The sequence below is a fragment of the Pseudophryne corroboree genome, chromosome 2, assembly GCF_028390025.1.
Source record: "Pseudophryne corroboree isolate aPseCor3 chromosome 2, aPseCor3.hap2, whole genome shotgun sequence".
NCBI lineage: Eukaryota > Metazoa > Chordata > Amphibia > Anura > Myobatrachidae > Pseudophryne > Pseudophryne corroboree.
The window spans coordinates 329,021,209-329,093,297 of NC_086445.1; the positions used below are offsets into that span (position 1 = coordinate 329,021,209).

The 72,089-nt window shown below is 43.3% G+C and overlaps 1 long non-coding RNA gene and 3 pseudogenes across 1 annotated transcript; 3 read left to right on the top strand and 1 right to left on the bottom strand.

Annotated features, from left to right (window-relative positions):
- The first annotated feature begins 815 nt into the window (after positions 1-815).
- Positions 816-1,603, top strand: LOC135050776 (spindlin-Z-like; annotated as a pseudogene).
- A 35,580-nt stretch (positions 1,604-37,183) lies between these two features.
- Positions 37,184-38,424, top strand: LOC135050777 (uncharacterized). The gene is made up of 3 exons (XR_010241809.1): positions 37,184-37,268; positions 37,881-38,030; positions 38,140-38,424. It is a non-coding gene; the product is annotated as an uncharacterized LOC135050777 (long non-coding RNA).
- Positions 38,425-46,677: 8,253 nt separating this feature from the next.
- Positions 46,678-46,796, bottom strand: LOC135051631 (5S ribosomal RNA; annotated as a pseudogene).
- Positions 46,797-48,333: 1,537 nt separating this feature from the next.
- LOC135054394 (5S ribosomal RNA) lies at positions 48,334-48,452 on the top strand (annotated as a pseudogene).
- Positions 48,453-72,089: the final 23,637 nt, after the last annotated feature.

Consider the following 72,089-nt stretch of genomic DNA (forward strand, 5'->3'; position numbering starts at 1 on the left):
ATCACACTGAGCACAGATATTCCCAGGTGTATCTCACACATCGCTCAGTACAGATTACAGGATGTATAATCACCAGGTGTACAGATGTATCCACATTTATCTTGATGGTTAATAGGATTAACTGTGACTGGCCTGTCAGACTTAATCCCCTGCTGTAATGACTTAATCCCCTGCTGTATTGTTCTCTGTATTGTATTGCAGTTGAGAACAATAGCTGAAGGGTTTATGCTAATAAGTCATGTTGTGACTAGGCACAGAAAACTACTCAAGATAACGGTGGCTACATCTGTATAACACACGTCGCACAGTACAGTATACAGTATGCAGCTCTGGAGGTATCAGTATTTGGCAGGAAGGCGAGGCCTGGTCCTGGCAGCAGAGTGACAGGCGGCCGTATAGTAGCAGCCAGCTCCAAATCTGGCAGTGTGTGGAGAGGGAGGGGGTGATTGAAGGGAACGAGCGCTGGAGTGTCTGAGCGGAGGGCTTGGAAGTTCAGGGGGAGTGAGCCGGGAGCTGCTCTTCCATAGCAGCACACAGTGGTGGTGACAGAGTCTTAAAAAGGAGGGAGGAGGAGGATTGGGGCAACTGGCAACAGGGGAGCACTATGCCGCAGCCATCACCTGCAGGGGGAGTGGAGGGAAACACATCCTATCTGCCCCAGATAAATGACTTCTGATCAGAGCAATTGAGGGTCGGAGTTTTTCTGAAAGGAAGGGGTTCTTTTTCATGTAGACTGGAAGGACTACAACAAACTTGGAGTGACTACACTTTTCACCCTAGTTCGGCAGCCCTGCTGCCCTTTGATACACAGATGAATGAAGACTCCATTTGGAAAGGTGGCCACTCAGCGATCAAGAGCTGATGCAGCACATGCAGGTGTTACTGCAAATATGATGAAGAAAAGAACATCTCATAAGAAACATCGAAACAATATGGGACCAAGTAAACCAATCTCCCATCCAAGGCGAAATATTGTAGGCTGTAGAATACATCATGGGCGGAAAGAGGGAAGTGGGCCAATAACCCAGTGGAAAGGAACAGTTCTGGATCAAGTACCAGTGAATCCCTCCCGCTATCTTATAAAGTATGATGGATTTGATTGTGTCTATGGACTTGAGCTTCACAAGGATGAAAGGGTGTCTGCTCTTGAAGTTCTACTAGACAGAGTTGCCTCATCCCAAATCAGCGATGCCCATTTGGCTGACACAATGATTGGTAAAGCAGTGGAGCATATGTTTGAAACAGAGGATGGTTCCAAGGATGAGTGGCGAGGGATGGTATTAGCACGAGCACCTATTATGAACACATGCTTTTATATAACCTATGAAAAGTACCCAGTCTTATATATGTATCAACTTTTAGATGACTATAAAGAAGGAGATCTTGGATCATGCCAGACTCAAATGATTCCCCTCCAGCTGAAAGAGAACCAGGGGAGGTTGTGGACAGCCTGGTGGGCAAGCAAGTGGAATATGCCAAAGAAGATGGCTCAAAAAGGACTGGCATGGTTATTCACCAAGTTGAAGCTAAACCATCTGTGTACTTCATTAAGTTTGATGACGATTTCCATATTTATGTCTACGATTTGGTGAAGACATCCTAAATGGGATTCTGTACTTTTTTTTTTTTGCCAAACATAATCTAATGTAAACATTTGTAGAAAGTCGCTGCTTTCTGATTACAGAAATGCTCAGATATTCCTGTGAATCCACAATCCCTTCCCAGAGGAAAAAGAAATTGAGAAACCGTTGTTTGAGAATGTTTGTTCTCTTTCCCTTACAAAGGAACAAACCACTTTCCAAGAAGACTGACGTTTTGGGGATTATGGAGACATAATGTTTTTGAATATAAACCCTAAAGCAGATGGTGTATTAGAGCAAAAGAGTGCAAGAGACCAGCCATGCAGTTTCTAAAATACTATTAAAAAATGTTACTGTATTTCATAAGCACTCATTCCTAACTCTGCTAAGTACTGTTTGGTATACTGTATCTGGCTTCCATGAGGTACTTGTCCATTATTTCAGCTTCCATTGACCTTTTTGAAAGCTGTAGAAGTTATCGTTTTTTTATTTTATTTTTATTTTCCCCTATTTTTAATTTTCTCCTGCATAGCCCAGTAAAATGTTGAAATGTTAAGTATTGACTTGTGCATTCTTGGGGTCCACTTCTTCACCAAACATAGTCAAATCTCATCCTAACCCTCTGTTCCACATTCTCTATGTACCCCATCTGTGTCACCCCTGTCTGTCTACCCCTCCCCTTTAGATTATAAACTCTCATGAGCAGGGCCCTCTTCCCTCGTGTGCTTATCCTTTGTCTTACTTTAATAATCTTCAACTGTACCACATCCAGCAGTATTCTGCCACTTGATACTTATTCCAGTGTCATCTGCTGATGTAACTATGTTTATTTACCCTGTACTTGTCCTATACTGTCATCAACTGTAAATTGCTGTTTTCCTGTTTGATTATTTATGTACTCTGTAATTGGGTGCTGCGGAACCCTTGTGGCGCCATATAAATAAAGGATAATAATAATAATAATAATAATAATAATAATAATATAAAGTGTATAATCCCCAGTTGTATCGCACACATCGCTCAGTACAGATTACAGGATGTATAATCACCAGGTGTATAACACACGTCGCACAGTACAGTATACAGGGTGTATAATTAATTACCAGGTGTATCACACACATCACACAGTACAGTATATAGGGTGTATAATCCCCAGGTGTATCTCACACATCGCTCAGTACAGATTACAGGATGTATAATCACCAGGTGTATAACACATGTCGCACAGTACAGTATACAGGGTGTATAATCCCCAGGTGTAACTCAAACATCACTCAGTACAGTATATAGGGTGTATAATCCCCAGGTGTATAACACACATCACACAGTACAGTATATAGGGTGTATAATCCCCAGATGTATCTCACACATCGTTCAGTACAGATTACAGGATGTATAATCACCAGTGTATAACACACGTTGCACAGTACAGTATATAGGGTGTATAATTAATTACCAGGTGTATCACACACATCGCACAGTACAGTATACAGGGTGTATAATCCCCAGGTGTATCTCACACATCACTCAGTACAGTATATAGGGTGTATAATCCCCAGGTGTATCTCACACATCACACAGTTCAGTATATAGGGTGTATAATCCCCAGGTGTATCTCACACATCGCTCAGTACATATTACAGGATGTATAATCACCAGGTGCATAACACACGTTGCACAGTACAGTATACAGGGTGTATAATCACCAGGTGTATCTCACACATCACTCAGTACAGTATATAGGGTGTATAATCCCCAGGTGTATTTCACACATCACACAGTACAGTATATAGGGTGTATAATCCCCAGGTGTATCTCACACATCACTCAGTACAGATTACAGGATGTATAATCACCAGGTGTATAACACATGTCGCACAGTACAGTATACAGGGTGTATAATTAAATACCAGGTGTATCACCCACATCACTCAGTATAGTATATAGGGTGTATAATCCCCAGGTGTATCTCACACATCACACAGTACAGTATATAGGGTGTATAATCCTCAAGTGTATCTCACACATCACTCAGTACAGTATATAGGGTGTATAATCCCCAGGTGTATTTCACACATCACACAGTACAGTATATAGGGTGTATAATCCCCAGGTGTATCTCACACATCACTCAGTACAGATTACAGGATGTATAATCACCAGGTGCATAACACACGTCGCACAGTACAGTATACAGGGTGTATAATCCCAGGTGTATCTCACACATCACTCAGTACAGTATATAGGATGTATAATCCCCAGGTGTATCTCACACATAGCTCAGTACAGATTACAGGATGTATAATCACCAGGTGTATAACACACATCACACAGTACAGTACACAGGGTGTATAATTAATTACCAGGTGTATCACACACATCACACAGTACAGTATATAGGGTGAATAATCCCCAGGTGTATCTCACACATCGCTCAGTACAGATTACAGGATATATAATCACCAGGTGTATAACACACGTCGTACAGTACAGTATACAGGGTGTATAATTCCCTGGTGTATTTCACACATCACACAGTACAGTATATAGGGTGTATAATCCCCAGGTGTATCTCACACATCACTCAGTACAGATTACAGGATGTATAATCACCAGGTGTATAACACATGTCGCACAGTACAGTATACAGGGTGTATAATCCCCAGGTGTATCTCACACATCTCTCAGTACAGTATATAGGGTGTATAATCCCCAGGTGTATCTCACACATCACACAGTACAGTATATATCTGGTGTATAATCCCCAGGTGTATCTCACACATCGCTCAGTACAGTATACAGGGTGAATAATTAATTACCAAGTGTATCACACACATCGCACAGTACAGTATACAGGGTGTATAATCTCCAGGTGTATCTCACACATCACTCAGTACAGTATATAGGGTGTATAATCCCCTGGTGTATCTCACACATCACACAGTACAGTATATAGGGTGTATAATCCCCAGGTGTATCTCACACACGTTCAGTACAGATTACAGGATGTATAATCACTAGGTGCATAACACACGTTGCACAGTACAGTATACAGGGTGTATAATCATCAGGTTTATATCACACATCACTCAGTACAATATATAGGGTGTATAATCCCCAGGTGTATTTCACACATCACACAGTACAGTATATAGGGTGTATAATCCCCAGGTGTATCTCACACATCACTCAGTACAAATTACAGGATGTATAATTACCAGGTGTAAAACACATGTCGCACAGTACAGTATACAGGGTGTATAATTAATTACCAGGTGTATCACCCACATCACTCAGTACAGTATATAAGGTGTATAATCCCCAGGTGTATCTCACACATCACACAGTACAGTATACAGGGTGTATAATCCCTAGGTGTATCTCACACATCGCTCAGTACAGATTAAAGGATGTATAATCACCAGGTGCATAACACACGTTGCACAGTACAGTATACAGGGTGTATAATCACCAGGTGTATCTCACACATCACTCAGTACAGTATATAGGGTGTATAATCCTCAAGTGTATCTCACACATCACTCAGTACAGTATATAGGGTGTATAATCCCCAGGTGTATTTCACACATCACTCAGTACAGATTACAGGATGTATATTCACCAGGTGCATAACACACATCGCACAGTACAGTATACAGGGTGTATAATCCCCAGGTGTCTCACACATCACTCAGTACAGTATATAGGATGTATAATCCCCAGGTGTATCTCACACATAGCTCAGTACAGATTACAGGATGTATAATCACCAGGTGTATAACACACATCACACAGTACAGTACACAGGGTGTATAATTAATTACCAGGTGTATCACACACATCGCACAGTACAGTATATAGGGTGTATAATCCCCAGGTGTATCTCACACATCACACAGTACAGTATATAGGGTGTATAATCCCCAGGTGTATCTCACACATCGCTCAGTACAGATTACAGGATATATAATCACCAGGTGTATAACACACATCGCACAGTACAGTATAGAGGGTGTATAATCCCCAGGTGTATCTCACACATCACACAGTACAGTATATAGGGTGTATAATCCCCAGGTGTATCTCACACATCGCTCAGTACAGATTACAGGATGTATAATCACCAGGTGTATAACACATGTCGCACAGTATAGTATACAGCGTGTATAATCCCCAGGTGTGTCTCACACATCACTCAGTACAGTATATAGGGTGTATAATCCCCAGGTGTATCTCACACATCACACAGTACAGTATATATCTGGTGTATAATCCCCAGGTGTATCTCACACATCGCTCAGTACAGTATACAGGGTGAATAATTAATTACCAGGTGTATCACAGACATCGCACAGTACAGTATACAGGGTGAATAATTAATTACCAGGTGTATCACAGACATCGCACAGTACAGTATACAGGGTGTATAATCCCCAGGTGTATCTCATACATCACACAGTACAGTATATAGGGTGTATAATCCCCAGGTGTATCTCACACATCACTCAGTACAGTATACAGGGTGTATAATCCCCAGGTGTATCTCACACATCACACAGTAAAGTATGTAGGGTGTATAATCCCCAGGTGTATCTCACACATCGCTCAGTACAGATTACAGGATGTATAATCACCAGGTGTATAACACATGTCGCACAGTACAGTATACAGGGTGTATAATCCCCAGGTGTATCTCACACATCACTCAGTACAGTATATAGGGTGTATAAACCCCAGGTGTATCTCACACATCGCTCAGTACAGTATACAGGGTGAATAATTAATTACCAGGTGTATCACAAACAACGCACAGTACAGTATACAGGGTGTATAATCCCCAGGTGTATTTCACACATCACACAGTACAGTATATAGGGTGTATAATCCCCAGGTGTATCTCACACATCGCTCAGTACAGTATACAGGGTGTATAATCACCAGGTGTATCACAAACTTTGCACAGTACAGTATACAGGGTGTATAATCCCCAGGTGTATCTCACACATCGCTCAGTACAGATTACAGGATGTACAATCACCAGGTGCATAACACACGTTGCACAGTACAGTATACAGGGTGTATAATCACCAGGTGTATCTCACACATCACTCATTACAGTATATAGGGTGTATAATCCTCAAGTGTATCTCACACATCACTCAGTACAGTATAGAGGGTGTATAATCCCCAGGTGTATTACACACATCACACAGTACAGTATATAGGGTGTATAATCACCAGGTGTATCTCACACATCACTCAGTACAGATTACAGGATGTATATTCACCAGGTGCATAACACACATCGCACAGTACAGTATACAGGGTGTATAATCCCCAGGTGTATCTCACACATCACTCAGTACAGTATATAGGATGTATAATCCCCAGGTGTATCTCACACATAGCTCAGTACAGATTACAGGATGTATAATCACCAGGTGTATAACACACATCACACAGTACAGTACACATGGTGTATAATTAATTACCAGGTGTATCACACACATCGCACAGTACAGTATATAGGGTGTATAATCCCCAGTTGTATCTCACACATCACACAGTACAGTATATAGGGTGTATAATCCCCAGGTGTATCTCACACATCGCTCAGTACAGATTACAGGATATATAATCACCAGGTGTATAACACACGTCGCACAGTACAGTATAGAGGGTGTATAATCCCCAGGTGTATCTCACACATCACACAGTACAGTATATAGGGTGTATAATCCCCAGGTGTATCTCACACATCGCTCAGTACAGATTACAGGATGTATAATCACCAGGTGTATAACACATGTCGCACAGTATAGTATACAGCGTGTATAATCCCCAGGTGTATCTCACACATCACTCAGTACAGTATATAGGGTGTATAATCCCCAGGTTTATCTCACACATTACACAATACAGTATATATCTGGTGTATAATCCCCAGGTGTATCTCACACATCGCTCAGTACAGTATACAGGGTGAATAATTAATTACCAGGTGTATCACAGACATCGCATAGTACAGTATACAGGGTGAATAATTAATTACCAGGTGTATCACAGACATCGCACAGTACAGTATACAGTGTGTATAATCCCCAGGTGTATCTCATACATCACACAGTACAGTATATAGGGTGTATAAAACCCAGGTGTATCTCACACATCACTCAGTACAGTATACAGGGTGTATAATCCCCAGGTGTATCTCACACATCACACAGTACAGTATGTAGGGTGTATAATCCCCAAGTGTATCTCACACATCGCTCAGTACAGATTACAGGATGTATAATCACCAGATGTATAACACATGTTACACACAGAGCCGGCCCTAGGCATAGGCAAACTAGGCAAATGCCTAGGGCATTTGGTATGCTTAGGGGCTCCAGACAGGGTGTATAATCCCCAGGTGTATCTCACACATCACTCAGTACAGTATATAGGGTGTATAAACCCCAGGTGTATCTCACACATCGCTCAGTACAGTATACAGGGTGAATAATTAATTACCAGGTGTATCACAAACAACGCACAGTACAGTATACAAGGTGTATAATCCCCAGGTGTATTTCACACATCACACAGTACAGTATATAGGGTGTATAATCCCCAGGTGTATCTCACACATCGCTCAGTACAGTATACAGGGTGTATAATCACCAGGTGCATCACAAACTTTGCACAGTACAGTATACAGGGTGTATAATCCCCAGGTGTATCTCACACATCGCTCAGTACAGATTACAGGATGTATAAAATCACCAGGTGTATAACACACGTCGCACAGTACAGTATACAGGGTGTATAATCCCCAGGTGTATCTCACACATCACTCAGTACAGTATATAGGATGTATAATCCCCAGGTGTATCTCACACATAGCTCAGTACAGATTACAGGATGTATAATCACCAGGTGTATAACACACATCACTCAGTACAGATTACAGGATGTATATTCACCAGGTGCATAACACACATCGCACAGTACAGTATACAGGGTGTATAATCCCCAGGTGTCTCACACATCACTCAGTACAGTATATAGGATGTATAATCCCCAGGTGTATCTCACACATAGCTCAGTACAGATTACAGGATGTATAATCACCAGGTGTATAACACACATCACACAGTACAGTACACAGGGTGTATAATTAATTACCAGGTGTATCACACACATCGCACAGTACAGTATATAGGGTGTATAATCCCCAGGTGTATCTCACACATCACACAGTACAGTATATAGGGTGTATAATCCCCAGGTGTATCTCACACATCGCTCAGTACAGATTACAGGATATATAATTACCAGGTGTATAACACACATTGCACAGTACAGTATAGAGGGTGTATAATCCCCAGGTGTATCTCACACATCACACAGTGCAGTATATAGGGTGTATAATCCCCAGGTGTATCTCACACATCGCTCAGTACAGATTACAGGATGTATAATCACCAGGTGTATAACACATGTCGCACAGTATAGTATACAGCGTGTATAATCCCCAGGTGTGTCTCACACATCACTCAGTACAGTATATAGGGTGTATAATCCCCAGGTGTATCTCACACATCACACAGTACAGTATATATCTGGTGTATAATCCCCAGGTGTATCTCACACATCGCTCAGTACAGTATACAGGGTGAATAATTAATTACCAGGTGTATCACAGACATCGCACAGTACAGTATACAGGGTGAATAATTAATTACCAGGTGTATCACAGACATCGCACAGTACAGTATACAGGGTGTATAATCCCCAGGTGTATCTCATACATCACACAGTACAGTATATAGGGTGTATAATCCCCAGGTGTATCTCACACATCACTCAGTACAGTATACAGGGTGTATAATCCCCAGGTGTATCTCACACATCACAGAGTACAGTATGTAGGGTGTATAATCCCCAGGTGTATCTCACACATCGCTCAGTACAGATTACAGGATGTATAATCACCAGGTGTATAACACATGTCGCACAGTACAGTATACAGGGTGTATAATCCCCAGGTGTATCTCACACATCACTCAGTACAGTATATAGGGTGTATAAACCCCAGGTGTATCTCACACATCGCTCAGTACAGTATACAGGGTGAATAATTAATTACCAGGTGTATCACAAACTACGCACAGTACAGTATACAGGGTGTATAATCCCCAGGTGTATTTCACACATCACACAGTACAGTATATAGGGTGTATAATCCCCAGGTGTATCTCACACATCGCTCAGTACAGTATACAGGGTGTATAATCACCAGGTGTATCACAAACTTTGCACAGTACAGTATACAGGGTGTATAATCCCCAGGTGTATCTCACACATCGCTCAGTACAGATTACAGGATGTACAATCACCAGGTGCATAACACACGTTGCACAGTACAGTATACAGGGTGTATAATCACCAGGTGTATCTCACACATCACTCATTACAGTATATAGGGTGTATAATCCTCAAGTGTATCTCACACATCACTCAGTACAGTATATAGGGTGTATAATCCCCAGGTGTATTACACACATCACACAGTACAGTATATAGGGTGTATAATCACCAGGTGTATCTCACACATCACTCAGTACAGATTACAGGATGTATATTCACCAGGTGCATAACACACATCGCACAGTACAGTATACAGGGTGTATAATCCCCAGGTGTATCTCACACATCACTCAGTACAGTATATAGGATGTATAATCCCCAGGTGTATCTCACACATAGCTCAGTACAGATTACAGGATGTATAATCACCAGGTGTATAACACACATCACACAGTACAGTACACATGGTGTATAATTAATTACCAGGTGTATCACACACATCGCACAGTACAGTATATAGGGTGTATAATCCCCAGGTGTTTCTCACACATCACACAGTACAGTATATAGGGTGTATAATCCCCAGGTGTATCTCACACATCGCTCAGTACAGAATACAGGATATATAATCACCAGGTGTATAACACACGTCGCACAGTACAGTATAGAGGGTGTATAATCCCCAGGTGTATCTCACACATCACACAGTACAGTATATAGGGTGTATAATCCCCAGGTGTATCTCACACATAGCTCAGTACAGATTACAGGATGTATAATCACCTGGTGTATCTCACACATCGCTCAGTACAGTATACAGGGTGTATAATCACCAGGTGCATCACAAACTTTGCACAGTACAGTATACAGGGTGTATAATCCCCAGGTGTATCTCACACATCGCTCAGTACAGATTACAGGATGTATAAAATCACCAGGTGTATAACACACGTCGCACAGTACAGTATACAGGGTGTATAATCCCCAGGTGTATCTCACACATCACTCAGTACAGTATATAGGATGTATAATCCCCAGGTGTATCTCACACATAGCTCAGTACAGATTACAGGATGTATAATCACCAGGTGTATAACACACATCACTCAGTACAGATTACAGGATGTATATTCACCAGGTGCATAACACACATCGCACAGTACAGTATACAGGGTGTATAATCCCCAGGTGTCTCACACATCACTCAGTACAGTATATAGGATGTATAATCCCCAGGTGTATCTCACACATAGCTCAGTACAGATTACAGGATGTATAATCACCAGGTGTATAACACACATCACACAGTACAGTACACAGGGTGTATAATTAATTACCAGGTGTATCACACACATCGCACAGTACAGTATATAGGGTGTATAATCCCCAGGTGTATCTCACACATCACACAGTACAGTATATAGGGTGTATAATCCCCAGGTGTATCTCACACATCGCTCAGTACAGATTACAGGATATATAATCACCAGGTGTATAACACACATTGCACAGTACAGTATAGAGGGTGTATAATCCCCAGGTGTATCTCACACATCACACAGTACAGTATATAGGGTGTATAATCCCCAGGTGTATCTCACACATCGCTCAGTACAGTTTACAGGATGTATAATCACCAGGTGTATAACACATGTCGCACAGTATAGTATACAGCGTGTATAATCCCCAGGTGTGTCTCACACATCACTCAGTACAGTATATAGGGTGTATAATCCCCAGGTGTATCTCACACATCACACAGTACAGTATATATCTGGTGTATAATCCCCAGGTGTATCTCACACATCGCTCAGTACAGTATACAGGGTGAATAATTAATTACCAGGTGTATCACAGACATCGCACAGTACAGTATACAGGGTGAATAATTAATTACCAGGTGTATCACAGACATCGCACAGTACAGTATACAGGGTGTATAATCCCCAGGTGTATCTCATACATCACACAGTACAGTATATAGGGTGTATAATCCCCAGGTGTATCTCACACATCACTCAGTACAGTATACAGGGTGTATAATACCCAGGTGTATCTCACACATCACACAGTACAGTATGTAGGGTGTATAATCCCCAGGTGTATCTCACACATCGCTCAGTACAGATTACAGGATGTATAATCACCAGGTGTATAACACATGTCGCACAGTACAGTATACAGGGTGTATAATCCCCAGGTGTATCTCACACATCACTCAGTACAGTATATAGGGTGTATAAACCCCAGGTGTATCTCACACATCGCTCAGTACAGTATACAGGGTGAATAATTAATTACCAGGTGTATCACAAACAACGCACAGTACAGTATACAGGGTGTATAATCCCCAGGTGTATTTCACAAATCACACAGTACAGTATATAGGGTGTATAATCCCCAGGTGTATCTCACACATCGCTCAGTACAGTATACAGGGTGTATAATCACCAGGTGTATCACAAACTTTGCACAGTACAGTATACAGGGTGTATAATCCCCAGGTGTATCTCACACATCGCTCAGTACAGATTACAGGATGTACAATCACCAGGTTCATAACACACGTTGCACAGTACAGTATACAGGGTGTATAATCACCAGGTGTATCTCACACATCACTCATTACAGTATATAGGGTGTATAATCCTCAAGTGTATCTCACACATCACTCAGTACAGTATATAGGGTGTATAATCCCCAGGTGTATTACACACATCACACAGTACAGTATATAGGGTGTATAATCACCAGGTGTATCTCACACATCACTCAGTACAGATTACAGGATGTATATTCACCAGGTGCATAACACACATCGCACAGTACAGTATACAGGGTGTATAATCCCCAGGTGTATCTCACACATCACTCAGTACAGTATATAGGATGTATAATCCCCAGGTGTATCTCACACATAGCTCAGTACAGATTACAGGATGTATAATCACCAGGTGTATAACACACATCACACAGTACAGTACACATGGTGTATAATTAATTACCAGGTGTATCACACACATCGCACAGTACAGTATATAGGGTGTATAATCCCCAGGTGTATCTCACACATCACACAGTACAGTATATAGGGTGTATAATCCCCAGGTGTATCTCACACATCGCTCAGTACAGATTACAGGATATATAATCACCAGGTGTATAACACACGTCGCACAGTACAGTATAGAGGGTGTATAATCCCCAGGTGTATCTCACACATCACACAGTACAGTATATAGGGTGTATAATCCCCAGGTGTATCTCACACATCGCTCAGTACAGATTACAGGATGTATAATCACCAGGTGTATAACACATGTCGCACAGTATAGTATACAGCGTGTATAATCCCCAGGTGTATCTCACACATCACTCAGTACATTATATAGGGTGTATAATCCCCAGGTTTATCTCACACATCACACAGTACAGTATATATCTGGTGTATAATCCCCAGGTGTATCTCACACATCGCTCAGTACAGTATACAGGGTGAATAATTAATTACCAGGTGTATCACAGACATCGCATAGTACAGTATACAGGGTGAATAATTAATTACCAGGTGTATCACAGACATCGCACAGTACAGTATACAGGGTGTATAATCCCCAGGTGTATCTCATACATCACACAGTACAGTATATAGGGTGTATAATCCCCAGGTGTATCTCAAACATCACTCAGTACAGTATATAGGGTGTATAATCCCCAGGTGTATAACACACATCACACAGTACAGTATATAGGGTGTATAATCCCCAGATGTATCTCACACATCGTTCAGTACAGATTACAGGATGTATAATCACCAGTGTATAACACACGTTGCACAGTACAGTATATAGGGTGTATAATTAATTACCAGGTGTATCACGCACATCGCACAGTACAGTATACAGGGTGTATAATCCCCAGGTGTATCTCACACATCACTCAGTACAGTATATAGGGTGTATAATCCCCAGGTGTATCTCACACATCACACAGTTCAGTATATAGGGTGTATAATCCCCAGGTGTATCTCACACATCGCTCAGTACATATTACAGGATGTATAATCACCAGGTGCATAACACACGTTGCACAGTACAGTATACAGGGTGTATAATCACCAGGTGTATCTCACACATCACTCAGTACAGTATATAGGGTGTATAATCCCCAGGTGTATTTCACACATCACACAGTACAGTATATAGGGTGTATAATCCCCAGGTGTATCTCACACATCACTCAGTACAGATTACAGGATGTATAATCACCAGGTGTATAACACATGTCGCACAGTACAGTATACAGGGTGTATAATTAAATACCAGGTGTATCACCCACATCACTCAGTATAGTATATAGGGTGTATAATCCCCAGGTGTATCTCACACATCACACAGTACAGTATATAGGGTGTATAATCCTCAAGTGTATCTCACACATCACTCAGTACAGTATATAGGGTGTATAATCCCCAGGTGTATTTCACACATCACACAGTACAGTATATAGGGTGTATAATCCCCAGGTGTATCTCACACATCACTCAGTACAGATTACAGGATGTATAATCACCAGGTGCATAACACACGTCGCACAGTACAGTATACAGGGTGTATAATCCCCAGGTGTATCTCACACATCACTCAGTACAGTATATAGGATGTATAATCCCCAGGTGTATCTCACACATAGCTCAGTACAGATTACAGGATGTATAATCACCAGGTGTATAACACACATCACACAGTACAGTACACAGGGTGTATAATTAATTACCAGGTGTATCACACACATCGCACAGTACAGTATATAGGGTGTATAATCCCCAGGTGTATCTCACACATCACACAGTACAGTATATAGGGTGAATAATCCCCAGGTGTATCTCACACATCGCTCAGTACAGATTACAGGATATATAATCACCAGGTGTATAACACACGTCGCACAGTACAGTATACAGGGTGAATAATTAATTACCAAGTGTATCACACACATCGCACAGTACAGTATACAGGGTGTATAATCTCCAGGTGTATCTCACACATCACTCAGTACAGTATATAGGGTGTATAATCCCCAGGTGTATCTCACACATCACACAGTACAGTATATAGGGTGTATAATCCCCAGGTGTATCTCACACACGCTCAGTACAGATTACAGGATGTATAATCACTAGGTGCATAACACACGTTGCACAGTACAGTATACAGGGTGTATAATCATCAGGTTTATATCACACATCACTCAGTACAATATATAGGGTGTATAATCCCCAGGTGTATTTCACACATCACACAGTACAGTATATAGGGTGTATAATCCCCAGGTGTATCTCACACATCACTCAGTACAAATTACAGGATGTATAATTACCAGGTGTATAACACATGTCGCACAGTACAGTATACCGGGTGTATAATTAATTACCAGGTGTATCACCCACATCACTCAGTACAGTATATAAGGTGTATAATCCCCAGGTGTATCTCACACATCACACAGTACAGTATACAGGGTGTATAATCCCCAGGTGTATCTCACACATCGCTCAGTACAGATTAAATGATGTATAATCACCAGGTGCATAACACACGTTGCACAGTACAGTATACAGGGTGTATAATCACCAGGTGTATCTCACACATCACTCAGTACAGTATATAGGGTGTATAATCCTCAAGTGTATCTCACACATCACTCAGTACAGTATATAGGGTGTATAATCCCCAGGTGTATTACACACATCACTCAGTACAGATTACAGGATGTATATTCACCAGGTGCATAACACACATCGCACAGTACAGTATACAGGGTGTATAATCCCCAGGTGTCTCACACATCACTCAGTACAGTATATAGGATGTATAATCCCCAGGTGTATCTCACACATAGCTCAGTACAGATTACAGGATGTATAATCACCAGGTGTATAACACACATCACACAGTACAGTACACAGGGTGTATAATTAATTACCAGGTGTATCACACACATCGCACAGTACAGTATATAGGGTGTATAATCCCCAGGTGTATCTCACACATCACACAGTACAGTATATAGGATGTATAATCCCCAGGTGTATCTCACACATCGCTCAGTAGAGATTACAGGATATATAATCACCAGGTGTATAACACACATCGCACAGTACAGTATAGAGGGTGTATAATCCCCAGGTGTATCTCACACATCACACAGTACAGTATATAGGGTGTATAATCCCCAGGTGTATCTCACACATCTCTCAGTACAGATTACAGGATGTATAATCACCAGGTGTATAACACATGTCGCACAGTATAGTATACAGCGTGTATAATCCCCAGGTGTGTCTCACACATCACTCAGTACAGTATATAGGGTGTATAATCCCCAGGTGTATCTCACACATCACACAGTACAGTATATATCTGGTGTATAATCCCCAGGTGTATCTCACACATCGCTCAGTACAGTATACAGGGTGAATAATTAATTACCAGGTGTATCACAGACATCGCACAGTACAGTATACAGGGTGAATAATTAATTACCAGGTGTATCACAGACATCGCACAGTACAGTATACAGGGTGTATAATCCCCTGGTGTATCTCATACATCACACAGTACAGTATATAGGGTGTATAATCCCCAGGTGTATCTCACACATCACTCAGTACAGTATACAGGGTGTATAATCCCCAGGTGTATCTCACACATCACACAGTACACTATGTAGGGTGTATAATCCCCAGGTGTATCTCACACATCGCTCAGTACAGATTACAGGATGTATAATCACCAGGTGTATAACACATGTCACACAGTACAGTATACAGGGTGTATAATCCCCAGGTGTATCTCACACATCACTCAGTACAGTATATAGGGTGTATAAACCCCAGGTGTATCTCACACATCGCTCAGTACAGTATACAGGGTGAATAATTAATTACCAGGTGTATCACAAACAACGCACAGTACAGTATACAGGGTGTATAATCCCCAGGTGTATTTCACACATCACACAGTACAGTATATAGGGTGTATAATCCCCAGGTGTATCTCACACATCGCTCAGTACAGTATACAGGGTGTATAATCACCAGGTGTATCACAAACTTTGCACAGTACAGTATACAGGGTGTATAATCCCCAGGTGTATCTCACACATCGCTCAGTACAGATTACAGGATGTACAATCACCAGGTGCATAACACACGTTGCACAGTACAGTATACAGGGTGTATAATCACCAGGTGTATCTCACACATCACTCATTACAGTATATAGGGTGTATAATCCTCAAGTGTATCTCACACATCACTCAGTACAGTATATAGGGTGTATAATCCCCAGGTGTATTACACACATCACACAGTACAGTATATAGGGTGTATAATCACCAGGTGTATCTCACACATCACTCAGTACAGATTACAGGATGTATATTCACCAGGTGCATAACACACATCGCACAGTACAGTATACAGGGTGTATAATCCCCAGGTGTATCTCACACATCACTCAGTACAGTATATAGGATGTATAATCCCCAGGTGTATCTCACACATAGCTCAGTACAGATTACAGGATGTATAATCACCAGGTGTATAACACACATCACACAGTACAGTACACATGGTGTATAATTAATTACCAGGTGTATCACACACATCGCACAGTACAGTATATAGGGTGTATAATCCCCAGGTGTATCTCACACATCACACAGTACAGTATATAGGGTGTATAATCCCCAGGTGTATCTCACACATCGCTCAGTACAGATTACAGGATATATAATCACCAGGTGTATAACACACGTCGCACAGTACAGTATAGAGGGTGTATAATCCCCAGGTGTATCTCACACATCACACAGTACAGTATATAGGGTGTATAATCCCCAGGTGTATCTCACACATCGCTCAGTACAGATTACAGGATGTATAATCACCAGGTGTATAACACATGTCGCACAGTATAGTATACAGCGTGTATAATCCCCAGGTGTATCTCACACATCACTCAGTACAGTATATAGGGTGTATAATCCCCAGGTTTATCTCACACATCACACAGTACAGTATATATCTGGTGTATAATCCCCAGGTGTATCTCACACATTGCTCAGTACAGTATACAGGGTGAATAATTAATTACCAGGTGTATCACAGACATCGCATAGTACAGTATACAGGGTGAATAATTAATTACCAGGTGTATCACAGACATCGCACAGTACAGTATACAGGGTGTATAATCCCCAGGTGTATCTCATACATCACACAGTACAGTATATAGGGTGTATAATCCCCAGGTGTATCTCACACATCACTCAGTACAGTATACAGGGTGTATAATCCCCAGGTGTATCTCACACATCACACAGTACAGTATGTAGGGTGTATAATCCCCAGGTGTATCTCACACATCGCTCAGTACAGATTACAGGATGTATAATCACCAGGTGTATAACACATGTTACACACAGAGCCGGCCCTAGGCATAGGCAAACTAGGCAAATGCCTAGGGCATTTGGTATGCTTAGGGGCTCCAGACAGGGTGTATAATCCCCAGGTGTATCTCACACATCACTCAGTACAGTATATAGGGTGTATAAACCCCAGGTGTATCTCACACATCGCTCAGTACAGTATACAGGGTGAATAATTAATTACCAGGTGTATCACAAACAACGCACAGTACAGTATACAGGGTGTATAATCCCCAGGTGTATTTCACACATCACACAGTACAGTATATAGGGTGTATAATCCCCTGGTGTATCTCACACATCGCTCAGTACAGTATACAGGGTGTATAATCACCAGGTGCATCACAAACTTTGCACAGTACAGTATACAGGGTGTATAATCCCCAGGTGTATCTCACACATCGCTCAGTACAGATTACAGGATGTATAAAATCACCAGGTGTATAACACACGTCGCACAGTACAGTATACATACTGGTCACAACAATGCAGCAGATATTGAGCACTGATCAGGATACTAGAAGTGACACAGAGCTGCAAGATACAGCAATGGCCTACTGTACTGTACTATATGTATACTGCTGGTCACCAAAATTCTGTACTGTCCTACTATATACTGCTCACAATAATGCAGTACAGATATGGATAGTATACTTGACACAGAGCTGCAAGATACAGCAATGGCCTACTGTACTGTACTACTTTAATTATATACTGGTGGTCCCCAGTCCCCACAATGCAGCACACTGATCAGATATTTGCAGCACATTGAGCACAGATATGGAGCGTTTTCAGGCAGAGAACGTAGATATTTTCAGCACACTGAGTACAGATATTTGCAGCACACTAAGCACAGATATTTGCAGCACACTGAGAACAGATACAGAGCTTTTCAGGGAGAGAACGCAGCCACATCCTCTCCGTTCAATCTCCAATGCACGAGTGAAAATGGCGGCGACGCACGGCTCTTTATATAGAATACGAATCTCGCGAGAATCCGACAGCGGGATGATGACGTTCGGGCGCGTTCTGGTTAACCGAGCAAGCGGGAAGATCCGAGGCTGCCTCGGACCCGTGTAAAATAGGTGAAGTTCGGGGGGTTCGGATCTCAACTAACCGAACCCGCTCATCTCTAATGTATATATATATATATATATATATATATATGAGGCAATCATAAGACCACTTGTTGGGATCCCTGCAAAAAAACTGCCAATGCCTTAATCCCGACAGGTGGTGAAATGCCACCGCTAGAATACCAGCACCACAGCTTTTCTCCCTCTGTGGAGGGGGACTATAACCATTGACAAGTGCAGTGAGCCACTCGCCCCACTGCCGGAATACTGGCATCTGGGATGCTGCTGTCAGTATCTTGATAGCCAGCATCCTGGCACTGGTAAAAAGCATTTTTCACACACACACACACACACACACACACACACACACACACACACACACACACACACACATATATAGTAACTGAAGTACCCGGCAATGCCTGTGTTAAAATCTTAAAGTTATTAAGTTATCAATGAGTTGGATGTAATGGACAACATTTTAATAAAAATCACACCATCACACCCATGAGGTGGCAGCTTTCCTTTCTGTTCAGTTTTATTACCACATTTAGATTGTTAGGTGGGTTTAAAGTTATCCTTCTGTTATCATTGTTGCCATTTCAAGGCTTTTGGGTACACAATATTTTTTTCCCACCACCATTTCAGTCAGTTATTTCAGGTCATTGACTTATGGTTCATTCTGTCAGTAATTACAGTTCGTTAAAGTTTTCATCCAAATCCATACAATGGAAGGCCCAGAACAAGTTTCCTGTGTCAAAGTTCTGTCTGGCATACACTAACGGGAGGTCCAACCTGGAACTTCTTGGAACCAATTTTATCACTGTGAAGTTTTCATCCAAATTCATGGAATTCCTAGAACAGGCTTCCTGAGTCAAGATTCTGTCATTTGAGCACTAACTGGAGGTCCAACCAGAACCCCAACGCCCTAGTATGTCTTCTGGGATCCAATATTACCACTCTGTGAAGATTTTATCCATATCCATTCTGTGGAAGGTTCAAAACAAACTCCCTAGGTCAAATGTCTGCCCAGCATACATCAACTAGAGGTCTGACTGGGACCCTAGTCACCCTAAAACCCTTGTCAGGATCAAATTTGACCACCATGCTTTGGTTTCATCCCAATCAGAGCAGAGAGGTCCAAATGCATAACTGGACAAATAAACAAACAGACCAACCAATGCATTTTTTATATAACAAATACAACATTTACATTCAAAATCTTACCTCACATAGATTTCGAAACCTCGTGTATGTGTGCATGTGTTTCCTGCTCCTCTGTCCAGAATAAGGATGATATCAGGCCAGTTGTGGTTGAATGGACATCAAGCGTCGGGAGTCAGTTTTCCAGGTTATAGTGAAAACAAAACCCATCACCATAGTAACAGATGAAACCAGTAAACAGGAGGTGTTTACATCAATAAGATAAAGATAAAACATTTTTCTAAATACAAAATGCATGATATGCAGATGATGTATAAGAAAAATCACAACATTATTTTTCTTTTTAAACATAAGCAACTTAAAAGTATTCTACTTATTAGGCTTTACAGTGTTGAGGTCTTGAATCCAACATGTCTCTATATACAGCAACAGTTTGGACCTATCGCCATCCCTCATATCCTTGGGCACATAATCAATCATTTTGTACCATAGAGTGTCAGCACTGTGACTTTAGTTTTTAACCACTTGCCTGGCATGGGCGCATCAGATGCGACCATGCCTGCAAGTGCTCTATCTGACCCGGTCGCACAGGATGCGACCAGTCAGATAGTGTTAGCAGCAGCAGGGAAGATAAACTTCCCTCCGCTGTTGCTGTCAGGGGGACCGGAAGGTCCCTCTGCCTCCCTGCACTCTTCCCCACTGATTGCCGTGCTGCCGATCACTGCTGATCGGTCAGCACAGCAGGATCTCCCCCCTCCAGCGGCTGCAGACAATGGCAGCCGCTGGGGAGTGTAAATGAACCCTCCAAAGCCACCCCCAGACCCCCCCTGTATACCTGCAGGCTGTCCCAGCTTTCAAAATGAAAGCCGCGATGGTCGCGATGTTCCCGATGTTCCGATGGTCGTGATGTTGCTGATCGATGTTTCAATGTTTGAAAATTATACATTTTTAAAATATTTTTTTTTCTTTTTTTTAACTAATATCATCATTAAAAAAATGACAATATCAGAGTGGTTTTTGGCGAAATAAATTGTCAGTTAAGTGGTTAAAATGCCTTGCCACTGGCTGACCTATAGGTTTACACTCAAGTACCCTACTTACTGTACTGCACTCCTATGGAGTGCCATGTGTTCCTTAAATTACGTATATACAAATGTATCCTCATACATCATTGCTGCAATCATGAAAAACAGCCTCTCTCAGGGTGCCAGGTCCCATGAGACTCTGCTAGCATTAGGCATCTGTTTTTGTTCTTTTTAATGAAAAAGTGTCTTAGTTGCAATGTGATGCGACACTGGTATATTTGTGTATGACTGAGTCTCTGAATCTGAATACAAAGTGCTACAGTGCAGTGGCTACAGCTTTATTTCCATTCCAAATTCTGTTGTGTTTCATATACAGTACAGACTCAATCTCACACAGGCAAGTGTCATATATCAAATTTAACAGCATTGTCTCCTGGTGGTATATTCACTAAAAGGTAATTTTCATCTGTTTTAAATGGTCAAAAACCAATATAGATCAATGTTGTGTTTGAGGGGCTGAAACACATATTTACTGTGCTAATACACAAAAAACAATGTAAAAAATTAGCTGTTACCAAATGTGTGTTAAATCCATTGAAACACAACATCAATTTAGAGCAATGTTGGTCAATTTGAAGCTAGATGTATGAGGACACGTGTGTGTGTGTGTGTGTGTGTGTTTGTGTGTGTGTATATATGTATATATATATAAAACCCTTATAATTCTAATAGTTTTGTGACATTGTTATGAAGTACTTTGCTATGCTATACTATAGCACATAAGTCATGTACTGTATATGGAATTTTGTATGCTTATGTAAATATTGACTGATCATTTTGGCCAGAATATATTATAAAATTCTAGAGACTTTGTTAGAGTCAGTTCAAGGTCACAGCAGGAGTGAGTGACATGACACCGGAGGAGTATATAAGAGGAGGGGAGTAATGATCTGTTAGTTTAAAGGTAACTATCAGAAAAAGGACTCTGGAGGAAATCTATTAAGCCTACTGCATCAAAGAACTAGCTGGAGGTGCTTATCATTGGAGATGCAGTTCACATACTTTCCCAAAAAAGCCAAAGCCAATCACTCCTGCCATCTGGGGAAATCTCACATTGGGGAGGAGTAGCAGGAGCTTTCCCGGTTGTTGGGTCTTGAAGCCTTCTGCTGGAATACAATATTGCAAGAAATGCAATGCTTACTCCAATTACTGAAATTTAAGTAAGCATCACCATTGAATTAATATATGCACAAAACTGTTAAGTTGTTTTTCACGAGTAGCGAATTGATGGATTTTAATATTTTTGTTTTCTATAATAGAATATGTATAAAGTAACATATTAAAGAAGCTAATTGAGAAAAATCACAAGGCATGGCTAAATCTCTGAGTCTATGGCATGCAAAATCATGCCATACATGGCGGTGTTATGAACCACAGGTAGTGGTTCATTCCTATTTTATGTTTATAAGTTGTTTCGCAGGCCAGGATTTCCCGTTGCTCTGTTTAAGAGTACTCTTGGTTTCTGCCACTGGTGAGTCTGTGTAATTGCAGCTTGTTCCCATGTGTTCAGCCTCACCTGGCTGCTAATTGCATCTTGTCAGTTTGGAGTCATGCAACAGGGCAGCTGCATGAGATTATTAATTAGGCCTCTCTGTTATATGCTGGCTCAGTGCTATTCACAGACGCTGGTGATATTTCTTGGTTTCTAGTCTGCTTGAGTTCTGAGCTTGTTCCTGCCAATTCCTGAGCTCCTGTGTAGCAGTGTCTGTCGAACTGCTTCCTGTGTCGATTCCTGTGTCAGTCCCTGTGTCGATTCCTGTGTCTGATCCCGTGTCCTGCCGTGAAGTGTTCCTGTACAGAAGTCCAGTGGCTTTGCCTATGCCTGGTCGAGTTTCTGGCTTCTTGGTGTCCACCGGTCTGTCGTTTGGGATTCTGCCTGTCCTCCAGTTCTGAGAGTCTGTGTCAGCAGCATTGGGAGTTCCTGTCCATTTGCCAGTATTCGTACCGGTTCCGTGAGTAGCGGCTCTGCCGCGTCCGTCGGCCTAGGTCGCTGTTTTCCGTTATTATTTCTGTCACTGGTGTTTTGCAGAGGGTTCTGCTTATGCTGTCACCGCCGGGACACAAGAGTATTGTGTCGGCGTGTGGTCAGCATTTCCTTTGTTGTTCTTTTCCTTTGGTGGCAAGCCGCACATACATTTAGTTTTAGGCTAGTTAGTAGCCCCTGGCTTTGGTTGTTTCAGTTAGAGGGCCCGTTGTTATCACCCTGTCTCGGTACACTCTTTGTCTCTCATTAAGACCTGAGGGGGCATCAAAGTTGGGCAGACGTAATCCGCCCTTCAAACCGGCTGCCATGGGCTCAAGCAACCATAGTCTCGCAATAATGTACTGACAGCACGGGCAAGACAACGGAGATAGGGCGCCAGGGGCTATTCCCTTTCCATTCCCCTTTCCCAGCATTACGTTCCAGTGCTCCGGTCCTTGCAATAAGATCTCCTCAGACCAGAGTGCTGGAATCATAACATTATCACCAGCCATACCACAAAAAAGAAATAAAACTTTTTTTCTTTTTTGGCCCAGTCCAGTGTCTAGTCTAGAATCCAGTCTTGTCTAGAATTCAGTGTGCAGAATTCAGTCCGGTGTGCAGAATCCAGTCCGGTGTGCAGAATCCAGTCCGGTGTTTAGAATCCAGTCCGGTGTTTAGAATCCAGTACGGTGTTTTGAATCCAGTACGGTGTTTTAAAAAAAAAAATCCAGTCCGGTGTTTAAAAAATAAAATAAAAATTAGTCTTGTTTTGTCTAGTTTAAAAATTCAGTCTTGCCTTGTTTAGTCTTGCCTTGTTTAGTCTTGCCTTGTTTAGTCTTGCCTTGTTTTGTCTTGCCTTGTCTAGTCTTGCCTTGTCTAGTCTTGCCTTGTCTTGTCTAGTTTTAAATCCTCCTTTGTCTACTATGCAAGCCCTGCAGGCATCTCTCTCAGCCCTAAACTCTGCTTTCAGTGCTTTGAGACCAGAGCGACTAGAAGTTTTGCAGCAATCCTTAAAGCAACTGCAAAACCTTCTGACTAAAATCTTGCTCATCTTGCCAGAAGTCGTTGAGAGTACATCTATCTCTAAAGAGACTCTTGTTCACAGTATGGTGACAAGAGAATCCTCTGGTTTAATTGAAGAGAAAAGGTTTAAAAGTTTTCTGCGGCCCAGGCTCTCAGAAGAGGAGCGTCTGCGTCGCAGAAACTTAAACTTATGCCTATATTGTGGGGGTTTAGGCCACTATCTGCAGACCTGTGAGTTGCGCAAGCCAAAGTGTGGTGACGAGTCTTGCCCTCCTGCCAAGTTGAGTCAGGATACAAGACCTACTCCTGTCTCTACTGTGGCAGAGGTACTTGTCACACAACCCACACTAAAAAGCTCTCTGTCCTATAATTGGGGTCCTTGGGCAAGGGAGCCCCATTATAGATTTAGGAATCAAAAGAGAATGTTTCTCTCCTCTCTTGAGGTTCCTGTTGAAGCAGAGTTGCAAGCCCCTGGAGTGGTGCCCGATGCCCAGGTTCCTGGAGTGGTACCCATTGCCCAGGTTCCTGGAGTGGTGCCCGTTGCCAAGGTTCCTGGAGTGGTGCCCATTGCCCAGGGTCCTGGAGAGGTGCTCGATGCTCAGGATCTTGGTGCGGTACCCGATGCCCAGAGTGCTGGAGCGGTACCCGATGCCCAGAGTGCTGGAGCGGTACCCGATGCCCAGAGTGCTGGAGCGGTACCCGATGCCCAGAGTGCTGGAGCGGTACCCGATGCCCAGAGTGCTGGTGCGGTACCCGATGCTCTAGCTTATAGAGGGACATCAAATATTTTAGCTCAGGTTTCCATACCAGAAGGGGTCTCAGAAGCTGTTACCCCAGGTACGGACTTGAAGAGCGCAACCCCAGAAAGGGTATCTGAAACCATAGTTCTAGAAGGGAACTCGAGAAGCAAAACCCCAGAAGGGATCTTTGAAGTAATATCCCCAAGTGGGGTCTCGAGAGACGCAGCCTCTAAGAAGGGTCTAGAGGTCGCTTCCCCAGGAAAGAACTTAAGAGGTGTAGCATTAGTGGAGGTGCTGAAGGTTATAGCTTCAGCAAAAGTTCCAGGAGTCATAGTCCCGGGAGAAGTTTCGATAATTATCGACTCAGAGAGGGAGGCCGATGGCTCGGTCCCAGTGGAGGAGACCGACGGCTCGGTCCCAGTAAAAGAATCGGAGGCCACTGCCCCAGCGGGGTTCCCGGAGGCCACTGCCCCAGCGGGGTTCCCGGAGGCCACTGCCCCAGCGGGGTTCCCGGAGGACACTGCCCCAGGTGGGGTTCAGAAAGTCACTGCCCCGGGTGGGGTTCAGAAAGTCACTGCCCCGGGTGGGGTTCAGAAAGTCACTGCCCCGGGTGGGGTTCAGAGAGTCTCAGCCTCGAGTAAGGTCAATAGTGACCAGGTCCTAGCAAAGCACTCCAGTCAGTTAGATGGGAAGGAAACAGATCCTGACTCTGATATCTCAACATCCATAATCTTTGATGGGGAGTTAGCTCAATTTCTGGCGCTTTACAAACACTATTACATTATTATGTTGTCTAGACCATTTCTGGGCATCACTTCAGAGAACCTTGTGCTTTATCTGATTTATTCTTTTAGAGGAGAGCCTTTTGAGTGGGCGACCAGCCTAATGAAAGCTGAAGATCCCATTCTTCAGGATCCCCCAGCATTCAGTGATGCAATTATTAAAAGATATGGTTCCAAAGAAATTGGTTCAGGTTCCTCTAAGTCACCTGTCTTGTCTGCTGAGAGTCCACCAAATACTGTAAACTCGGCACAAGAGTCCCAGCCCGTTGTTTTGACTGCAGGATGTGCTTTTCTGACTTCTTCTTCTTCTAATAATAGTACTTTGCCAGAAAGTTCAGCTCCCAAGGGTAAGAAACCTGTCTCTGATTTGAACGCAGCCTTGCTGGGTGGTACCATCAGTTCAGACAATGTTTGGGGAATTACCTTGGTCAGACCTAAAGAGCTTTGTAAAAAGAAGAAGAAGAAAAATAAATAATTTTTGACTCTTGCCTTGATATTAAAAAAAAAAAAAAGATTTTTTTTTTCCTTATCTTGTGTCCAGTGGCCACCGTCAGGGGGAGGGCACTGTTACAAGCTGTGGTTGCAGCTTGTTTCTGTTTTCGTGTCTGTTAGACCAGTGTGTCAGGTTTTTTTTTTTATCCCTTGTTTTGGATAGTCTGTATTTTGGGGTCCTTTGACCCCTCCTCAAGGGGGAGGTACTGTTATGAGCCACGGCTGTGGCTCATTCCTGTTTTGCATGTCAGTTAGGTATTTTATGTTATTCTTCTGTTCATGTTCCCCGTGGGTGTCATGGGGTGCTCGGAACTCACCCTTAAGGAGGGGATACTGTTATGAACCACAGGTAGTGGTTCATTCCTATTTTATGTTTATAAGTTGTTTCGCAGGCCAGGATTTCCCGTTGCTCTGTTTAAGAGTACTCTTGGTTGCTGCCGCTGGTGAGTCTGTGTAATTGCAGCTTGTTCCCATGTGTTCAGCCTCACCTGGCTGCTAATTGCATCTTGTCAGTTTGGAGTCATGCAACAGGGCAGCTGCATGAGATTATTAATTAGGCCTCTCTGTTATATGCTGGCTCAGTGCTATTCACAGACGCTGGTGATATTTCTTGGTTTCTAGTCTGCTTGAGTTCTGAGCTTGTTCCTGCCAATTCCTGAGCTCCTGTGTAGCAGTGTCTGTCGAACTGCTTCCTGTGTCGATTCCTGTGTCAGTCCCTGTGTCGATTCCTGTGTCTGATCCCGTGTCCTGCCGTGAAGTGTTCCTGTACAGAAGTCCAGTGGCTTTGCCTATGCCTGGTCAAGTTTCTGGCTTCTTGGTGTCCACCGGTCTGTCGTTTGGGATTCTGCCTGTCCTCCAGTTCTGAGAGTCTGTGTCAGCAGCATTGGGAGTTCCTGTCCATTTGCCAGTATTCGTACCGGTTCCGTGAGTAGCGGCTCTGCCGCGTCCGTCGGCCTAGGCCGCTGTTTTCCGTTATTATTTCTGTCACTGGTGTTTTGCAGAGGGTTCTGCTTATGCTGTCACCGCCGGGACACAAGAGTATTGTGTCGGCGTGTGGTCAGCATTTCCTTTGTTGTTCTTTTCCTTTGGCGGCAAGCCGCACATACATTTAGTTTTAGGCTAGTTAGTAGCCCCTGGCTTTGGTTGTTTCAGTTAGAGGGCCCCTTGTTATCACCCTGTCTCGGTACACTCTTTGTCTCTCATTAAGACCTGAGGGGGCATCGAAGTTGGGCAGACGTAATCCGCCCTTCAAACGCGGCTGCCATGGGCTCAAGCAACCATAGTCTCGCAAGAGTGTACTGACAGCACGGGCGAGACAACGGAGATAGGGCGCCAGGGGCTATTCCCTTTCCACTCCCCTTTCCCAGCATTACGTTCCAGTGCTCCGGTCCTTGCAATAAGATCTCCTCAGACCAGAGTGCTGGAATCATAACAGGCGGGATATAGCAAAGGTGTATGTCAGGGGTGTCCAAACTTTTTGCAAAGAGGGCCAGATTTGGTGAGGTAAAAATGTGTGTGTGTGTGTGTGTGTGTGTGTGTGTGTGTGTGTGTGGGGGGGGTACCTTTCAGCCTGACATTCTTTGAACCATTAATTACCTCAGAAGTTTAAACAAATAACTTGTCTTACCTGCTCTAATGTGAAGGGTGATACTGAGATCTCGACTGCAGTAAATAGGACAGGTCTGGCTCAAAAACAGTGGTTTTGATGAACAAGGTGAGAGTCAGTTAGTCTTGTCCACACACGGTTTTTGTTATGGTCCATAACCGAGAATGTCTTCTTGCACAAGTATGTCGGTAAAAAAGTTGACAAGAGGGAGCTCTTGATACCAACTGCAACACTCTGTGTCACACTGCAGCCCAATGAGCTCTAGCTGCAGGTGGTCTGGAGAATTATCAGGAACCATGGAGAAAGGAGAGGCAAAAATTTTGATCTCCTTTTCAATGGCTGCAAAATCCTGAAAGTGCTGTTGAAACTCCTTAGCCAGAGATGAGATGTCTGCTGTATACCTCCTCATTTGCGCACTGATATTGTTCTCTGGAAAACTGGACATCATTTCCTGCTGCAATGGGAAATATGGGGTATTGGGCTGCATTTGTGACAGATGTCCTTGGAAAAGTTGCAGCTTGGTCCCAAAGGCTTTGATGTGTGAATACAGTTGAATACAGTTGGCTTACCACTGCATTTTGCCCCTGAAGGGGTCAAAATGCAGTGGTAAGCCAACTGCTGTAAAGTTGGGGGAGAGCATAAAATTAGGATCACAGACCTTTTCAAGATGGCCACTGCCGCATGTGTGCTGTCCCAGTCGCACTGCAGAGTCCCAGGGGAGCACAGTAAACTAGCTGGCCAGTCACCGCCAATCCACGGCAGAAGCATGGGTCCAGCAAAGAGGGGACATCTAGCGGAGGACACCGCTAGCCGCTTCACATCATGCTGGTTCTCTCTGTGTGGTCCGGGATGCACGCGGACGGGGCACGCTGTGCTGCGGATCCTGGCCTAAGGTGGAGGGGAAGGCCGCAGCCTGCAGGAGTGAGTTAATACACTCCTCGTCTCCGCTGCTCAGTCCCCTCCGGTTTCCTCAATATTGGGTGAGCAGTAGAGTGGGCTTAGCAAGGAGAAGATGTCTGCTTTAGCTGTTTATAGGTAGCCCTTGTAGGAGCTCAGCAGAGACACGACTCTCTAGCCTTCAGACGCCTGGCCACACCCCTAAAATAGCTATCACAGAGGTTGCGGGCCGGTGGAAATTTGGGCACGGGCCGCAGTTGGCCCCCGGGCCGGACTTTGGACATGCCTGATGTATGTGGTCACATCTGTACCAAACCAGCTTATAAATAATAGCTCCTTTGGGCCCCAGCTTAGTCTAAAAGTCTGACTAGAAATGGTTGCTCTCTATTTAAATCCTGGAACTATCTTATTGGAATGGAGTATGAAAGTATTTCCCTGGGGATCAATGACCAGGCCATTAAGTGTGTATATATTGAAATCCTTTTCAAACCAAGGGGATTCTGAGTCCGTAGTGAACAAGATATTTGAAATGTGGTTATTTTAGTGTCCAGCCCCCATACCTGGACTTTACAATCACTTTCAATCTACTGTAGTATAACATATTGGCTTAGAGGGGGCAATATTTCATTACATATTTGTGCCCAGTGTCTGACTGTGGCATGAAGGGCCCACTTGGGGAATGCAGTGGTAGGGCCCATGTTTAGGGGTATGGCCAGTCACCACAGAGTCTTGGCTAACCGTTAGAGAGTGCATGTTCTGGTCCCCTTGATATATGTATATATATATATATATATATATATTATACTCACAGCAGCAGCAGAGAAGACACAGGGATGCAGATTCCGCTGCAGTGTCAATTACAAATTGGAGGATAAATACTCCTTGTGATTTGCTGATCTATTCCAACCTTTTGGTATGCATAATACCCACAGAGGTGCTGAATATCCTTCAATTCGATACAACAATACTGCACCATTAGAGGTGTTTTTTATGTTTTTTGTTTATAGCCCCCCTTCGTTGTGAGCAACAGACTGAAGACCAGAGCAATAGTGTTTGATGTGCATGATACAAAATCCCTCATCTGGTACGCAGATTACCTTTATGAGTGTTGTCGCGTTACTAAACCAAGTGTGAAAATTACTGCACCATCAGGCGCTTGTCCTCTTCCCCTCTCTTTCCATATATATATATATATATACTAGGTGCTTCATTGCGCCCTACGGGCGCTCTTCACACCGTCGCAAGGGGCTACGCCCCCTTAACCCTTGCATGCCTTTCTGGGGTTCAATATTTGTATTATATGGAGTATTACCTGCATTCCTTTGTTAGTGGTTAAATATTGCACAATGAAAGGGCGTGCGATGGTGAAGGAGGCGCAGCCCCTTGCGACGGCATGAACAGCACCTGCAGGGCATGATGTACAGAATGTAGCGGGTGCGGGGGGGACTGTGGATGGGGGAGGGTGTCTGTAGATGCTGCGGGTGGAGGGGGGGTGGAAGCGTGGGGGCCCAGATGGGGAAGGGTCGGGAGGTGCTGCGGATGGGGGAGGGGCAGAGGAGTGGGGGCTGCAGATGGGGGAAGGGTCCGGAGGCACTGCAGGTGGGGGAGGGGCAGGGGTGCCATGGGTGGGAGAGGGGTAGGTGCGGGGATGTTGCGGATGGGTGAAGGGTTCCGGAGGTGCTGTGGGATGGGAAGTGGCGGGGGTGCCGGGGGTGGGGTAGGGGGTCTGGAGGCACCATGGGTGGGGGAGGAGCAGCTACAGGTGGTGCGGCGGATGGGGAAGGGGGTCTCAAGGTGCTGCAGGTGGTGGAGGGGCAGGTGTGAGGGTGCCGTAGGTGAGGGAGGGGTGGGTGAGGGGGGACCATGGATTGAGGAGGGTGTCTGCAGATGCTGCGGGTGGAGGGGGGGGCAGGTGTGGGGGTAGACATTTATGGGGGGTGGATGGTGGAGGGGGCCTGGAGGTGCTGTGGGTGGTGGAGGGGCGGGGGAGTGGGAGCCGCGGGTGGTGTAGGGGGTCTGGAGGCACAGCGTGTGGGGGAGGGGAGGGTACAGAGGTGTGGTGCATTGGGGAGGGGTCTGGAGGCGCTGCGGGTACTGTACCTGCCAAATAGGTAGTTGGAGGGTATGCAGTAACAGGGCCAGGACAGGGGTGACAGGGTCAGAACAGGGGTGACAGGGTCAGAACAGGGGTGACAGGGTCAGAACAGGGGTGACAGGGCCAGTACAGGGGTGACGGGGCCAGGACAGGGGTGACGGGGCAAGTACAGGGGTGACGGGGCAAGGACAGGGGTGACGGGGCCAGGACAGGGGTGATGGGGCCAGTACAGGGGTGACGGGGCAAGGACAGGGGTGACGGGGCCAGGACAGGGGCGATGGGGCCAGGACAGAAATAACAGGGACAGGATAGGGGTGACATGGCCAGGGTCGGGGCGGCAGGATCAGGACAGGGGTGACAGGGCCAGTATAGGGTTGACAGGGCAAGCACAGGGGTGACAGGGCAAACACAGGGGTGACAGGGCCAGGATAGGAGTGACAGGGCCAGGATAAGGCTGACAGGGCCAGGATAAGGATGAAAGGGCCAGGATAAGGGTGACAGGGCAAGGCCAGTGGTGACAGGGACATGACAGAACACAGGGCACGGGAGAAATTGGTATTAGGGACAAAACAGTGGTGACAGACAGATGTGTCTTACCGGAGTCACTGCTGCTGGCTGCTGCTGTTCCACTCCAACCTGTTGGGATCTGCTGCTGGTGGAGACTTGGCATGGCTGACTCTCTCAGGCTGGAGTCCTGATTCCTCTGCCCGTCCGCATCCCTCCCCCCCTCCTCAGTCACACACCGCGGACCTCGCACAGCTGCTGGGCACTGTGGTAAGGGGAGCCTGGGAGTGACTGGTTAGCCCCCAGGAGACGCTGCGGCTGAGGGAGGAGGGGGTCATAGCATGTACGCGGCGCGGACCTCGCGGCTGCCGGGCACTGTGGAAAGGGGAGACTGGGAGTGACTGGTTAGCTCCCAGGAGACGCTGCGGCTGGAGGCAGGAGGGGGTCGGAGCCTGCAAACAGCGCGGACTTCTGCAGCGCTATCCGCCGGCTAAAGTGTGTGAAGGAGCTGGGCGCACCTCACTGTGAGTGGCAGTGCTGCAGCTAGCGGTAGGGTTGCCGGGACAGGAGATAACAGAGGCAGTACGGAACCTGCACAGCGGCAGGTGCTCCACAAAACTGCAGCTAAGAAGCGTGGAGTGTGCCAGAAAGTGACGCTCCTCCGCGCCAGAGAGCCCTGCTGAATTTGCTGATGTGGGGGGGCAAGCACACAGTGAGCCGGTGCCCGTCTGTCTGTATGGCATACCCCCTCACACACCCCCATACCTCCCCACTGGCCCGATTTTCGCGGGACAGTACCATTTTTTTGGGTCTGTCCCGCTGTCCCACCCGTGGGCCGCAGTGTCCCCCGGTGGGGGGGGGGGGCAGTTGGGAAGCTCCTGAACTCGCTGTTCTGCTTAGCAGAGCAGCGGTGAATAGATGCGCACAGTACGGATTAAGGGGGGTTCCGGCAGCAGAGCCGGATTAAGGGGGGGGGGGCAGGGGGTACGTACCGTGGGCCCCACAGTTTTAGGGGCCTTCCCGGCTGGAGTAGCTCTGTCCCAGCTCTGTAGCTCCCCCGTCCTGCCAGCAACAGCAGCAGCATTGTGCTACAGTCAGCACACGCTGCTGCGTGTTGGCAGGTCTGTGATGTTGCAGGGAGGCAGCAGCCACCCTGCTTTCTTCTGCCTGTGCGGGTGTGTAGGGGAGAGCAACCACCCCCTCTGGATTTACCCCTAGCTGAGGGGTCAAAATCCCATAAAAAAAAAAAAATCTCCGGAATTTGCATAAGGGGGTGTGGCCACGCATCCCGTGATTAGACCACGCCCCCAAACCCACATCAGGCACAGCAATGAGATAGGGCCCCCCTGTTTCAAGTGCCCTGGGCCCCCCGGACTCATAATCCGCCCCTGGGGGCATGCCAGCAGCTCACAGAGCGCTGGGCATGCCCCCTCACTGACGAAAACGGGGGCCCTCCCGTGAAGCCACGCCCCTTTTAGTTGCCCACGCCCCCTTCTCGCCACCTGTGTGTCCCTCCTTCTGCCTGAAGAAAGCTGGGAGGTATGCACCCCTGCCTGTGCCATGCCTATACCATCTGCTTCTGCTCCTAGTCTCCTATAGATTTGCCCAGATCTGTGACTCATTTGACTAACTCCGCCCAGTGTTGTGACTCCGCCCAGCATTAGCAAATGAGTCACATAGTCACAGATCTGGGCTAGTATATAGGAGATATATATATATATATATATATACGTGGATGGGTAAGGCACTCCTAAAAGCTTAAATATAGATGATGCCGGTGCCTCCATAAAGCATAGCAATAGCACAAGAAAAAGACGCAGCACTCACGACAAACTGCAATAATCACGAACACATCAGCGGTTTAGAGCAACGTTTCAGTGGATACCCCACTGTCATCAGGCACCCCACTGTCGCCTGACGACAGTGGGGTGTCCACTGAAACGTTGCTCTAAACCGCTGATGTGTTCGTGATTATTGCAGTTTGCCGTGAGTGCCACGTCTTTTTCTTGTGATATATATATATATATATATATATATATATAATACTGCTAGTCCATACAATGCAACAATGCACTGTAGAAAATACATCATAGTCCTCTGCAGTATAATGAACACATGTATAATATATCATTGAAGTCCGCAGTTTGGAACCAGATCCTTAGAGGAAGGGTGGGCCTTTCAGACAGTGGGGCCTACTGGGGGTTTCCACTGTACCAATGTGGGCCAGTCCAACCATGAATGTGCCCCTAGAATAATGTCTCAGCAAGCGCCCTTCCCTCCCTGGTTGCATCCTTCACTTTGGTTCTGATTCTGAGTAGGATGCAGCAGTGATGTCAGATGCAGTGGAGTGATTTTATTGTCTGTGCATACTTTGTCTGTGAGTAGCACTGCACGTGCATCCTCATTTTGTTCATACATAATTGCAGACAGTGTCGGACTGGGACATGAAGGGCCCACCGGGGGAATGCAGTGATAGGAGCCCATACTTAAGGGTGTGGCCAACCTACAAAGGGGGTGTGGCCAGCCTCTACAGAGACTTGAAATACACAATAGTCTAGTGCAGTGTAATGCAACATACTGTATCTACCATGTATAATACAAGTGCACAGTCTGGAACCTAATCCCTAGAGGAAGGAGTGGGCACTCAGGCAGTGGGGCCTACCGGTGGTTTCCCTGGTACCCCTGTGGGCCAGTCCGACTTTGATTGCAGATCAAATTTAGATACATGGGGGTATATTTACTAAGCTCCCGATTTTGACCGTGATTGCGTTTTTTCTTCTAAGTGGCATCTCGGTCATTTACTAAACAGTATTCACGGCAGTGATGAGGGCATTCGTATTTTTTTCATAGTCCAAGTGCAAAATTACGAATGAATACACCATCGGTCAAATTACGCCTGTTTAGATGTGAATCTCGGTCATTTACTAACCATTCGTAATTGTATTTGCTGCCGCGAAAGTGCCTTCGCGGCCGCGAAAAATTACGATTCGCATTTTTTTCCTAAAAAAAAACGCGCCAGCCTTTTGAAACCGCGTTTACATGTGTACTTAATTATCCATTACTCACACCTGATTTTTTGGGCCTATAAAAGTGTTTCAGGCACATTCTGAACTTCTCTCACTCTGAAATGGCTGCTGTGGTGTGTGGCAATGGTTTTTTGTTGGCTGTGGGATACGTTAGACTGCTCCATGAGGCTTCCAGGAATCAGGACCAGGTAAGTGAACATGGCCAACAGGTTGTCCAGGTACCGCGGAGGCTGCGCCAGCCTCGTTTTTTTAGAGGGCGTTTAAACTTAAATGCATTGTCCGATGATAGGGTCATACAGATGTTCCGCCTAAATAGAAACAACATTTTCCACCTGTATGACCTTGTCAAACTGGGCATAGACCCTGAAACAGCACGCTCTCGCTCTGTCTCAGGCCTACACAAACTCCTGGCTGTGTTACACTTTATGGCTACTGGGAGCTTCCAGGCTGTGGCAGGCGACGTCATTGGGATCTCACAGCCCACCTTTTCAAGATATTTGATGCAGGTGAGTCTAAAAATACATATGCGGTTATGGCTAAGTGTTGCTTGTGTAAGTTTAAACACCACAGTATTGTAGAGAATACCTAACATGACACTCACCTTAGCTTCTTTAATGTCCACTCAGGTTTTGGATGTGTTGGAGCCACACATTAAAGCCTCAATCTGCTTCCCTACTGAGGAGTCGGAGTGGAGTGCTGTCAGGGTAGCTTTCTATGAGCTTGCTGGCATGCCCAATGTGCTGGGGGCCATAGATTGCACACACGTTCAGCTGAGATCACCTAAGGGCCGCCAGTATATATATACTAATAGGCATATGGATCAATCAACTAATGTCCAGGTGGTCTGTGATGCAAAATTAAAAATTATGAGTGTTGTTGCAGGTTACCCTGGTGCCTGCCATGACTCCTTCATCCTCAGTCAGTCCTCGCTCTTCGATAAATTTGAGGAGGGACAAATGCCTGATGGCTGGCTGTTGGGTATGTTGAAAATGTTTTGTGTGTCTGTCTTTTAACCACAACCTAGAGTTTGGAGGAGGTGAAAGAATATTCTAACATATGTCCTAATGTTGACTATATATGTTTTTCAGGTGATGGGGGTTACGGCTGCTACTCTTGGCTCCTTACTCCATTGTCCCAACCTGATTCTCCTGCTGAACACAGTTATAATCATGCACATAAGGCTACGCGGAATGTGATAGAAAGATGTTTTGGGGTGCTGAAGTCACGTTTTCGGTGTCTGGATAAATCTGGTGGCCTTTTGTTGTATAGTCCCTCAAAGGTGACTCGAATTGTGTTCTGCTGCTGTTTTCTCCATAATCTGTGCTTAAGTCAACATCTGGCACATGATGAGGGAGAAAGCAGTCAGCAAGCAGAGGAGTTAGAACCATCTGGTGACAGTGTGAGTACAAATGTAGGGAGGCAGGTACGTCAAGAAGTGATCCTGCGTTATTTTACAGGTCAGTTTTATTATGCTGTAATTATCCTTCACTAAACACTTTGCTCTACTTTATATTGTGTGTTTTGTTACTTACTGTTTGTTGTTTATAGTGGTGTGTCCATTGTGCTTAGTTGATGCTAACAAAACATTTACAGTCATTACCCTTGAAATACATACATACATACATACACACCAGCTTCATAAATTTTGGAGACGGACACAGGAATGTGTTTTATAGACCAATTTTTGATTTTATTTTTACAAAAACAAAATCATTTTTTTCTCTTGTGTGTGCTGGGTGCTGGCTCACTGGCACGTGCTCTTGATGAACGCCGAACAGGGGAGGTTACTGGCGTTTGGATAGGGGTTGTGGTCCCCGAGCTGGAGGTGACTTGCTGAGCTCCCATCATCGAAATATTGCTGCTCAAATTATTTAAACTTGCAATCAGCTGCGTGTTAGTAGCAGTGTGGCTGGCTACTATCCTGGATAAGGACTCATTCACCACTTGATTGTGTTGAATGAGCTGAACGAGTGCCTGCTGATGGCGCTGTTGCTCATCTATAATGCGGGTTAAATGTGCATTCATTTGGCTGTTTTCTGCCCTAATTTGCTCCATTGAGGTAGCCATTCGCCCTACTTGTACTATCAGTCTGCCCGAGTTGCGACTAATACGCGGTAGATGATGGGGCAGACTGGCAAGGTGTTGTGTATGTTGGGTGAGGCTGGCATTGGTTTGGGCCTGTTGGCTTGTCCAACTGGCCCAGAAATCGTCAGGAATTTGGCTTGGGGGCGGAGCTTGTGCCAGTTGGGGACTGAGGGATGGTTGGGGTATATCCTGCAACTGTATTGGCATGCTTGGCTCAACAGCTGTCAGTTGCAGTGTGATGGATGGCTCTTGGTCTGGTCCCTGCTGGTCCATGGCGGACATCAAGTTGTGCTCTGTATGGGGTGGGCAACATGCAATGTTTTAGTAATTTTATATTTGCATGGCTAATGCAACACATTAATACATTCATAATACTCCATTTTTGAAATTTTCACACTTGTTTTTCGCTACTTTACCAAGTTTAAAGCTAGTGTTATAAATATACCAACACAGGCGCTAACATAGACAGATTTGCATATTCCTCACCTAACTAACTCCCCTCCACACCATTACACTGTTATATTCCCTCCCCTCACCACGATATAGACTACTTACCTGTATAGTCCAGAGGAGCAGAGCAAGTAAGCCATCTACATAATGGACAGGGGCGATGTGTGAACACTAGAATGGTGTGGTTTTTTTGGGGTCAAAAATTAATTGTCTTCATAATTTAGGAATATGTGAACGTGTGTGTGCTTAATTTTTAATATAATCTGATCTTTTCTTACAAATAGGTTGTTGAGACCATCCACTAAGACCTTATATAATTGGTTTAAATCACCTTTAGCTATTTAAGACGTTACATCACATTGCTTGTTGTTAGAAAACATGTAAACTCCAAACCAACTAACAACATATTAAGTGTACTGTGTATATTATTGCTTATGTGTTTAATTTATTTTTTAACTCACCAGATAACTGAGGTGACCTGGGCTCATCACTCTGCGAACTCGCCAATAGTGCCATTGGTGGCTGGGGTAACACTGCGGAAAGTCTTCGCCTGGGTGGGGATGATGGAGGTGCGGAATCCGTCCCAAGACGCCGTGTCTTAGTAGGCCTCCTGGGTAAGTGGCCCAAGCCCTGTGATGGGCGCCTTACAGGAGCTCAGCTTCCAAAAGCAGAACCTAGGTGCAAAATTAAGAATTATTATTTTGTACTTCTATGTATTTACAGAATATGTGACTACAGTGAAGACTTACCTGCAATCCCAGCCTCATCCTGACTTGTCTGAGGCCTGTCTGGGCGGCTGGTCTGGGTGACTGTGGAAAAAGTAACCCCAACATTATTACCATGTATTTTGAAAAATGACCCACTGAAAAGCATTAATGTACTGTAAGCATCTATTAGGTATTGTTGCGTAAAATTTTTTAGCCTTAAGTGCTTCTAGATTCATGTTTTTTAGAGGTTTCTAAAAATGTACTTGATGTGGCACACAATAAATGGATATTAATTATTTAATTTGCCTCACATATTGCAGAGATTGAGTAGTTGCAAAAGTTAAAATAATGTAATGTTTGAAAAATAGCCCCGCATTTCAATTAGTTACTAAAAAATACCTTTTGATGATTTAAAACAAACACACATGTTCAAGCATTATCGCCAAAAATTTATCCAAAAAAAAAAAAAAAAAAGAAAAAACACTGCACATGTTTTGGAACTAAAATAAATATAAAATATTGCTTAAACAAGCCGAAAAAAGCACATTAAAAACACAAACACACCTTAAGGGAGCATAGGCCTGCAATCTGTTTTGGTCCAAAAAATGCATCCTTTACACTTTAAAAATGAGATTATCTACATTTTACTGACATTTTAAGAACAATATTACAATTCAAACTTACCATCCTGCGTGGGTCGGTCCGAATCCCGGACATGAGTAGCAGACACCACTTCGCCAGGAATCAATGCCCGCACAGGCTCCTCCCAGTCCCGATAGCTTACACGTAAAGGTGGGCCACCTCCGGTTCGCCGTGCAGATTTGGACTCTTTGGCCATCTTGGCCTTGACACGCCGCTTAATATCGTAAAAACGCTTGCGGCACGTGTCCTCTGTCCGCCTCACCACACCCTCACTATTCACAGCAAGTCTGACTTGCCCCCACAGGGCAGACTTCCTGCGGGAGGACACCCTGGCAGCATCCTGACCAAACAATTGGCGATGGTGCTTCATCAGCTCACGCACCAACGCCATGTTTTCAGCATAGCTGAACTTTATATTCCTGCCAGTCTTGGTAGTGGTGCGTGGCTGCGGAGCCACAACACCCTCACTATCACTTGAAAAACCAGCAACAGGCACCCCCTCCTCCTCCTCCTCACTAATCTCCTCCCTCTCACTACCCCCCTCCACCTCACTACCAGCCTCCACCTCACTACCAGCCTCCACCTCACTACCAGCCTCCACCTCACTACCAGCCTCCACCTCACTAACCTCCACCACCACACTGACCTCTGAGTCGGACATGACAAACAACATAAAACACAGAAAAATAAAAACACAAAACACACTCCTCCACTACTCCTACTACACACCACACAGCCAACACACACGCTCACTCACTCACAAACAATGACAAAAGACTGTAAAAAAAATACAAGGACAAAAAACTTTACAAACTGAGAAAAAACAATACTACAAAGATCACAAGACTACTAACACACACAGTACAGCACTCAACAATCACCAAACTCCTCTCCAAATCCACCAAAAACTCCACCAAACTCACCAACTCCAAATACACCTTCCTCTCTCCTCTCCACTAGCTAAACCCACGAGGTGCGGAGTGTTTGTGGCGTTTTTATAGTAACATGCACAGACACTCCTCCATCACAAATACAACCAATCACGGCCGCGTGACGTAAACGAAACTTAGAAGTAAAAACGCGGCAGCAAAATCCAAATCACTGCCGTAACAGACTTGTGACGCAGTCGTAAAAAACCATCACAACGCGGCCGCAAAATAGCAAACGCGGCCGCAATCTACAGCAGAAAAGCACGAATGACATCGACATCGGAAGATACAGAAAATACGAATACGAAAGCTTAGTAAATGAGTCGTAATCAATTCAAAAAGTTGCAAGTTTACACTGTCGATGTCATTCGCGATTGAACTTGAACATGATTCTGAAAAATACGAATCTTAGTAAATAAACCCCATGGTATATTGTGGAAGAAAAACAGTACACAATGAAGTCTTCTAAGGATTTAATATGCACATCCAAAAGCAATCAGATATGCAAGCTAATTGTCCTATAAGTCAGGCAGCCTCATATACCAGATTTGTCTAAAAAATATGATAATCAAAGTTTTATAATAGACACCCATCATGGGAGTATCCTAAACTCATGATTATAACAAAAACGTCAAAAATATTCCATATGTGCTATCTTTTTTATTTCTTTTAAATGTATCTAGCCACAAAATATTATATGCCTTATGAATCATCAACAGTTGGTGTTTGTTTACAACAGTGAGGTAAATTTACTACAATGGGAGTTCTATTTTAGATGGGATGTTGCCCATAGCAACCAATCAGATTCCAGGTATTATCTTCTAGAAGGTGCTAGATAAATAGAAGTAGATCAGTTTGGTTGCTATGGACAACATCCCACCTTAAATAGAACTCCCTTCTTAGTAAATTTACCCCGGTATTTATTTTATTCAATCAAGAACAAAACATTCTGCAGACATAGAATTTAGTGTAAAAGCTACACTTACTATTACTATATATTATTGACCATTCAACTTCCATATTTTATTCAGTTATTAATATTCTTCTTCTCTCTGCTGATTCTTTTCAGATAATATAGGAAAACAGTATCTGGTTGCAACTGTTGCAAAGCTAGAGCCATACCAGTAAGTCTGATTTAGACTAATCATAACCATCTTACCTGCATGGGTCAGTCCATGGGATATCTGTGCCAAGAGATTTGCCATATGCCTTTATCGTCTTGTAAACACTGTGTATTTTCTAATTTAGTTCTTACTTTTGAATCACAAGCTTTTTGCATTTTGATTAATATTTGTTCCCTTGGTATACAGTACATATATCATTAGTAAACATGCAAACATTTTCTTTCAGGGTCCATAGGTATCCACAGGGATGACCTTGGGATATGATAGTGGAAACCGGGACAGGCACCAAACAGTTAAACTTTTTGCAGCCCCAAGGGATGCACTGGACCCTCTTCCCTCATACCCTGCCCACAGCTCAGAGTCTATAGTTTTTGTATAGTGCTAGCAGGAGCTGGTCACCGTTTAACAGTAAGGCTGCTTTATTTATTTTCATATGTTATGTTATTTTCTGTGTTTTCACTATGAGTAGGCAGCGCCAGGCAGTTTGTTTAATGCCAGTGCTGCTGCTCCATCACCCACACCGAAGTCACGACTTCAGCCATGGTGACGAACTTTTGGCGGGGACCCTGTTCAACCTTTACTAGCAGGACACACAGGAGTCCCCAGGACAGCCACCGGAGCATGAGGGACAGGTAAGATGGGATCCCGCTTGCGGGACCTGCGATCACGGCAGTCCATACTTCTGGTCCTGGGAGATGGACCGGAGGTTGCTGATGTGTACCCAGATTCCGTCCTTGGACAATACTAGACCACCATGGCAAATTACACTGGTGCTTGGAACAAGGTGTTTAAAGTCAGCCAGGAGAGGTGCTTCCCAAGTGACTCCTCCCCCAGCTTAGGGCACCATTCTGCTGAGGTCTTCCTGCCCTGAGTTGCTCCTACTCCACCCTCCTCCCTCTAAGAGATGCTGGGCAGCCATCTTTAGCACTGCAAGTCTCTCAGAACGCTGGGCCCTGTCTCCCTGTATTCTTCTCCCAGGAGTATGTTTATACACAGCGCTATTTCCTACCAGCCACTGTGTTTGAGTATTTGCTAGCTCTGCAGTATGCTTTTTCTTGCTGACAATATAAATAGTTTTACATATTTCGCTCAGTAACCCTCTGATACTTGGTGTGTACAGGGTTTTCTGTGATCCACATTACAAAATACAGTATTTGTGGGAACATATTGTCACATACTATTTTGTTTTGCACACTTGTTGTTTTGCACACATGTTGCCATAATTTGTGTACATCTCTCTTTGCAGCAATGTCTAGCAAAGGCTCTTACCCAGGCTCTGGCACTTACCCTGGTGTCCTGTAGGTTTATATCCACAGTATTTGTTGCAAGATGGTCAGTGTACCTCATTTTAGTCTTAATCTGAAAAGTCAGCACCCCCCCCCCCCCCCAGCTCCGGCACAAGAGCCTCCATGGGCTTCTTTTCCTCAGATGCTGGCAAAAATTGCGAACCATATTACAGTACCAGTCCTAGCTCCCCCTATGGGACTGCCACACCAGTTGCCACAACAGGTACATCAAGCTATACCAGTACCACCTGTTTCTCCTCCTTGGATGGACATGTTCACCTAGCAGCCTCATCTGCTGCCTTTCACCATATGTTGCTAGGCCAAGGACCCTTGCACACTGCTACTATCACCTAGGTTGCTGTGCCATCTTCACAGTCAATGCCACTTTGATATTTTGAGGTATACTCTAGTGAGGCAGACAATGCTGGTCTCTCTGATACCGACTACTCCTCTGAGGAGGAAGAGTTTCAGTCAAAATTTAATGTGGCTGCTTCAGTAATAGAAGTTAAATTCACTCTTCAAATGGAAAATAAAGAGCTGGCACCTAAAGTAAAAGACCCTCTATGTAAATGTAGGAAAGTAGTGGTGGTGGAATTCCCTCACTCAAATCACTTTACCGATGCTATGGGTAAGGTGTGGGAGACTCCTAGTAAGAAATTCCATAAACCTAAATAGCTCAGTTCCTATTATCCTCTTCCAGCTACTGATTGTGCTAAGTGGGAAATTTTCCCAACTTTGGATTCCCATGTGACACACTTGGTAAAGGGCTCAACTTTACCTATCCGTACAGCATCTTTTCTGAAGGAAGTGCCAGATAGACAGTAAGACATGTGTCTTAAGTATTTATACTCTCTTACTGGCACAGATTCTCGGCCAGTCATAGCTACAGCCTGGGTGGCTAAGGCTATTGAAAGCTGAGCAGATACTGTAGAAAACAGTTTCCTATATGATGCTACCCTGGAACTGTTATACATCGCTAACATCAGGGATGCAGCTTTTCATATTGGCAAAGTGGCACTGGAAATGGCCCTCCTAGCCTACAATGCATCAGCTACCTCTGTGGCCAATAGCATTTTTTTTGCTTCGTTCATTGAAGGCTCACTCAGACTCTAAAAAGCACTCTCTTATGCAGTGAGATTTCTGCTTGGCCCGGAGCTGGACAAAACTGTCACTAACCTGGCAGCCTCTAAAACAGTTTGCCAGCCCTCAGCCTCCTCTACACGTTCTCAGACTTTCTTATTTTGGTCCTTTCACCCTCAGGGCAAGGCCAGGGGTAAAACCTTTCCTAGACTCTCACATTCCACAAAAGCCTCTAAGCCCAAAACTAAACAGGCTTGGGCTGCTCAACATTTATCCGCCAAGTCCGAGGATAAATCCTGAGCCTTATGGAGTGGGCCTCCTCCTGGAGGATCCCAGGGTGCTAGTCTGACTTCTTCAATTTGCGCATTCTTGGCATCTGATCAGATCAGATGCCTGGGTACAAAAAGTGATCTCCCATGGATATGCTCTCTCCTTGCTTGCATCCATCCGCCAGACAATATTTTCACACCAGTCCTCCAGCAGATCTTAGCAAAGCAAAGGGTCTATGGATGGTTATTCACTCCTTACTATGGGCATGATAATTCCTGCCCCATGTCTCAATGGGACAAGGGCTTTAATTCAACACTCTTCTCGGTTCAGAAACCCAATGGATCTCAATGGCCCATACTCAATTTCAATTTCAAGTTACTGAACAAATACAGTATATCAAAGTGCCCAGTTTTTGTATAGAAACCCACAGCTTCATTGTCCTGGTTATGTGGCCTGGGGACATTGTGGTCTCACTGGATATACAGGATGCTTACCTACATGTACTTATACACCCTCTCATCAATATTACCTACGGTTTGTTGTTCTACATCAGCAATTGCAGTTCCAAGCTCTGCCATTAACCTTTCCACAGCCCTGAGGGTATTTATCAAACTCATGGCAGTAATGGCTGCTCACTTTATTTGTCAGGGAATCAATATATACTTACCTGGATGACATACTTATTCTGGCACACTCTCCCCAGAGTTCCTCAAACGTCATCTCCAGGTGACAATAACATTCCTTTAGAGTCACAGTTGGCTGATCAACTGGAACAAGTCCTCCCTCATTCCCTCTTAGAGGATTCTACATCTTGGAGCTTTGCTAGATGCTCAGGTACAATGCATCTTCCTCCCTCCAGACAAGATAGTGACACTACATCTGCAAATATGCAAACTACTTCAAAGTTACAGTGTATCAATTCATTCCACAAAGCAGACTTCGGGCTCCATGATATCCAACTTTTACATGGTGGAATATGTTCAGTTCCACTCCAGGCCTCTACATCACCTGATACTCAGGTGAAACAGACAACCCACACAGCTCAAATCTCAGACAATGATACTCCCTTTAAATGTTTGGATGTCCTTCTTGTGGTGGTTGCACACCTCCAAACTTTACAAGGATCGTCCATTGTGGACTATGGACTGGATCCTTCTCGCCACAGATACAAGTCTCCATGGGTAGGGTGCAGTCACTGGCAATCACACCTTTCAGCGCCATTGGACCAGACAGAAAGAGATCTCCCAATGAATGCCATGGCAGTAGCTTATTAAAATTATCAGGGAGGCATTTGCAGTGCCTCAGCAATGGCAGAAGTGACACAGATTCTTACCTTGGTGTAACACCATCTACCAGCCATCTCTGCAGTGTTCATTCTGGGAGCCCTCAACTGGGAAGTAGACTTCCCTGGTTGCAAGGATATGCACACTGGAGAGTGGTCTCTGCATCCAGAAGTCTTCCAGGTCCTGGTGGACAAATAGGGTCTTCCAGAGGTAGACCTCATGGCCTCCAGACACTACTATTGTACCAATGTACGGGTCCAGGAAAAGGGATCCAGCCAAAGCCATTGTAGAAGCCTTAACAGTCAAATGGTATCTCTCTTTCCCAAGGTGCTTTCACAAATTCAAGGAGGAAGGTGGCATTGTGAACTTAGTTGCACCAGCATTGCTGAGACACTATTGGATCACAGATCCTAAAAGTCTCTACATAAACATACCATTTCCCATTCCTCTACAACTAGCCCTCTTGTCACAAGGTCACTGTCTACACCTGGACCTAGCTATGCTTTCTTTGATGACGTGGCTTTTGAGTTATTCCTCATTCCTCCACTTCTGTAATTCAAACTATGCTCAGATCATGGAAGCCAGTGTCAGCTCGTATCTATTACCATATATGGCATTCTTAATTCCAGTGGTGCTCTCAATGGCACTATGATCCTCCGGTATTTCAGATTGCTAAACCCATGGACTTTCTCCAGGTGGGCCTTGACCTTCTCTTAAGGTAAGAAAAAAAGGCATTTTGTTTCCCCCAGCACCCTGAATGATAACAGTAACCAGATTTAAATCCCACACAATATTAGAATTCAGAAATCTCGGTTACATATATTTGCACAAATGTATGATTAAGCCCCAAAGCCATGTCAAGGCCTCTCTGTATATTTGGGGTCCCTAGCGCTATATCTAGATGCAGGGTGTGGCACCACAAAAAAACAGCATTATCCAGAAAGCCCAGGGCAGCATACTGGTGAAAAAACTATAGTGTTAATATATTAGTGTTAGGAAGCCAAAGCTATATAAAAAAGTGATAAAAAAATGAGATGTAATTAAAATGGAGAAATAGTGTTAAAGAAATTAGTAAGTGATAAGTGTTAATAGCATGTAAAGGTATGCCACACTAAAGCCATCCAGCTCAGCCAGTCCAGGGGCACCACACCTCACACCTCTATTACTCCAATCTGGGTCTGTGATTAATCAGCAAGGAGCCACATGATAATGGCTCCTTACTTAAATATATATAAGGTAATGTTTGGAGAGGGAAAGAGAGACTCTGTGTTGGGGCACGCTTAAATAAAACTTAACTTTTAATTAGAATAAGATAAGAATGTAGTACATTGACAGACACACACATACAAACATGTATAAGGTTCTAAAAGAGGAGGAAAAGAGGGAATCTAGACCTCTCTCTACTATTATCATAGGAATCTAAAGGTAGACTCTGAAGAAATATGAAAATTAAAGATTACAAATAAGAATAAATATTCTCAAGTGATATAAATGAGGTGACAGTGACACCTAAGATGAAAATATCAAAGATTAGTTTCCACATAAAGAAGAAAAAAGATTTCAAATATAAATCACAATGGCATTTATTATAACAACAATTTCTTTATAGACTAAAAATATAGGTCCGTTGACCAATGCCAATTGTGATGAATATATCCTGGTATCCTGGTAAGAGGTAATTTGCTGATTCTAGATTACTGATCAATGTAAGGAGAAAATTGCAAAATGTGTGCAAGTCTGAGGTCAAATGTGCAATAGAGTCAATAATTGCTCCAACACTTAGGTTTTGCATACATAGATAAGAATATAACAATATTAACAGGTGATTGATACGATTAACAAGTCTGAGATCAGACAATTAGAAAAGGAAAAAAGGTATGAAATCAGTAGGGTCAAAGGTTGCTCCAACACTTCTGCTTTTCACATAGGGATAAAGATATCTATTACTGCACCTAAGATTCTCTAGTAGTCTCCCATCTAGGTACTAATCAGGCTCCTCACTGCTTAGCTTCCAAGATCAGGCGAGATTGGGCGTAGCCAGAGAGATATGGCAGTAATATCACATTAATTGTGAATGAGAGAGTGTGTGGTTATTGGCACATACCAAAGGAGTACTTCTGCTGTCCATTGAAATGCACAGTCTGTCAGTTATTATTGTATTACCGAGAATTTAAATGACTGGCATTTTGGATGAGTGAGTACTGAATAAGTGAGATATAGGAAACAATTAAGTACAGGGCCCACCCCCTCCTTTCACCATACAACAGATAGTGGACGAGAGAGGTGGGTTACCTGGACTAGTAGAAAATAGGTGTGGAATTACACAGGTATCTTAAAGTTTCCTTTTTAAGAAAGTACCAAGATAAAGATCCTATAATCATATGTGATCTTAGGACAAGGTTGAAGCAACTAGGTGTGGTTCAGAAATTCAATTGCCCATCTATCGATATTGAAGATGTGAAAAGGAGGACTGAATACTATTAATAAAGTCCGTTAATTATTTATGACGGTGGTCAATACGAAATAGAACAAACTGACAAGAAAAAAGAATAAAGCAGATTACCTGATGGTAGATCAAATTAGTATCAAAATTAACATGGATAATACGATACCAGGATAGTCGGTGGACTAAACCGTGCACTGTTCAGCACCACTTAACACAGACGGCCGTTTCACCTGAGGTGGCTTGTTCACTGTGTGACATGATAGTGGAGATCTATAATGATTTGAAATTAGAGCTAAAATAAACAAAGTTGAGACAAATAGATCTTGCTACCCAATTGTGATGGCTGTGAAAAATAAGACCACGTAACCTGAGGTCTATTATCGAGAAATTGCGTCACACTGTGATGACGCGTCACTTCCGGTTACGGAACCCGGAGGTGGCGTGTGTCCATGAAGTTATAATTGTGTGCGCGACTTTGGCCTTAAATAGATAGCTCTCCACTATCATGTCACACAGTGAACAAGCCACCTCAGGTGAAACTGCCGTCTGTGTTAAGTGGTGCTGAACAGTGCACGGTTCAGCCCACCGACTATCCTGGTATCGTATTATCCATGTTAATTTTGATACTAATTTGATCTACCATCAGGTAATCTGCTTTATTCTTTTTTCTTGTCAGTTTGTTCTATTTCGTATTGACCATCGTCATAAATAATTAACGGACTTTATTAATAGTATTCAGTCCTCCTTTTCACATCTTCAATATCGATAGATTGGCAATTGAATTTCTGAACCACACCTAGTTGCTTCAACCTTGTCCTAAGATCACATATGATTACAGGATCTTTATCTTGGTACTTTCTTAAAAAGGAAACTTTAAGATACCTGTGTAATTCCACACCTATTTTCTACTAGTCCAGGTAACCCACCTCTCTCGTCCACTATCTGTTGTATGGTGAAAGGAGGGGGTGGGCCCTGTACTTAATTGTTTCCTATATCTCACTTATTCAGTACTCACTCATCCAAAATGCCAGTCATTTAAATTCCAGGTAATACAATAATAACTGACAGACTGTGCATTTCAATGGACAGCAGAAGTACTCCTTTGGTATGTGCCAATAACCACACACTCTCTCATTCACAATTTATGTGATATTACTGCCATATCTCTCTGGCTACGCCCAATCTCGCCTGATCTTGGAAGCTAAGCAGTGAGGAGCCTGATTAGTACCTAGATGGGAGACTACTAGGGAATCTTAGGTGCAGTAATAGATATCTTTATCCCTATGTGAAAAGCAGAAGTGTTGGAGCAACCTTTGACCCTACTGATTTCATACCTTTTTTCCTTTTCTAATTGTCTGATCTCAGACTTGTTAATCGTATCAATCACCTGTTAATATTGTTATATTCTTATCTATGTATGCAAAACCTAAGTGTTGGAGCAATTATTGACTCTATTGCACATTTGACCTCAGACTTGCACACATTTTGCAATTTTCTCCTTACATTGATCAGTAATCTAGAATCAGCAAATTACCTCTTACCAGGATACCAGGATATATTCATCACAATTGGCATTGGTCAACGGACCTATATTTTTAGTCTATAAAGAAATTGTTGTTATAATAAATGCCATTGTGATTTATATTTGAAATCTTTTTTCTTCTTTATGTGGAAACTAATCTTTGATATTTTCATCTTAGGTGTCACTGTCACCTCATTTATATCACTTGAGAATATTTATTCTTATTTGTAATCTTTAATTTTCATATTTCTTCAGAGTCTACCTTTAGATTCCTATGATAATAGTAGAGAGAGGTCTAGATTCCCTCTTTTCCTCCTCTTTTAGAACCTTATACATGTTTGTATGTGTGTGTCTGTCAATGTACTACATTCTTATCTTATTCTAATTAAAAGTTAAGTTTTATTTAAGCGTGCCCCAACACAGAGTCTCTCTTTCCCTCTCCAAACATTACCATGTACTTTTGACTCTGGGTGCACCACCAACAACAATAACTCCTTGAATACCATTTACAGGCATCTCTCATGCAAATGCACTGTTGGTTACAAGGTACAAATTTGATAAAGAGCCCTTTACAAAAAGATTAATTGTAGTCCTGTGCGGCACCAAACCAATCCTTTTTCTGTTTAAATATATATAAGCTAAGAGCTACCTACCTTGGAGCAACCCCATAATGCTCCATATGGCATGTCAGGGCCTGCACCTCCTCGTAATGCAGGAACCTCTCTGCCTCTAACAACTGACATATATAGTGGCAGGTGCTCAATTAGCTTAGTGATATCATTCAGTTGCTTTAAAGGGAGGGGTATTTCTAAGCAAGAAAAAAAAGGCATTTTGTTTCCCCCAGCACCCTTATTGATAACAGTAACCAGATTTAAATCCCACACAATATTAGAATTCACAGATCTCGTTTACATATATTTGCGCAAATGTATGAATAAGCCCTAAAGGCATGTCAAGGCCTCTCTGTATATTTGGGGTCCCTAGCCCTATATCTAGGTGCCGGGTGTGGCATCCCAAAAAAACAGCATAAGCCAGAAATCCCAGGGTAGCATACTGGTGAAAAACTATAGTGTTGATAAATTAGTGTTAGGAAACCGAAGCTATAAAGAATGTGATACAAAAATTAGATGTAATTAAAATGGAGAAATAGTGTTAAAGAAATTAGTAAGTGAGAAGTGTTAATAGAAGTGTGGGGTGTGGTGCCCCTTGACTGGCTGAGCTGGATGGCTTTAGTGTAGCATACCTTTACATTCTATTAACACTTATCACTTACTAATTTCTTTAACACTATTTCTCCATTTTAATTACATCTCATTTTTGTATCACTTTATAGCTTCGGCTTCCTAACACTAATTTATGAACACTGTTTTTTTCACCAGTATGCTGCCCTGGGCTTTCTGGCTTATGCACATCCTTCTCTTAAGGTACAAGTCTCAGCTCTGTCTGTATGGTTCCAGAGAGGAACTCAGTTGCTGGATATACGTACCAAGGGGTACTCCAGATTCAACCTCCCTTTGATAATCTAGTGGCTCCTTTGGATTTGTCATTGACTTTTCGAGCCTTGCAACAGTCTCCTTTTGAACTATTTGTCTCTGTCAACCTCAAATGGTTAACTGCGAAGACTCTTTGTTCTGGCAATCACCACAACATACAGGGTGTCCTACTTGGAAGCACTTATATGCTACTCTACATTTGATCTTTCATCATGACAGAGCTGTCCTATGGATTAAACAGGGCTACCTCTCTAAGGTGGTATCCACATTCCATCTCAACATGGAAATTGTTGTTCCGGCTTTCCATACACCAGGTCTCTCCTCAAAGGAGGCCTCCTTGGATGTGGTCCATGCTTTTCGAATCTACATGGACTGTACTAGTTCCATAAGGAAAATGTATTCACTCTTTGTCCTCTATGGATACCCCAAGTGGGGCTGGCCAGCTAACAAACAAACCTTGACTTGTTGGCTTCACATGACCATCTCACAAACTTACACGCAAGCTGATCTTCCGGTTCTGATTACAGTCTCTGCTCACTCTACTCAATATGTGGGCCCTTCGTGGGCAACCTGTCATGGTGCATCTACTGAGCAGCTATGCAAGGAAGCCACATGGTCTTCTGCCCACATGTTTCTTAGGCTATATGCCTTTATTTGCCTCTCAGAATGTATCTTTTGGCTGCAACATTCTCCTTTCAGCTTAGGAGCATTCTATCCCTATTTTATCTGCAATGAGACATCCCCAAAGTCATCCTTGTGGATGCCTATGGACCCTAAAGAAGAAAATAAGAGTTATGGTAAAACTTTTCTTTGTTAACTATATTTCTTCTAGATCAGCTTGTTAACTAAGATTAAAGAGACTGATCTGTGGGTGGGTTATAAAGGGAGAGGGTCCAGTGCATCCAGGGAGCTTCAAAAGCTTAACTGTTTGGTGCCTATCCTGGTCTCCACCAGCATACCCCAAGGTCATCCCTGTGGGTCCTATGGACCCTGAAGGAAAAGAGTTAACAAAGTTTAGTTTTACTATTACTCTTATTTATACAATGTCTCTTTTGTGCTACTGCCTTTGCAGCAAAGTCTGCTCTATGATATCCATAATGTCCGAGCATATGACCTTGGCAGTTTAATGATCACAATCTGGGATGGTAATTGTATAGCTTAATGCAACTCTTTTACTACTTCTGCATTTATGATTGATTTGCCTGTTGCTGTCCTAAACTCCCCAAAATCGTGCCCCCCACCAAAGGCATTTCTAATATCCGTGTAAATATTTTCACTTTTCCCTTTTTCTAAAAGGCATGTTTGTGTTAGTGCTTTTACTTTTGCTAACACTGCTGAGTGTGCTGGTAAAAGAGAGGTTAAAAAATTGTTTATATTTTCAGCATACCCTGATTGTGCCTATGGCAGCTACCATCAACATAGTAAACTAAGAGTTTTCAGTGTACCTCGTCCGAATCTACCCTACTCTTTTCTTCTCTTAGAGTAGCAGGGTTCAAAATATTGCATTTGACTAGGGTTATGTTAGTAGGCATAAGGAGGGACAGTTCCTTTTTTTAGTGTTCAGTAGTCACACATCAAGTTATCTGGCAAGTTCATAGAGCTACTGCTACATGTGTGATATATACTTTAAAATAGCAAATGAAAACAATGTTTGATAATTTTTCTACAAGTAGTGCAGCTGTTGTTATTGCCCTCCAATAACCCAGTAATCACTTTACTACAGGGTCTGATTAGTCACTAAAATCAGCTACCAGTGTCTGTTTACCACCATGTAATTGTGTAAGGACTTTTGTGGTATGTGCTCGATATTCATGAAAGAATAAAGAAAAAGCCAACTTGTTAATGAGTACCTAAAGTTGGGCTTTGTGGTCTGTTTTCATAAGTTTAAATTACAATTTATTTTGTTCAGTAAGTACAAAAGGTTCTGGTAGAGATGCTTTAGTAAAATCATACAAAGGTGCAGTTAATTGTGAATAGTTGGGTAACTAATCTCTACAATAACCTACTTCTCACAGAAAACTATTTACATTTTTTTCCCCTATTTTTAACTTGGCCTTATATTATCACAGTAGTAGCAGGTGGTATCCCTGAAATTTAGTACTGTATATGTGAGTTTAGCTGTAGCTCTCCCTTACAGCAGCCCCTGTCCAGACATCTACAACCATCAAGGTTCAGCCATCACTCTCAAAAGCTCTCATAGAAAGCTTCAAGAACCACATTTTAGCACAATATGGCAGACCAAATATTCAAAGAAAATGTGAGCTTTAACATTGAATAATATTTAAAATGTAATAATATCATTAATAATAGAACTTGTGGCCATAGTTGATACAAGAACATTGTCTCTAAGTCCTCCTTATTTCATGTATCAATGGTGGGTTGATTTCAGCGGGACCAACATAAAAGGTTGCAATAATCTAAATTAAATTACAGGATGGCGAGTGGGAGCTAATGGGGATGGCTAAAAAAGATGCAAAGAGATGTGGCATCTTATGGGATTTTTACTGATGTGTCACAAGTATGTCACTGAATGCGTTTTGCATAAAGGGACACTGAACCACTCATATATCAGGCCATACTTGAATAGAGAAGCTGCACCTCACATAGGGCTAGCTCAAGTTTTGAAATTGCGAAAGATGGACCAGGTGAAACTTCAGTATCTATCAATGCTGACCGTGGGTGTATCAGTCTTTGCTCATTTTGACACATTCATGTACCCCAGGAAAGGGCTTTGTAGAGGAATTAGCATGAAGTTATCAGTATGATACCCCAGCTGTTGGGATCCCGGCGGTCAGCGGATGACTGACACAGGAATCCCAAAAGCAGGAATACTGCCAGCAAGTGCAGCTTGTCCCCTTACGGGCTCACTGTGCTTGCCACACTTCGGGCCTGGTGGCAACTTTTGGTCGCCATACTAATCTATTCCTCCTTGGGTGGTGGTATGGATCACCACCCAAGTGGGGGATCCGGGTGGCAGTCAGGATTCCGACAGCCAGCATTTCACTGGATGTCAGGATTTTGGCATCGGTATCCTGACTGCCGGGATGCCGACAGCTGGCAACGTGATTGCCTCCAGCATAAAATAGCTTATACATTACCAGCAAAATATGCAGACATTGATGCTGCAGATTCTGACTCAGAATTAAGTTCTTGTCTTTCCTTATAATATCACATTGTGAACATCTACACGACAGTTACAGTTCACTACTCTATATCATTACACAGTTTATACTACAGATGTGTCCTTATTCATTTTTACTGCTGTTGCACCAAACAGACTCTCTCAGTGTGCCAGGTGCTGTGAGAATTTGCCAGCTCTGGACATCATTTTGTTAATATTTTTACCTTCAAAAAAAGTCACAATGCAATGACTAGGATGCACCAAGGGACTGTGCTGATTAATTTAATATATGACACTTGTATATCTGTGTAAAGGAGTTTCTGAATCTGTATATGAACTGCTACAGATGTGTCTGCTTAGATCTTTGCTCAGTGCGCTACAAGTTGTGTTACACATAATGTGTGAGTGCTGTGTGACTCGGTAGCTCCAAGCATCTTTTTTTGCATTTCTTGTGTGTGAAATGCTTATTATATGCAAAGTAATGTAATAGGATGCAAGAGCAGCTTCTGCTGATTAAAATGATAAACAGCATGCCTATGTGACTGCGACTGTATTTGCATACAAAATGCTAATCTATAGTGTTTTCATGAAAACAAATGTAACATGGCATTTCGGATGCAGGTAGAGTCGCAATTAAACATAGAATGTAGGCATGCCACATATAATTTTGATCACCAGAAGCTTATTGTGCATCATATTCCATTACAGATTGTCACAGATGCATTTTTGCAGAAGAAAAAAAAAAAACGATGCTCGACGCCACCAAGTCCGTCCACGGCATGGTGCAACTTCAAGGGCTGTTTAGTGTGACTTCAGCAAGGATGTAAGAGGACACATCTGTATGATGCAATGGCTGTAGCTTTTTTCCATGCCAAGTTCTCTTACAAGAGTGAATAAACTTGATATACTTTGTGGTTTGATTACCTCACTGGGTGCAGGAGACAGGCTAACAGTCTCACTTAATCCATCTCCACCACCGACAATGGCTGTGTTGACTAAGGTTTTCTCAGGTAATTCCATTCTGTCAAGTAATTTCTGCTGATGAGGATTTCATAAGTGAATGTACATTTAGAGTGCCTTTACTCCTAAACTACTTCCTCATGGTTTCCGGAGGAAATAATATTCTAATTAAAACTTGACCAGTCTCAAAATTCAATCACTGTTGATAACATGATTTTAAAAAGGCCTTCCATTGCCCTACCTTTATAAAATGAGTGTAAGGGCATTATTTTGAACTTTGTGGGGTAGTTTTAGCAGTACATCAACAAGAATCCTAAATCACAGTATGTCTTAATATCTATATTTCTTTACAATGATAATGGCTAAATAAGAGGCTGTTAGGGAACCCTGTACTGCAGGATAAGAACATAGAGCCCCTCAGTGGAGGGTCTTCTGCCTATAGTTATGACCCATTGTTCCCTTAGTGCAAGCAGGCACACTGGTACTTAGGCCACCCCCAGGTCTTCTTGGCACCGGGCAGTAGATACTTCTATAACAGACAAAGAACCGTTTGGTGGTGGAAGATGGCAGGAAACCACCACAATACAGCTGCTGAAGGTGCAACTGTAAACTAGTCACTAGGATTACCGTCAAGGTGGTAAATAGGGTATATGCCAGAAGGGCTAAGTACAGTCACAGAATCACAGTAAATGGCCGGTACAGATGTAACAAGACAAGGCAAGGCAACTGGAATGGATGATAAATAAACCAGGACCTAGCTTGACTGGCAACAGGAATCCCAGGACAGACACGGATGACATGGTCACGAGTGATCTGGACAAAACATGGACTGGAACTAAGATGAATCTCTCCACTGGGTATTCTGAGAATCTCCTTGAACAGGAATCCGCCAGACCTTCCTGGAGATGGTAATGACAGTATACTACAATGGACACACAGAACAAGGTCTTTTCAGAATCCTTCCAAATGGAATCGTTCACCACAGAAGCAACAGGTATGAGTCTTTTTATCAGAGAATAAAAGGGATATTCTGGACCAGAATCTACTGGACCTTTCTGGAGCTGATAGAACAACAGAATCCTCCAGCAGATTAGGCAAGAACAGACCTTCCCAAAGTTTGCCTGGTAGAATCTCTCATCCAAGCACAGAAACAAACTTGAATCTTTCTCCCAAGATTAGCTTTGGAATCTTTCCTGACCGAATCGGCATAGGACCTTCTTGAAGCTGTAAATCGACAAGATCTTCCTAGAGGATGCCAGATGGAGTCTTTCCAAAGTTCTTATCAGAATCTTTCAAGTAGTTTCCCAGGTCGAATTACACAGCCTACTTGAAGCTATCACCAACATTGACTGAGCAAAAATAAATCCTATTTATAAGGAGCTGATTAGTTGACTGGAACCAGCAGAGTGCTGCCATCACAAAGAATTCAGCCTGCATAATGACAGCACCTGACACAGTGCAGATCAGCCCAGTGCTGCAAACTTTATCTCTTCAGGACTGATCAGTAGCCTGAAGCAGCCAGCTAATAATATGGTGTTCCTGTTGCTAAGTGACAGCGGTTCGGAACAGAACAAACCCCCCCTGAAGAGTGGTAAAGAGACCCCTAGATCCGGGTTTATGAGGAAAGTCTCTGAAGAATTGCTTCTTCAGAGAAATGACATGCAAGTTGTTATCAGAAACCCAGAATGTCTCTTCCGGACCATACCCCTTCTAATACACCAGGAACTGTAATCACCCTCGAACAATCCTGTAATCCAAAATCTGCTCCACAAAATATTCAGTGTGTCCAGACACAGAGATTGGTGCAGGTCTTCTGGGAGCTTGTGGTTTAAAGATCTTGGAGCACCACACAGGTTTTAATAGAGAGCAATGAAAAGAGTTGCTGATCTTCAGGGAGTTGGGCAGTTTTAATCAGAAGGTTACCGGATTGACTCGACCAGTGATTTTGAACAGCCCAATGAACTTTGGGACGAACTTCTGAGATGACTGTCATACTCTGATGTTACAAGTTGACAGATACACAGAGTCACCAACCTTGAGTGTACATGGTAACTGATGTTGGTCTGAGAAAAACGTAGCCTTTTGGGATGACAGCATGATGGCTAAACGTACCTTCCTCCACAATGCAAGAAAATGCAGAGGGGACCTAGGTGTGGGAGTGTCATCCGCAAAGACATTAGCTTTGGGGTTGAACCCAAACACGCACTGGAATGGATAACAGCCCAACGAAATCTGCCTGTCATTGTTATATGCAAACTCTGCAAAGGGTAGGTTCTCCACCCAGTTGTTCTAGAGTCATGAGGAGTTGCAATAGAGATACTGCTCCAGAACTTGATTGACCCTCTCCATCTGCCCATTCAACTGTGGATGGTACGCTGATGACAGGTTTAGTTTGATGTCAAACTGCCTACAGTACGACCTCCAAAACTTTACCACAAACTGAGAGCCTCTGTCAGAGATTATACCAACAGCAAGGTCATGGAGCCTGATGATATGCCTAACGAATAATGAGGCTAGCTTCCGGGCAGATGGTAGTTTGGACAGGATAAGAAGTTGGCCATCTTGCTGAAACAGTCCACCACAACCCAGATGGTGTTACAATTCAAGGACTTTGGTAACTCCACCACAAAGTCCATAGAGATGTGTGTCCAGGGCCTCTTGGGAATCTCTAATGACATCAGCCTGGATCTGAGATAACAGAGTCTGAGTGACTCCTAAACAGATACGAGAAGAAGGGAGAATGGGCAGAGGAGTGATTTCCTCCCAGTGTTCATCCAGAAAACTGCGTGACAGCGCGTCAGCCTTGATGTTCTTATGGCCCGGTCGAAAGGTGATTGTGAAATCGAACCGGGTAAAGAATAAGGCCCATTGTGCCTGTCTGGGATTCAGTCTCTGAGCTGCCTTAATATAGAGGAGGTTTTTATGGTCAGTAATGACAGTGACTCTGTGCTTAGCCCCCTCTAACCAATGCCACCATTCATTAAATGCCAATTTGACAGCTAATAACTCCCTGTTGCCGATGTCATAATTGGCCTCAGCAGAGTTACATTTCCTAGAGAGGAATGCACAAGGATGTAATTTGTGTTCCCCTGGTTTCTCCTGTGAGAGTATGGCTCTTACTCCAACCTCAGAGGTGTCCACTTCCACAATGAATGGTAAGTCTGGGTTAGGGTGTCTGAGAACTGGAGCAGAAAAAAAAAACATTTTAGACTCTCAAAGTCTTGCAGTGCTTCAGTTGACCAAACCCCAGGGTCAGCTCCTTTCTTTGTGAGGGCTACAATAGGATCAGCGATATCTGAGATATTATGGATAAACCTTCTGTAATAATTTGCAAACCCTAGGAAATGCTGCACAGCCTTAAGGTTTACTGGATGAACCCAGTCCTGGATGGCCTGAACTTTGACTGGGTCCATAGCAAAGCCTTCGGGAGAAATTATGTACCCAAGGAATGATATCCTGGGGACCTCAAACACACATTTCTCAGGCTTAGCATAGAGCTGGTGTTCCCTGAGTTTCTGCAACACAGCCTTGACCTGAACTCTATGCTGCAAGATGGAAGTGGAGTAGATCAAAATATCATCCAGATAGATGACCACAAATCTACCTAGAAAATCACGTAGTACATCATTATTGAAGTCTTTGAAGACAGCTGGAGCATTAGATAACCCAAATGGCATAGCAAGATATTCATAGTGCCCAGAATGAGTATTAAAAGCTGTCTTCCATTCATCACCCTCTTTTATACGAATCAAATTAGAAGTCCCTCTGAGATCAATTTTAGAAAATATCACCGCCCCTCTAAGCTGATCGAACAGGACAGATATCAAGGGTAAAGGTTAGGTGTTCTTCACTGTGATGTTATTAGGTTCCCTAAAGTCATTGCAAGGCTTCAACCCACCATCCTTCTTGCCCACAAAAAAGAACCCCGCTCCCACTGGGGATCTAGAAGTCCGACTGAACCCTTTCTCTAAAATCTCCTGGATGTACTCCTCCATAGACTGGGTCTCAGGGATAGATAGGGAGTACAACTGACCTTTGGGCAGACATGCTTCTGGCAGTAACACGATGGAACAATGATAAGGGCAGTGAGGAGGCAAGGTATCAGCATCTTTTTTAGAAAACACATCAATATACTCTTTATACTGTGTTAGTAAAGTGGTCTTATTCTGATTTGAACAGACAGAATTGACAAATACAGGTTTATATTGAATGGTATGAGACTCACCCTAGCTAGACAATTGGCAGAGCAAGAGGAACCCCACTCCGGCAATTCACCAGTAATCCAAGAAAACACAGGATTATGGCATCTGAGCCAAGTATATCCTAATACCAAAGGAACCAAGGGGCAGTGAACAAGATAGAAACTAATGGTCTCAGAATGTAAAACCCCAACAGTAAGTTGGATTGGTGGAGAACACCACTGGATCTTGCCATCCAAAAGGGGTTTACTGTCCAGACCACAAACTGAGACTGTAGTTTCCATCTTAACTGGGACAATCTTTAAGGTGTGGGACAGGCCAAAGTCCAGGAAATTACCACCTGCCCCACTGTCCACGAGGGCAGAGACTGAGACAGTATCTCCCTCAACCACCAGTTTAGCCAATACAAGCAACAAATCCATGAAAGAGGACAGATACATGCCTAGATGAACCTCTTCCTCTCCCCCTAGACTCTGGATTTTCTCGGCTTAGCTAGGCAAAATTGGACAATATGTTCCCTACCTTCACAATATAGGCACAGACCATCCCTTCTCCTCCTACTTCTCTCCACACCAGACAATCTATGAGCCCCAATCTGTATAGGCTCAATGGCATCCTCTGGAAGGATATGAGGCATAGGAGGGTGTTTGGCAGGCGACCCTGTTTCTCCTGGACACATTCCCTTATGCCCCTGTGGACCTTGATGGCTAAGTGCATAAGAGCATCCAGGGTTTAAGGGTTTGAATGGTACACCAGAATATTTTTAACCTGATCCAACAACCCCAGCCAAAATTGGCTTTTCAAAGCTGCATCATTCCAACCTGAGTCCAAAGCCCAGCACCTGAACTCTGTGCAGTACTCCTCAGCAGCACCTAAACCCTGCCGTAAATCACGAAGGTTAGCTTCAGTAGATGCTGCACGGTCAGAAGCATCATATAATATACCCATAGCTTTGAAGAAGGCCTCCACAGTAAGTAACGTCGGGCTCTGGGCATCCAACCCAAAAGCCCAGGTCTGTAGAGCACGTCGTAAAAATGACATGACCAAACCCACCCTTTGAACCTCAGAGCCGGAAGACACTGGTCTCAGTCTGAAATACAGTTTGCAGGCTTTCCTAAAATTTATGAAATTTTTCAGGTCCCCTTCAAACCTATCAGCTCGGGAACTGACACCTGAACAGGGGGTGTGGCCTATATTTTGGTCTCTTGATCTTTAAGGCAAACAACCAAACTCTGCACTACTTCCAAGAGTGCCCTGATTTGGTTTGCTAGCATTTGCACTGAACTTAGATCACCAGCTTCCATTTTCACACCAGTAATGTTGTGGGTTGGTGATAATGTTAGGGAACCCTGTACTGCAGGATAAGCAACTAGAGCTCCTCAGTGGAGGGTCTTCTGCCTATAGCAATGACCCATTGTTTTCATAGTGCAAGCAAGTACACCGGTACTTAGGCCATCCCCAGGTCTTATTGCCTCCAGGCAGTAGATACTTATATAACAGACAGAGAACCGCTAGGTGGTACTAGATGGCAGGAAAACACCACATTACAGATGCTGAAGGTGCAACTGTAAACTAGTCACTATGATTACCCTCAAGGTAGTAAATGGAGTATATGCCAGAAGGGCTAAGCACAGTCACGGAAATACAGTCAATGGCCAGTACAGATATAACAAGACACGGCAAGGCAACTGGAATGGATGAAACATAAACCAGGACCTAGCTTGACTGGCAACAGGAATCCCAGGACAGACATGGATGACATGGACACGAGTGATCTGGACAAAACATGGACTGGAACTAAGATGAATTTTTCCACTGGGTGTTATGAGAATCTCCTTGAACAGGAATCCACCGGACCTCCCTGGAGATGGTAATGACAGGATCCTCCAATGGATACGCAGAACAAGGTCTTTCCAGAATCCTTCCAAAAGGAATCTTTCACGTCAGAAGCGGCAGGTATGAATCTTTCTATCAGAGAATAAAAGGGATATCCTGGACCAGAATCCACTGGACCTTTCTGGAGCTGATAGAACAACAGAATCCTCCAGCAGATTAGGCAAGAACAGACCTTCCCAAAGTTTGCCCGGTAGAATCTCTCATCCAAGCACAGAAACAAACTTGAATCTTTCTCCCAAGAATAGCTTTGGAATCGTTCCTGACCGAATCAGGATAGGACCTTCTTGGAGCTGTAAATCGACAAGATTTTCATAGAGGATGCCAGACAGAGTCTTTCCAAAGTTCTTTGCAGAAACTTTCAAGTAGTTTCCCATGTCAAATGACACAGCCTACATGAAGCTATCACCAACATTGACTGAGCAAAAAGAAATCCTATTTATATGGAGCTGATTAGCTGACTGGAACCAGCTGAATGCTGCCATCCCATAGAACTCAGCCTGCATAATGACAGCACCTGACACAGTACAGATCAGCCTAGAGCTGCAAACTGATCAGTAACCTAAGCAGCCGGCTAATGACACAGTGTTCCTGTCGCTAAGCGTCGGCCGCAACGGCGGTTTGTAACAGAGGCTAATACTACCAGTAGCTATTTAGTTAGGTGTTTGAGTTTACACAAGAATATATGGTACACTATTTTATTTTGTATAAGACTGAAAATAAAAATGTAAAGGTTTATTATAATTGCAATATAAGTTGCAGATGTCTAGTACCACCAATCACTATTCTTCATACTGTATATCTATGAAGGATAATAGGCACACATATAGATTATTCCCTTATACATAATCTGGTATTATTTCCTCTGTTCTATAAAATTTTCCCATTAGATTTTTTCTACTGCTTGTGCATTGACATTATCAATTTGAACAGCAAAATAATTATTAAATCGTTTTGTTTTACTTATATAAAATGTTATATTATATATTTTATCAATTATATATTTATGAATGATAATATAAACAGTATAGACAAATTTTCAATTATTTTCATACTTTCTGCATTCAGCATCAATGCTGAAAAGTTGTAGACTGAAAACTGTTTACTTATTAAGTGCTACTTGACTGCCTTTTCAAGGGCAAAGTACAGTTTAAGTTGAATACAATAACACAAACCTTTGTAAAACAATCCTTAATTGTTTCAGTTAGTAAGAGAGGATAAAATAAAACCTTAACTATTTCATAAATAATTTAAGTAATTTAAGATCTTTATTTATCAGACTAATAGATAGATAATATATATACAGTATATAATATATATATATATATATATATATATATATATATATATATATATGAAGTAATGAAGGCGGCACTCTGGAGACAATTCAATGCGGTGAAGAAATATCCTTGTTTATTTCAACATGTTTCGGCTTCGTAGCCGTCCTCAGGAAACAAGTGATGTGCAAACAATACATACATTTATACCCCTCATGTCTCAGTGATTGGTTGCACTTACCTGCCGCGATCCCGCCGACCGCCAGCTGCTTCGCGCCGCGTCGTCCACACCGTCCTCAATGATGACGCTCCCGTCACCAGAGCTAGTGGGATCGCGTCGCGCTGACCTATGACGTCACCGGACTATTGCGGCTGGTATAGGCTCCCTGTATCACTATGGAGACCTGTACAAACATAAACAATAATAAAGACAAAAAGTGTATTAAAATCGTGATCCAATAAAAGCAATAAAAAACAGATCAAACGGACCACGAGCAGCATTAATGACCGCTGACTATAGGTTTACATGTGTATTAAATGAACTAGACATATAATCTGTGTATTACAAGAATGCATTCAGGCCCGCATATTCGTTAAGGCCACGTGGGGATATAGTGTCTAATTGGTATATCCAACGACATTCTCGTTGGAGAAGTTTTTTGCTTCTATTACCCCCATCTACGATCTGGGGGTATATGATCAATAATTTTAGCTCGAATAGACGCTACCCCATGCCCACTAAGTGCACAATGCCTAGCAAATGGTTGTTCACTATTACCTGAACTCAGGGCTGACCTTATGGCCAATCTATGATTGGCCATTCTCTCTTTAAATTGGCAATCTGTCTTGCCCACGTAGTATAAACCACATGGGCAAGACAGTACATACACAACAAAACGGGAAGTGCATGTTAGTGGGTACCTAATTTTGAATTTCTTCCCCGTATGTGGGTGTGCAATGGTATCGCCTGTTAGTAATGATCTGCACGTTACACATCCAATACATCGGTAACAACCTGCCTTCCTTGTTAGAAAATGTGGCTTAGTCGGTACATCTTTTAGATCAGTTACATGAAATTACACTAATTAATCTTTAAGATTCCTATTTCTTGTATAAGCTGGTAATAACTGTGACTTGTAAAGTCCAGGTATATCCTTATCTGTATTAATGATCGGCCATATTTGTTTCATATGATGTTTAGAAATGGCACTATGTTCATTATAACGATTAACCCATGGGATGATTTTCTTTTTTTGTGCTTTTTTACTACTCATTTCTCGTGTTTGTTCTCTAGACAATGCCAAAACCCTCTTTTTGGTGGCTTCTAAGTTGGTTTGTTTATATCCTCTCATTTTAAATTTGTCTATCATCTCATCTAATGATGGCTCTATTTGTGTAGGAACACTAGTGATCCTTCGCACTCTTAGCATTTGTGAAAATGGTAGACCCTCCCGTAGGGCTAAAGGATGTGCACTACTATGGTGTAACATAGTGTTCCGATCCGTGGATTTCACAAACAGAGATGTAACTATCTGATGGTTCACCAATTGGATTTCTACATCTAAAAAATTTTTATGATAGAATCACTGATGCAGAAAGTCAACTTGACTACACTATCAGAGTTGTTATGCAATTCAAGTTCATGTTGTAATTCCTCCCCACTACCCTCCCTGAGAATAAGCAAGTCGTCTATGTATCTACGGTATAAAATTAGACCATTGTTAATTCGACTCTGGTATATCAACTGTTGCTCAATTTGATACATAAACGCATTGGCGTACGATGGGGCCACATTGGACCCCATCGCACAGCCTGATCTCTGGAGGTAGTGAGCTCCATTAAATATGAAATAATTTCTGGTGAGGACCAGCGTTAACAGCTCCACATAGAAGCAAAAAACTTCTCCAGCGAGAATGTCGTTGGATATACCAATTAGACATTATATCCCCATCAGTGGCGTAACTACTGCTCCCGCAGCCCTCGCGGTGGCTTGGGGGCGAGGGGCTGCGGGGGCGCCGCCACTGATTTAGAGCAGATTGACATGCGGACGAACGTCCGCATGTCAATCTGTTGTCACTAGCCCCCCGCTGTGAAGTAGGGACACGGAGGGCACAGCGTGCGCCTCTCCTGTGTCCCTCTGAGTCTCCGGCGTGTCGGGAGGCGTGTCCTATGAAAAGGGGGCGTGGCTTCGCGGAGGACCCGCGATCGCGGGCCAGGCCCCCGATTCGTCACTGAGGGGGCATGCCCAGCGCTCTGTGAGCTGCTGGCATGCCCTCTCTCCCACTGTCTGCGCTGAATAGACGCTGTGCGCATGCAGAGCAGTGACTGTAGGAGCCTCCCAACTGCCCCCCCCATCGCGGGACACTGCGGGAGGTATGCATATATGGCACTGGGGGGACACTGAGGGGGCATATATGGAACAGGGGGGGGCACTGAGGGGGCATATATGGCCTGAGGGGGCATATATGGCACTGGGGTGGCACTGAGGGGCATATATGGCACTGAGGGGCATATATGGCACTGGGGGCACTGAGGGGGCATATATGGCACTGGGGGGGCACAGAGGGGTCATATATGGCACTGAGGGGGCATATATGGCACTGCGGGGGGCACTGAGGGGACATATATGGCACTGAGGGGGCATATATGGCACTGGGGGGCACTGAGGGCATATATGGCACTGGGGGGCACTGAGGGGGCATAGATGGCACTGGGGGGCACTGAGGGGGCATATATGGCACTGGGGAGGCACTGAGGGGGCATATATGGCACTGGTGGGGCACTGAGGGGGCATATATGGCACTGAGGGGGCATATATGGCACTGGGGGGCATATATGGCACTGGGGGGCACTGAGGGCATATATGGCACTGGGGGGCTCTGAGGGGGCATAGATGGCACTGGGGGGCACTGAGGGGGCATATATGGCACTGGGGAGGCACTGAGGGGGCATATATGGCACTGAGGGGGCATATATGGCACTGGTGGGGCACTGAGGGGGCATATATGGCACTGGGGGGGCACTGAGGGGGCATATATGGCACTGGGGGGTACTGAGGGGGCATATATGGCACTGGGGGGCACTGAGGGGGCATATATGGCACTGTATGTGTACCTGGCACATGGGGGGCTATATTTGGCACTGGGGGCACGTGAGCACCTGGCATTGTGGGGGAATATCTGGCACTGGGGGCATATGTGGCACTGGGGGGAGAGACTATATTTGGCACTGGGGGCATGTGAGTACCTGGCACCGTGGGGGAATATCTGGCACTGAGGACATATGTGGCACTGGGAGCACAGCCCTAGCAACAAGCACTACCCCCTAGCAATGAGCATGACACCCAGTGCATGAAACCCCTGGCAACGAGCATGACACCGAGTGCATGAAACACCTGGCAACGAGCATGACACCCTGAGCATGAAAACCCCTGGCACCGTGCATGGAACCAAGAGCATGAAACCCCTGGCAACGAGCAGGTAATTTAAAAGTAATTAGAAGCCTTAATGTAGGAATTAATGTGTAATGGGCATTACGGTGTGTGGCATAATGTATCACGGACATTGCGGTGTGTGTCAGAATGTGTCACAGGCATTAAGGTGTGTGGCAAACTATATCACGGGCATTGTGGTATGTGGTATAATGTCTCAGGGGCATTGCAGTGTGGCATAGGGTATAACGGGCATTGCGGTATGTGTCACAGGCATTACGGTGTATGGTATACTAGATCACGGGCATTGTGGTATGTGGTATAATGTCTCAGGGTCATTGCAGTGTGTGGCATAATGTATAATGGGCATTGCGTTGTGTGGCATAATGTGTCAGGCATTACGGTGTCTGTATACTATATCACGGGCATTGTGGTATGTGGTATAATGTCTCAGGGTCATTGCAGTGTGGCATAATGTATAACGGGCATTGCGGTGTGTGTCATAATGTATCACGGACATTGCGGTGTGTGGTATACTATATCATGGGCATTGTGGTATGTGGTATAATGTCTCAGGTTCATTGCAGTGTGTGTCATAATGTATCACGGACATTGCGGTGTGTGTCATAATGTATCACGGACATTGCGGTGTGTGGTATACTATATCATGGGCATTGTGGTATGTGCTATAATGTATCAGGGGCATTGCAGTGTGTAGCATAATGTATAACGGGCATTGCGATTCCTGTCATAATGTGTCACAGACATTACGGTGTGTGGCATAATGTGTCGGGGGCATTACGGTGTGTGCATATTGTGTCATGTGCATTATTGTGTGTGGCATAATGTCTGAGGGCCTTTGCAGTATGTGGCATAATGTATACTGGGCATTACTATAAGGAGGAAAAATGACAAATAATGGAAGGGGCATGAATCAGGATTATTTTTCTTTCCTGTGGTGGCTAACGTCTGGGCGTGCAGGTTGCAAAACTGGGGTATAAGGTAGTCTATTCCTGCAATGCCACGCCTCTTTATGCGAAGCCGCGCCCATTTAAACAAAACCATGCCCCTTTTTGGCGCCGCGCGCCTTCGGCGCGCACATGTTTGTCCCTTTCCTAGTTCCAATTATGGGGGGGGGGGGGGGGGGGGGGGCGCCGAAGAATTTTTTGGCTTGGGGGAGAAAAATTTCTAGTTACGCCACTGATCCCCATGTGGCCTTAACGAATATGCGGGCCTGAATGCATTCTTGTAATACACAGATTATATGTCTAGTTCATTTAATACACATGTAAACCTATAGTCAGCGGGCATTAATGCTGCTCGTGGTCCGTTTGATCTGTTTTTTATTGCTTTTATTGGATCACGATTTTAATACACTTTTTGTCTTTATTATTGTTTATGTTTGTACAGGTCTCCATAGTGATACAGGGAGCCTATACCAGCCGCAATAGTCCGGTGACGTCATAGGTTAGCGCGACGCGATCCCACTAGCTCTGGTGACGGGAGCGTCATCATTGAGGACGGTGTGGACTACGCGGTGTGAAGCAGCTGGCGGTCGGCGGGATCACGGCAGGTAAGTGCAACCAATCACTGAGACATGAGGGGTATAAATGTATGTATTGTTTGCACATCACTTGTTTCCTGAGGACGGCTACTAAGCCGAAACATGTTGAAATAAACAAGGATATTTCTTCACCGCATTGAATTGTTTCCAGAGTGCTGCCTTCATTACTTCATATACAGGAGCTGCACACTCCAGGAGGGCACCGGAGCACGTTGTTTCACTAGAGAGAGTGCCGGGCTACCATTGTTGTCTATATATATATATATATATATATATATATATATATAAACATACAGTATAGATAGATAGATAGATAGATAGATAGATAGATAGATAGATAGATAGATAGATAGATAAATAGATAGATAGATAGAGATATATAGATATACAAATACAAATATATGCAGTTTATTAGTCTGTATGTTCAGTTACATGGACAAGAATTAAGGTTGTGTTAAGATCCGCTTGAGGGGAAACAAAACTGAATGTGGCAAATTTACTGTACTAAGTAGTGGTTTTGTTTTTTTTAGGCAAATTTCCATCAGTTTTCCAATTCGACCATGTTCGAAATGCAAAGCCAACAGAAAAATGACCAAATGATTGGCATTAGAACATCTGACCAATTATAGAAAAGTTTTCAAAATGCAGATTTACAGTACTGTGCTTCGGTTTTCAAACCGATCAAAAACTGACTGCTAACTGATGGCCAACCCACCCAAATAACAGGCTACCAACTGAAAGGTATGATACAGTTCTAAAACACATTCTATTGGACAGAGAACTTATTAGCAACTTTTCACATGTAAGTATACCTTTTCTTTCTGTTTTTCTATTGCAAAACAAAAAATACAGTAATGTTACCTCTTATAGGATAGGTTCTTACTTGATGGATATTTGCACTATCAGTTATTTAAAAAAAATAATAATAATAATAATAATTGTTTATCAAAATAGGCTATGTCAGTTTATTAAAACATATTGGTGCACCTTTACAAAATATTTTGTTTGTTGTATTCATTTTTTTTTCAAAGAACTAATAAATAAATGAACAAATACACATTTTAATAGTAAGTGTGCTAAAATGTAAACAGTGTCAAGCAAATAACTGAACATTATAATTTCCTCTTAGGAAGTGAGGCTGGAGATGTATCCACATGGTTTGTGCGTGTGGGTTCCTTCTGCTCCTTATCCTCTCCCCCTCCATCTATTTGAAAAACAAATACAGGTTGAGTATCCCTTATCCAAAATGCTTGGGACCTGAGGTATTTTGGATATGGGATTTTTCCGTATTTTGGAATAATTGCATACTATAATGAGATATCATGGTGATGGGACCTAAATCTAAGCACAGAATACATTTATGTTACATATACACATTATACACACAGCCTGAAGGTCATTTTAGCCAATATTTTTTTATAACTTTGTGCATTAAGCAAAGCGTGTGTACATTCACACAATTCACTTATGTTTCATATACACCTTATACACACAGCCTGAAGGTCATTTAAGACAATATTTTTAATAACTTTGTGTATTAAACAAAGTTTGTGTACATTGAGCCATCAGAAAACAAAGGTTTCACTATCTCACTCTCACTCAAAAAAGTCCGTATTTCGGAATATTCCGTATTTCGGAATATTTGGATATGGGATACTCAACCTGTAACACAAAGAAGAAAGACAAGACAAACAATCTCTGAAAAAGAAAAAATAACACTACATTCTGAACTGATAAGGGGTCTTGCCAGCGTACATGATCATGAGTGCGTACTGCATCTGATTCCCAGATTTCCTGTGAATTGTAACCAAATTGTGACTGGGAACCTTGGCATGTCCAGAACATGTAGGAAACATTTGTTTTTTATTACTGCTTATATTTTTTATGGCTCTTATTAGGAGATTATTCCAAGGTGCATCTGTAGTTCTGGTTAGCTGTGGAAGCCATATCTGCCACCTCAGACTATTGCAAGAATCCATAGGACTAATGTGGGGGGGGGGGGGGGTTCACTTGCTAGCTGTAAGTAGTGAAACACTTTGAATTCTAGCCAGTTGCTACTACCATCATCATCATCATTAGTACTGGCACTTGCAAAAGCCCCATGAAAGATGCAAGAGATCCATCAGAAACAGGTTTCCCCTCGCTCTGCGTGCAAGTCAGAATTACACGCAGCTTTATCTACATGACTATGACAAACCCATGACAACCTCACCATACCCCAACAAATCAGGGCAATAGACCCAAACAATTTCCAACTGACTCACAAGAGTACGGACGTATGCAATAATGCATAGATTTGTATGTGCACATGGGCTATATGCAAAAACTCACTATTTGTGTCTGCACAGAGATTCTGCTGATGCAAATGTACAGTACATTAGTGTGGGGGCAATTGATAAGGCCCACTCTGTGGCAACCTCTCTATTTGTCCTATACTCACTCATTCCTATGTGAATTTTCATACCTCCCCATGTGTTCCACTGCATATCCTTCTCATGTATACAACTGCAGCCCACCCAAGTGTTACTCTGCCTACCTCCCCATGTGTGCCAGTGTCCCTCCTTCCCAAATGTGTAATTACCCCTTCCATATGTTTGACTCTGCCACCTTTAGTGTGTCTCTCCCTGACATTCAATATGTTTTTTGTGCATGTAAGCCTCTCATCTCTGCTCCTCCACATATGTGTCTTTGTCCCCTCTTAATGTGTGCTGTTGCTTCCATCCCCATATGTGCCTCTGACCTCCTCCCCTTACAGGCTTCTGCCTACCTCCACATGTATGCTTTTTTTTGCCTTGCCATGTGTGCCTCTGCCCACCTTGCTGTGTGTGACTCTGCAGGAAGCAATAGGTAAGCTAGAGAATAGGAATGAAGTCTAATTCTTTGGTCACCATCTTTAGTCAGAAGCCAGTTTTTATCTAAACAGGATTCAAAATTCAAGTAATACTGTAGATGCAAGCAGAGCCAGGTATCTACCCCATCGAGAGAGTGCACTAATCTGGAGCTTTGTAATTATACAAATAATTGCTCATATACTATTGTCTTCTTGGCACAGCAGGGCAAATGTGATACTGCTCACGCTGAGCATCTTTTTTGCTGAAATCTGCATTTTAGACTCACAACTTCAACAATCAAATGCAACTTATCAAAACTGCACTGATTCATTAGAAATGGGACACATGTATTAATAATAATAATAATAATAATAATAATAATAATAATAATAGTCATAGTTATATGTATATAGCACTTTTCTCTGGTATCAAAAAACATGGCATACTGTACAAAGGAATTTGAATTAGAGCAAGTACAAACATTGAAATAATTAAGGTCAACAAAAACCTGGAGAGCACAATAAGCAGAATTGTAAGGTTTGGCACAGACGATTTAGTAATACCTCCCACAGTTTGTCCATTGCACCACACAAGGTACCAAATGAGGCTGCCATCTTGGGTGCACTACTATTCAACCCAAACTTGGGTTGAATAGGTTACACCTAAAAGCATAGTAATGCTAGGAGTAGGGTCCCAACATAACTGTCAAGTCCATGTGTTTTTCATCCTATCTATGAGTGTACCAGGTCAAGCATCAATGTTGCACACCCTACAAAGGTTACACTGTGGGAGATAAGTAATACAAAGACCAAAGGCATATATGGGAGAGCTGGCATGCTTGTGCTAGTATTATATATTCTGTATGAAGAACCTGCACACAGGCATAGTAATACAGTGACTAGGGAGTATAGAATGCAAACATTAGCATACAGTGAGGTGTAAATTTATGTTAAAACATATGGTACAGCAAACAGTATGTTGGCATATCATACAGTGGAGTGAAAGTACATGGCTAAAAACAAAAACAAAAATGATAGGAAACTGACAAACCTAAATAAGTAATCAGTCAGAATAAAGTACAATAAAATAGCTTGCTTTGGTCCAGTGAAGAAACCGCCAGACTGTTGTCACTGGCTCTCGCACCGCAGTGCCTCTTCAGCCCTTTCTGCCCAAGGTACAGTACATCTGTGAGCGAGTCTGAATCTGTATGCTAAGTGCTACAATGCAATGGCAGAGGCATTTTTTAACAAGTGCTATAGTGCTTCATCTGTGACTGTAAACATTATTAAAAGTAATTCCTTTGTGCTTAAAATGGTGGTTTCACTGCATATGTGGTGCAAATAAGATGCACATTTAACATAGAAGTTGCTATGCTACACCACCCAGCTTGGCTCACTCATACTGGGCATCTCACGCTGCATTGCATGAGGATACATATGTTGAAACATATATTTGGACACATCTGTATGTTACTAACATGGGGCTCTTTGTATACTCTTTTTTGTGCAAGGGTAATGATTCCCGGAGTTCTAACCTACAGTAATTCTAAATTTAGTCACATTTTGGCTGCATCTAAAGTTGCTCATAGTGTACATGGCACTTAGAATTCTTGTCATAATAGATTTGGAACAATGTTGCATATTAAGGACAACATGGGGTGGTGGAATGTACGATATGGCTCAGACATATTGGTCCTCTTTTTGTATTATTTTTCCCTTCTAAGGGGGTAGTGTCATAGCCTATGATGTGCTAAATTTATGGTATAAGTCTTCACAAAGGTCCAATAGGACCGAAATGTAGATTGATTTATTGTCTAACACTTGCAATGAAGATTGTTGGTAAAAAATAAATGGTGACTGCCCTCATTCCTCTATAGATTTATACATTTTGTACTGGTGACAGTACCATTGTTGAGCATCCCCAAAGATTATTTAAAGTTGTTATATGAGTGTAGATACTTAATTTTTCTCTCACTTCATAGGGAGGATACAGAAGCAAGTCATGGAAAGGGGTTGGGCTGGGCACTTTACATCATTAGAATCATGTCTTATTGGATACCATGAGGAATGGAGCTTCATTTGTGGGCTGAAGTCCCACAACCAGAGTAGAAATGGAGGCAAAGCTTTCTGTCTCTGAAACAAACAATTCTGTCCATCTCAGGGGGTTTCTCATTACTCCGAAATCTGCCCTGTGTGCGCCAATGCTGTAAAGTTTCAATAGCTTTGTATAGTCTAAAAAACATAAACTGTATCACACTGGTTGGCATATGTTTTAATGAAAAGGTTCCAATGTATATAGACAATGTCTAGGTCGACAGTTATTAGGTCAACCCCATATAGTTGACATGCATTAGGATGCACAGACAAAAGGTCAACATGAATTAGGTTGACACTGACAAAAGGTCAATGCTGGAAAAGGTCAACAGGTACAAAAGGTCAATAGGTTTAAATGATCAACATGGCAATGGTTGACACACATATGGTTGTCACATGTTGATGCAACTTAAAAAAATACACCTTTTTCATACATTTCCATCCACATGGACTACGATTGGGGATAGTAACCTGTGCCGAGTGCAGAGGTAGTGGACTGCAAGGGGATGCTGTACACTAACTG